General features: G+C 39.6%; 1 protein-coding gene across 2 annotated transcripts; it reads left to right on the forward strand.

Moving 5' to 3' along the window:
- Positions 1-8,481: 8,481 nt before the first annotated feature.
- On the forward strand, positions 8,482-46,361 carry Ndnf (neuron derived neurotrophic factor). 2 transcript variants are annotated; one of them, XM_034512336.2, is made up of 4 exons: positions 8,482-8,964; positions 36,253-36,441; positions 41,663-41,787; positions 43,263-46,361. In XM_034512336.2, the coding sequence occupies exons 2-4, from the start codon at positions 36,254-36,256 to the stop codon at positions 44,654-44,656; spliced, it is 1,707 nt and encodes a 568-aa protein (XP_034368227.1). In that variant the 5' UTR covers positions 8,482-8,964; position 36,253; the 3' UTR covers positions 44,657-46,361. The 2 variants fall into 2 exon arrangements, with proteins under 2 accessions (XP_034368227.1, XP_076795992.1); XM_076939877.1 differs by lacking the exon at positions 8,482-8,964 and adding an exon at positions 32,436-32,744.
- Positions 46,362-69,748: the final 23,387 nt, after the last annotated feature.

Genomic DNA, 69,748 nt, shown 5'->3' on the forward strand with positions numbered 1-69,748 from the left:
AGACACCCAATAAACATTTATTAAGTGTCCAAAGGAAAGAAATAAAATATATCTAATATCACTTTACATATTTCTGGGCAAAATGTTGTTTTAAGATTTCATTGCACCAAGTACTTCACATGAGGTAATGAGCTCTGTACCTTGAAAAATAAGAACTAAAAATTTTGTGACTGTTTCTTATGATGTGACCTTTTTTACTTTACAGTGGACGTTAGATCATTGAATATGGTAAAGGACCCTGAGGAGCTATAGTTTCATGAGTTATTTTATCAATATTTTATATTTTATGAATCAGAACAGAAAATTTAAAATATTTATTTCAAAATAACTCACAATAAATTTAAGCATGTTTAAGTAAAAGAATCTCCTGTAAAATAACCATACTTTCCAAAGAAAACAATTTAACCAAAAAAAGGCATTATTTTTTTGTTCTTTAAAAATCTCTTTAAGGTCGGCTTACTAGAAGACAGTTGGCATTGCATACCACTTCTGTATTCGATCTTTGCAGTGTTTACTTTTGTTTGAGGTAAACAAGGAAATTCTAATTTCCTACTATAGATATATATTTAGAAAATTCTAAAAATTAGTAACTTCTTCAATTATGCAGGATATTCTTTAGTGTGACACCAAAACTCAGTAAGGACTAGTCTCTTAAATCTGATTATTGTAGATTACAAAGCCACAAAGCTGCTTCACTTAGCTTCTAATGCTGTGTTATGTTCAAGGCCAGTGGGTTGTTTTTTTTTTTTTGCACTTTGAAAATACTCTTTTTTTTTTTTATTTTTTATTGGATATTTTATTTACATTTCAGATGCCATTCCCTTTCCCCATTTCCCTTCCCTAGAAAACCCCTATCCCATACCCCCTTCTCCTTTTTGCTTTTATATAATTTTTAAAGTCAACCAAAGCCTTTATAAGTTTGGTAATGCTCAATATCAATCAGAAGAGTAACCTAATACCCAATCTAGATATATCAACTATCTTAGACTGGCGCGGAGACATGTGAACATCTGCCTCCATGTCTGGCCCCCCTCTCTCTTTTTCTCTCATCACCTAGCTCCTCCACTCCTCCTTCTCCTCTCCTTACTCCTCCTCTCCTTACTCCTCCCACCTTAGCTCCTCCTATATATCACCCTTCCTGTTAAAATAAAACTTTTCTCTCAAAATACAGTTAGAGCATAACTATACTAATTTATGTCAGTGAGGTGCAAGATAGACCTAATACCCAGTCCATCATTTTGTTGACTAAGCAGAACCTCTGTCATCTATCCTAAATAAAAGACTTAGTTATGAACCTGGCTTTTTTTTTTTCGTGGCTTTAGAATGAATGTCAGCTGAAAACCATCTACTCAAATCTTTTCTCTCAAAGTAAATAGCAAGGATTGGCTATGAGACTATAAGTTTTCAACCCCATCAGAAATCCAGAATGACTGAGTTAACTGAGATTATGGGAAGCACAAAGCATAGCTTCTAAAACATAGCCAATTTATAGAGACTGCTGAACAGTCCCTATACTACAGAAAATACTCTTTAACTCAGGGTTTATTCTAGAATGCATCATTTAGAAAATACTGGCTCCCTATTTATCCAAATCTCACAAACAGTGACCTTGTCATACAAAACCAGCTCAATTGCAGTACAGAAAGCTATTAAGTTCATTGGACTCAAGTTCTCTAAATGTTCAGAGTTTGTTTTCACTGAAAATAGATTCTGCTGCTTATTACCTTGTAGAAACAGGCACTTCGTTAGAAAGAAGTTCACCAGTATATAAACCAAAATAGCACAGAATGTTTACCAGTTATTTTTTAAGTCTATATTTTATGCAAAAAAGCAGCTAGTGCAGTTCACAACTCAATTATCCAAACATGTCATTTTAGGATAGACACTGTGTGCAGTGGAAGAGCTTATATGCATTGCCTGTTTTGCCTTAGGGAATAACATTAAAAAGAAACAGAGCTGAAATTTCAATAAGTGAATAATTTTTGTTATTTCATCAAAAGCAACCTTAACTATAACTGACATTTCGACAATAAAACTGAAATAATCATGAAAAATGTTTCAGGGCATTGCTTCGTTTACTTGTGTGCTCTCGTAGGTTTTCCCACTAGAGTCTTGGTGTGGTTAGTACCAACATCACTACATGACAAAAAGCAAATCAATACCTTACAACTGACTTGAAATAGTCTCCCCTGAAAAGATTCAAAGACACATTTGGGGCACTGTACCTAAGACACAGGCTTAAACTAGTTGGTTCTCCTAAATGACCTTAATATCAACTCTGAATTTTCCAATTCACTGATTATGAATTTTGTAGTTTTACAGTAAATTGGGGCAAAAATAAGCAAATAGCTATGAAGTGATTTAATATGTAATACTATTCCAAGAGACATATGTTATAAATTGTTCTATTTTTATATTCTAAAAACATTAATGTTCAGAAAATTATTTGCTCTAGAATGAAAAGTTTTCAAGACTAGAATTAAATGTGACTCTCAGGCTAAATAATGCATATTGTATCTAATACAACTCTCTTTAAACATACAAAGACTACATAAATGTGAAAATGCAATACATTGGTTTCACTGATGATACATTTTTTGAGAAAATAAATATATTGGTAAGTGCAAATTCTGAATTTCATAATGGATATTTGTATGAATTTCTACTAAAAATATCTTTACAGAGTACTTTCAGAGTTTCTCACATGGACCCAAGCCTGTCTTTAAGAGACAGAATGAATAGGTGACTTTAATGCCATTTAGACTTTCTTCCTACTGGAAATTTAGAATAATTCCTGGGCTATGGACTCATTTGGGCACTGTATCCATCTTATGAAGCTGATCAGGCAGAATGTCTGCCTATCTGCTACTGAAGTGGGAATTGACTTCCAGAGAACTACCATGTAATCCAGACCAGGTAACTCACATAAGATGAACAAAATGACAAATGTTGCAGAAACATCATCATCATCATCTTCTTCTCCTCCTTCTCCTTCTCCTTCTCCTTCTCCTTCTCCTTCTCCTTCTCCTTCTCCTTCTCCTTCTCCTTCTCCTTCTCTTTCTCTTTCTCCTTCTCCTTCTCTTCTTCTTCCTCCTCCTCCTCCTCCTTCTTCTCTTTCTTTCTTTTTTCCTTTTCTTTTTTTTGCTTTTATACCATTTTAATTACATGCAAGTATTAAGGTCAGTTCTAGGTTGAAGAACTAGTGATACAATAGATGCAAATAGTCAAGGAACAAGCAAGGCAATACATACAAATAGCTAAAGAAAAAGCAAGGCAATAAAAAAAGTCCTGTGATCACTTCCATGATCACTGTTTCTAAGGACATATCAGGATGACTAAAATATTTGAGCCTACTTCCCTGTCCTAGCCCAAAGTCATTTTTATGCCTGAAGCCTACTTCTTTGTTCTAGCCTAAAATTTAGATTCCTGCCTGAAATTACTTCTTTGTTTTGGCCTAATGTCATATTTCTTTCTGAAGCTCATTTCCTTGTCCTAGGCCAATGTCAGATTCTTGTCCAGCAGCCCCTAAAGCTCTCCACTCCTGCTCATCGTGTTAAAGCTTGTCTTTAACAACATCAACATGTTGGCAGCCAAAGTAGATGACTTGAAACTGAAAATAGACCCCCAGACAGAGTTATTAATTTAACAGGCTGGCAAGCCAAGGATGGGTCAGATTCTGCGTAGAGCCTTATCAACCTAAGACAGAAGTGCATTGCTTCTCATAATACATATTCCATGACAGCTAAGGAAGGCACTCTCATCAGAATGACCTAAGACAGACTCAGTCTTGTTTATGAAATAAAAAAGGGGGAGATGTGGAGAAACATATTTTTCCTATCTCTGTTTCCTCTAATGGTCAGACAGGGAAACAATTGATACAAAAGGTTCTGTTCTGAGGACTCTTTAGTCTTTCTCTCTATCATCTGGATATTATTTGCATATTGACAACACAAAAAGAGATGTCAAGGTCATCTGAACACTTTATAAACAATAAATCAGGACTATAATAGAGCATTATTATAAGTTCACCTAGCCAAGGCCACTGATGTTAATGGCAGACACTGGAGGAAAGACAGCTTTAAGTTATTGTCCTGAAAAACTGCACATGGAAACGATTGAGACTAAATCCACATCTCTCACCCTGCACAAAATTCAATTCAAAATAGGTCAAAAGATTAATGTAATGCCTCAAACTTTAAAAGTCCTAGAAAGAATTTCCAAAAGGTATTCAAACAGCACAGAAAATAATCTTAAGAAAAACAAATGGGATTAAATAAAATCTTCAGTACAATAGAAATTTATGAGCAAAGTATACAGCCTGTAGAATAGTAAACAACTTACCAAGTTTCACATCAGACAGAGGACTAACCTAGAATATACATAAAAAACTGTAAAATCTAAACTATACACACACACACACACACACACACACACACACACAAACCCTCTAAATGCCAAGATTTAAAGTACATGACTTACTATATAAATGAGCTAATAAAATCAACACACTGTTTTCAAAAGAAGAACTATAAATGATAATATGTTTTGAAAGATGTTCAACATTCTCAAACATCAGGGAAATGCAAATTAAAACTGGTTTGAGTTTCCACCTCACCCAGTTGGAATGTCTATGATCAAGAAAAGAAAATGACAGCAAATGATGGTGAGTTTAGGAAAGAAGAACTCTATTCACCACTGATAGGAATGTAAACATTTAGAGCAGCCATGGAAGACTATGTGGAGCTTAAGGAAAAAAGTGAAAATAGTTGGGCCTGGATAAATGGCTCGGTGGTTAAGAGCACTGGCTGCTCTTCTATAGGACCTGGGTTCAATTCTCAGCACAGACATGGTGGCTAACAATCACATGTAACTCCAATTCCAGGAGATCTGATGACTACTTCTGGTATCTGCATTGATCAGTGGAGATTCCAAGCCAGATAAGGGACAGTAGAGTATTGCTAAGGCCTGGGGCATCTCTCAGAGAGCAAGGCAGTAATGGGGCCACTCCCTAACTAGCCTTGGGCCTACTCAACTCCACAGGGACATAGGCCACGTCATAATAAAGCCAGTTAGGCTTCTGTTTCCTTACCAGAAAACTGGCTTCTCAGAAATCATGTAAGTGGCAGCCTGCTAATCTAGCTGATATGCTTAGGCGTCCCCTGACTCCACTGCAGTACTTCCTTCCTTGACCCTTCTTCTCCCTTCCCCTCCGACTTGAGCTATACATGCTAGCCCTCCTATTTCAATAAAGAAACTGTCCTCTGAAACAGTCTCTTGGGTTGTTCCTACCTGCAGCACTCACTAGGTTCTGAGACCCTGCTCCCCAGCTCCCCCCAACTAGTTTGCAATGGCAGATAGGTACGGGGACCCACAATCAGGAATACATGTGATGCCTAGACTGTGCTTGTAGACAAAACACCCATACACATTAAAAATAAGTAAATTAAAAAATAAAATAAGCCCCAAATAGACTTACCCAGTTATACCACACTTGACTATGTACCCAGAGGACCCTGCGTCAGCATACCACAGATACTTGCATGTCTGTGTTTATTGATACACTAATCACAACAGATTGAGAATAAAATGTGATATATATACACAATGGAATTTTATGCAGCCATAAAGAACAAAGAAATCATGACACAGGAAAATAGATACAACTGGAAATCATTATGCTAAGCAAAATGGGGAGACTGGGAAAGATAAGGACTCTGTTTTTGCTCATATGCGGAACCTATACTTGACATAGTTTATATGTATGCAGATATGTATGTGTTTATATATGCATATGTATATGGGTGACAAGACTCGAAAAGAAACCATAAGATAGCAGGAAGAGCTCTTAGTGGGAAATAGAGAAGGTGGTGGACAAACTGTAATACAGTAAGAATGGAGGAGTGACCAGGAAATAAAGTGAAGATGGGCAGCGGTGGGAAGACACAGGAGAGCTCAGTGAAGCAGCCTTGGGTCTGTTGCCATGGAGCCTTCCCTTGGGGGCTGAACAGGTGTTTCCGTGTTTAAGAGGGCTTGCTACTCTTGCAGTGGACTTGGTGTTCAGTCCCAGCATCCACACTGGGCATGCCCTAACCACCAGTGACTCCGGCTCCAGAAGACTGAACATCCTTTTCTGGCCTTCTCAAGGACTATTCTTATGTGTATACAGACACACACACACACACACACACACCATTATTAAACATTTTACAAACTTTAAATAATTGCTCATCCCATTAGGCTAATTTTTGAAAATGAAATTACATTTCAGTTGGATTATACTGATTTGTCTGTCACATCCTAGAACAATCACCAGCCCCTAACTCCTTTGGCTTTACCAGTTCTGTTCCCTCCTTGTTTGGCTTTCTTTATAGTCTCTATCCTTACCAGGCTTTCTTTCCTCTCCCTATTTCTATAACACTGGTTGTCGTGGCCAATCCCCTGGCTTTTTACCCTTGATGCCTTCCTTCTTCCTCTCAGATTAATAAAACACCTGAATGCTGATGACCCCTAATTACAGCCTGACCTCTCTCAGAAGCCCTCCTCCGTCTCCAGCTGCCAACACAATGCTGAATTCAGACATTACAGCACCCTTACTCCAGGCACATAAAGCAGAATACATTACCATGTATGTACACAACACATATATGCATATGTCTATATCTATCTGTATCTCTCTCTGCCATCTCTATATCTATATATTTTCTTGTATTGTTTCTCTTTTCAAATGGCACCATGGCCTGTCTTGAGCCACCCAGAAAACTTAGAATTAACCCTCTTCTTCCACCTTCCTATAGGGTCTTACTAACCCCTGTCTGCAAATTCTAAATGTATCTGAATTGACCCCAGCCTCTCAGCTTCATTGGTTGAGACCTACTTCTGTTTCCACCTTGTAAAAGTCTTCTCACTATTAGGTCACTCCTATTTGTCTTCCTAAGAGATATCAGAATGACCTTTCTAAATGTGTACCCGATGACACTTACAGACCTTATGCTCCGATTCCTGTTAACAACTTTAATCATTTTCCAAACAGCAGTGACCTTCAGAAGTTCTGCCTCCCTGAGCCTGGAGCCTGGTGTGGGAGGCCTTGCTCACTGCACCTGCAAAGCAGCCACACCTAACTTCTCCCTGTTCCCAGGGCACCCGTGTACTCTACACGTTCCTGGCCTCTTTATTTACTTCTCTTCATCTTCCAGAGTTCTGCACTGAAATGCATACCCTGAGCACCTTCTAAGCCTTTTATGGCTTTTACAAAACTATGTCACAGCGTGGAAGCATTTAAGAAATATACCTAGGATAGTGATCTCCCTAGCACAGAACTTCGCAAAGCAGGCTGAACTGCCTTCTGCAAGAAGGCGTTTAAGCAGAAAGCCCACCGTCCTAAATAAGGGTTCAATAAGGTTGAATTTCATCTTATGTTTGCTTTGTGACAATGGAAATAGATAAGTGTTTTCATGTTTTCAGTACTGACACTATTAATAAATCCTGTATATTATATCCTTAGAACTTGATACCCTGAAAGCCAAAGTCTGAAGAAATAAAGAGCAGAAGGAAGGAAGATAGGAAAAGAAAGAAGAGAGACTTGCTAGTCTAGGTTCTCAGCCACAAAAAAAAAAAAAAAAAAAAAAAAAAAAAGAGATTTCTAAATATCATTCCATACCCCTACACACACCCGGGCTCAGGCAGGTTGCTAATTAAGTAAGTTCTTACCATAATTACCTAGTCAGACTTAATGGCTTTCCAAGTTCTGCTGGGCCTCACTGGTCCTGTAGGGTCATTTTTTTTTTTTTTTCAATTGTTAAAACAGCTGCTGAGTTTCAAGCCCCAGAGGCTGGATTTGCAGAGGCAAAAGCTCCCCGAGTGAAGGCTGGGGCAGAAGAGTTGAAGAGTCGCTTTCGGCTCTCGCTTCCTCCAACCTCCAGTCTTCAACTGAACCCTCTCGATCACTAAGCAAGCCCCAGAGTTCCCCTCCATTGTGCTCCCTCGGCTTCTGGACAGTGAGATGGTCCCGCGTGCGCGTCTGGTCGTGCACCATTGTTGGGGGTTTCAAAGGCGCCCTCCCACCCTCTTACCCCCACCCCCCCACCCCCTGTGGCAGGGACCTAAAGAAAGCAATGTGTCCTGTGACACTCCCCACCCCTAACCCATCGCAGATGGGCCTACGAGGGTCTTGTGTGAGGAGCACTTGGTCGCTGGACCGGAATGTGTGCGAGAGAGAAGCATCAAAGGAACGTGTGAGTGAGTGTGTGAGGAGAGAGAGAGAGAGAGAGAGAGAGAGAGAGAGAGAGAGAGAGAGAGAGAGAGAGAGAGAGAGAGAGAGAGAGAGAGAGAGAGAGTTAGTTGCTGGCGCGCAGCGGGAGAGGGGGCGCGAGGCACTAAGGGGGAGCGGCGGGTAGAGGAAGGCGGGGCAGCGGGCAGCGGCGGGCGGGCTGGGAGGGGCAGAGGCTGGAGCTCTGCGGTGACACTAGGAGCCAGCGCACACTCCTTGCCCGGAGCGGCGAGAGAGCAGAGCTTAGCGAGCCGCGTCCGAGCCGCCGCCTCTGTCGCCAGTGCACCGGGCTCTGCCTCTGCTGCCGGCGCCGGCGTTCAGCGAGCCAGCCGTCCGGTTGTGCAGCTCTACGGGCGCATTCAGTGTCCTCCCGCCACCCAGCGCTTGCATCTGCCAGCGCTGTCCCGCGACCCCCGGCCCCGAGCCGCTGTCTGCGCCACTTCGCCGCAACTTCTGCGGCCGCGTGTCGCCGGCCTTCTGCCCGCCTTGGAAGTTTGCAGCGCCCGCCACAAAGTTGGGACACTTGGGCATTAAATTTTGCCCTAGCGTGCAGGTCCCCTCGGTTCGTGGATCCTGGTACTTGACATCTTGGTGGGATCCCGGGACCTGGGCTTTTTCCTCACACCACACCCCCAGGGAGGAAAAAAATACCAACCAAACTTTCCTCTTCCCGCTAGAAAAAAAACAAATTCTTTAAGGTAAGGAACAAGATCGAATTAATCGTTGCCTCCCCGGCGCTTTGGTGAGCCGGTGCGGACCTGACCCGACTGCGTTTGCACCTACGGACTAGTTTATGGTCTGGGTTGAGGTGCATCCTCACACTGGGAAGGGAGCGATCAGAGGCTCTCTAGAACACGGACGGACATGGGCAGCGCTCACTGGGCTTGTCTGGTCGGTCTGTGGCTGGGTCATAGATGTATTAGGTGAGCAGACAGCGCCAGTGCTGGGGAGATGGACACGCTGCGTGGGGCTGGAGTGGATCCCGGGAACCACCAGCTTTATCCTAGCCCTGCTAGTGTCTACTGACTTTGACCTGCTGGCGGTGGGCTCTTGCTTCTCTCCCCGGGTTCGAAGTCCTCCTCCACATATATTAGTTCTGCGGGACTCAGTGTTGGGGCGAGAGGTTTTCGGGGGCACTAGCATGGGTCTGCGAAGCTTGCGGGACTCACGGAGTGGAGCACGGAGGTGGGTTCCCTGCAGACGCTGGCTGTGAGGCGGTGGCAGGAATCTTCTGGGACTAGCCCAGCGACCCCGCGCTCTCCTCATTTGTCCTCTGCCACGCAGACTAGCATCCTTAGAGAAACTTCCCTAAGCTGGGTGGTCTAGGTCTAGCTTATACTTTCCGCAGTTTAGCAGAGTAGCTACGGAGGTCGGGACTCCGTCCACAGCGGCCACCCTGTGTGGTGACCTCTCTAGTGTGTGTGCCAGGCGGAGCTTTCTAGTCCCAGCCACCTTTCTCCTTGTGCCGGCAGGGAGCCTTCGGAGTTAAAGCTTCCAGACCAGCTCCGCTCTTTCCGGGAGCTTCCTAACTGTGATTTGGGGTGCTCTTTCATTTTGTCTCTCGACCTTCATTCTCATTCTTTCTCTCTTCTCCGTTCCAAGCCGAGGTGTGAGAATTCTTGAAGTCGCCCGCTTCTGCTGCAGTAGGGTGGCTCGAAGCTGGCTCACCCCAATCCTCACAGGTCACCGCCCTCCTCCTTGTCCCTGCAGAGCGCAGTCCATTATCTGCTCTGGGGACCGTTAGCTCCCTGAAAGCAAGAACTGGAGTGGGAAAATGAACCTTTAGGAGTCTCTGGTTTTGATATATATATTTTAAACAGAGTTCTTTTAAGTAATTTAGGGTGGTGGTTTGTTTACTTCTTGTCTTTTAGTCCAGCTAAATCACAAGGAATGCTTTATTTGTTTATTTGCCTTGAACTGGGGTCTCCTACACTTTACCTTCTCATTCTCTACCCCTCCCCCACTTGCCTTGTATTCCTCTTTTTCAGTTTTTTTTTTTTTTTTTTTTTTGAAGAGGCTCTCCACTCTTCCCCATTTCTTCCCACCCGGTTTCTGAGTGCCTGTGAGAACTTGGGGAGGGGGTCATCAACGGTAAAAAAAACAGGAGCCCCACACCATTCCCTGCCCCTTTCAAGCAAGTAAAACCCTGCGTGAGCTCAGAGAAGTGGAGATAAAATATCCCTCCCTCCCGAGAGCAGTTGCTGAGGATTGGATGCTGCATTTGAATTGTTTTATTATCCTGAAAGAGTGATGGATGTATGGATGCAAGAGGCAATGCGCGTTCGGAGCAGAGTGTGCTGGGGGTGGTCGGTATTTATTATTATTCATTTTTAAGTATTAAGAGTGCTAATAAGGCCATCACACCAGCTGAAGTCTGTGTTTACACTCACTTGGTTTTATGTCACTCTCTTATTACAGTGGTTTCCGAAAGGGCCAACACCACAACTGTATTCTTTCCCCACACTCATTCCTCATATGGGATTGATCAAACTGTCAAAGATACTGTCATTTTACCAGTTTTAACTCTGGAAGTTGTAGAGGGCTGCAACCTTATGAAATGCCATTTTCATCGCTTTGACTTTTCAGAGTTTAAAAAACTTAGCAACATAATTAATTATGGTCCCAATTCCCATTTTCAATCTAAACCTATATTCAGGATTATATTAAAATATCCTACCACTCATTCTCTAAAAGCGACTCTTGTGAAATTACATTCCAATTTGGGGGATGGTGGGACAACTGGGAATGTTCCCTCCCCCAAGTTAGAGATTAGTACTGTTTCAAATTCCCATAAAAAACTCTTCTTCCTGGGGTTGGAGTGATGTCTTAGAGGTTAAGAGGTTTTAACTCTCTTGCAAAAGACGTCAGTTCTGTTCCAGCACCCACAGAGATCAACTCACAACCCCTGCAAATCCAGCTGTGGTTGGCACCTGCACACTCATGCACATGGGGCATACACACACACAGAGAGAGAGAGAGAGAGAGAGAGAGAGAGAGAGAGAGAGAGAGAGAGAGAGAGAGAGAGAGAGAGACAGAGAGAGACAGAGAGAGAGACAGAGAGAGAGTCAGAGAGAGAGAGAGATGTTAAACCTTAAAACTCCTTTCACTTAGAGCCATTGCCAGCTTCTTCTCTGCACAGCTTTTCCCGTGACTACCCTTAACCTTCACCATACTCTTAAAACTCATCAGCGTGCAACTTTGTATCCCTATTTCATTTTTATATCAGAACCTTTTATTCATTAAACTTTTATGTCAAAGAATCAGGCAGCAATACTCTTTTAATTAGTAACCATCATAAAAAAGAAACTAGAACTCTGTAATGGACCTAAATTGTTATGAATTATATGTGGCTTATTATGCCTTTATTTCAGTAGAAATAAAAGCATCCTTTAATCACTTGCACACACAGCTCTTATCTCTGAAGATGTAACAAAATGTGTAATTGCAAACCATCCTTGTATGAACAAGGAATACCTGGCTTTTAGTTTATTTGTCCTGAGTCTTAGCATCCGTGTGCTAAACTATGACTCTTAGAGAGAAGAAAAACCTCACATCATAATTTTGTCATATGGTGCAAGGGAATTTAACATCCCAAGCAGCTAAAACAGGTCATCTTCATGTAATTTAGGGACTTTCCATTGACATCATAAATTTGGCCTTTCTGACTTTAGGCTTTCTCATATGGACTTACGAAGCAGACTCTGCTTGTAGTGGGGAAAACTATGTATTTTAAAGCGCTAACAAAATATTTGCAATGGAAGAAAGGTCTCACTGTTGTTTTCTTAGCAGTTCTATTGTGCCTAACCAGAGGTTAGAATGCTGTATCTATTTTAAAGCTCCAACCCCCAGTGACTTTGGTGAGAACGAAAGCTTTTCAGGTTAACGTAAGAACAGATTTTGAATAGATATCAGAAAGCAGGAATGCCATGCGAATCTCACATAATTGCACAGATTCTATTATTTTAGTGTCTCTTCCTCAGTTTCCCTGTGATGAGAAGCTTTATGCTCTCTCATAAGTGTTCATTTTCTCTCTGTTTTCTTGTCATGTCTTAATGGAGGAACTGTAACCCACAGAAGCACACACTTACAGAATAGTCCTTGCTAATCACTAGGAAGAACGTATCTGCACAGTTCCTAATGGTGCTTCAGAGTCACAGTCATTCTCCTGATTCATTTCTATGTTCTCTAAGTTATTTTTGGAGTGATTATTCTGAAAAATATAATTTGTCCATCCTCTGTTGGCTCATTCCCTGGTTAGCAGACACACACAGATGAGTTGCTTAAAAATTAACAACACAAAACACTGGCTTTAAAACAGATTTTAAAGCACCATTCTGGTAGTGTTTAAATATTACCTTAAAAAACACTCAATATTAAGACAAGAGAGATGAGTCAGTGACTAAGAACACTTGTTGCTCTGGCAGAAGACCTGGTTTCAGTTTCCAGAACCCACCTAGTGGCTCACAACTGTTATGATTCCGTGTCCATAGAATCAAATACCTTCTTTTGACCTCTCAGGACACGAAGTACATATGCGGTGTGTATACATGTGTGTGGGCAAAACTCTCATAAAATAAATACTTGTAAAAATACTTTGTGTTTTTATGCCCTGGGTCCAGATAGTTTTTATTTCTTCCTTATATATTAAAAGTGGTGGGGGAAAAAAAAAGACAACTAAAATGGCAAGATGTATAGAATCAAACTTCTTTGTTGATTTCCATCTAGGAAGAAAACTAAGTTCAGGAAATACAGTAGTTTGCTGTATTACACAGTAGCACATACACCATAATCTCAGAGTGTGGGGCATAGTGTTGCAGTGTATTTGTGCATGTTCACATATTGATTGGCACATCGAAGATGTCACCTGGCACTTGCAAAGAGCTTCACTGTAAGCTGCTCACCTCTTCATACCGAATTCAGAGAGGCCAGGCCCATACCTCTCCTCTCTCTTTACAGTCTGATAATAATGATAATGATAATAATAATAATAATAATAATAATAATAATAATAAACCTGCAAAGTCCAACTCGACAAATCTCACTCTTCTGAAAGATTTGAGAAGCATAAATTGTATACAATAACATAGATACCACAAATATTTTTTTTGCTCCTTTTTCCCTTCAAAAATTAGGAGTAGAACATTTGATGAGTGCAGAGAAAGGGGAAGCATAGCATCCTGTTAGGATGAAGGAACAGGTCTGACCACAGCATAGCTGAACACTGGGCCTTGCAACAATGCCATTGTTGCCAAGGAACTCATAAAGCAAGGCTCCATCTAAGCTTCACTTTAAATCCTGTGGTCCTCTGTGCTATAACAAAAGCATGGAGAGTTCAGGATTAAATCTTATTATTCTTTCAACCTTTGGAAATAGATTTTAGGTCCTTGGTGAATAATTTGAGTTTTTTATTTGTCAAGTTTTATTCCTACTGCAAATCTGAATGACATGTATTTACCATTTTACATATTTTTCTGAAGTGTATTAGACTCACACATAAAAACTCTGAAACAAGTATCTACTTTATTTTTATTTTCTTTTATTAAGTTATTTATTTACTTTACATCCTGATGGCAAGAAACATGTTACAGTCCCCAAAGTAGTAAAATGTATATAGTTAACTTATTAAACATCTGCTTTAGTTTTCCTTGAAATAATATGCAGCCCTTTTGTTGGTTGAGAATGGTAAAAGACTTTTAAAAATAACAGGTTAGTAAAGTTTGGAAGACATTCAAAATTTGATTATGCATGATTAGAAATTGACCCACTAAAGTGAAATTCTTTGACACTGTACAGCATGGAAACTTTTAAACATGGCCAAATTACAAACCTGTAATTAAAAGCTGAACAGGCAGATAGCTGCTTCCTAACTGCAACAGTGTCAGCTGGTGTCACAGACAGTGACGATCTTGCCATTTACTCCAAGAGGACTCCAGGTGAATGCTGTCTTCCAGCTGCCGTGTCTGAAACACAGACTACAGTTTCAAGTCACAGTAAAAATAATATAGATGTATTTAAGAGTACATTTTATCCATAAGTAGAAGTCAGTATCTCTGGTAACTTCCCTAAATGGCCTTGTGGCCTTATCTACAAAGATGGAAATAAAATGAAACAATAAATTAACATTTTTCTTCGTTTTCTTTCCTTTTTTTTTTTGTTGTTGTTACTTTTGTTTGTTTTGTTTTATTTTTGAGACAAAGTTTCACTATGTTGCCCTTACTGGCCTAAATTTGATATATAAACCAGACTGTTCTATAAACTCACAAAGATCCATCTGATTGCCTCGGGAGTACTGAGATATAAGGGCCTGTACTGCCATGCCATGCCTGGCTGAAGTTTTCTTTTTATAAAATGAACAATAATCTCTGAGCTCATAATGATAACTGTAGAGTATTATTATACCTTGTTTTAGCAAGGACCATTCCCACTTTTAAATTATAACACAATAACTGAACAAAGTATTATACTTAAGAGTGATGTTCAGATCATTGGTAAGGATAGTAAGTGTTTTTCTATTTATTGGCAGTAGATATGTTTGAGAGAGAGTGCTAACTTTAAAAGGCCTATTTGTTTAGGATTGGTGGTCTCTCCAGCTTAGAAGCAGCAAGTGTCAAGAGACTGTTGAAAAATAAATAGTTACAGTGTTTAGAATATTGTGGTAAAATGCAATCCACAACCCACTTACACATCTTGGGATACTGATGACCCCTGAGTTGAGCTCACATTATTATACAAGTCAGTTTGCACAGTATAAACATACACGATCTATCTTTGCTTTAAAATTCATTTTAAAACCCATATAGTAAGTCCCGTTTCAATGGTAGGGATGCAGCAGCGTGTATGTCTTCCCATAGCTCCAAATGCCGTGTGCTGGTCAGTGTCATTCTGTGTAAACATTCACCAGACTTCATTATCAAAAGCTTTGGGTTGGGATAGATTCTGACCTCTGTGGACCAACTAATTAAAGAGACATTTATTGCCACAATGATGACAAAGATCAGGGGCAGGAGGTTGGCTCCCTGCTGGTCTACTGGTTGTTTTTGTTTTTCTTTTTTTGTAATTCCTTTGCTTCCTTCTATAAGCTTTATTGCTGACTGTTCAAAGTTTGCGGAAATCTGCTATGAAAATTTAATGTTTTTATTATGGAAAAATGAAACTGCTTCTTAAGTAGCTATCAACACCATTGGTAGCAGGATTCGCCCTTAACAAGTGAGCTAAATGGTACTGATACGAGGGAAGTGCTCCTGCACAGCTGTTACCAAGGTGGAGCTGACAGGAAAAGGGGCTTTTACTAATTGAAAAGGAAATTTATTTTTCAGGCCCATCTATAAAAGTAAAAATGCCCCAGCAGTAACAATAAAATTATATCATAATTATAATTATAAAAATTATAACCTAAGATCTTAAAAGATAAAACCAAATAGAAGAGACCAATATAACACTGAAATTTAGGGAAATTAACATATATGCATATGTGTATATATATTATATTCAATACATATACATGCATGCATGTCCTAGAGATGTTCCTCTTCTTCCTTTCTTTCTTTCTTTCTTTCTTTCTTTCTTTCTTTCTTTCTTTCTTTCTCTCTTTCTTTTTCTTTCTTTCTTGAGCAATGTATCTTTCCTGTCGTTTCCTTTTCTTTCTTTCTAATAATTCTTTCTCTTGTATATTAACAAAAGTTATAGCTAAGGCTATCTTCATAGGTCACACGTACAAATGCAATGGCCTCATGCTTGGTTGATGCTCTCATTAAATTAATGATGCCTTCCTTCTGATCACAGTTTCTCTTCTCTCATCTCTTCCCAGATCTTCCTCACCTCCCCACCTATCCAACTTTCTGTTTTTAGAAGACAAACAGGCAAAACAAAACAAAACAAAAAAAAAAAAAAAACAAATAAAAACCAGAGTAAAACAAATAGAAAAAAAAAGCATGAAACACACACATACACACACACCATTAAAATGCAAAATTGGGAATCATAGTATATAAGCAATATATATATATATATATATATATATTACAGTTTAAAATCACTTTCTATTTTTTCATGGAGATAGTGTTGAATTTCTAACTTTTTCTTGAAAATTTGGTTTTCACAGAGTTGTCAGTTATTCACTGATATTAAACTTTTTTCTGTATTTTGAATTTTAAAAATAGATGACAATGTTTTTACTTATTAACATTATTAGTGTTCTAGATAAAATTTGATTGTTTACAGAACATTTTTATATCCCTTGATTTCCATAATGTCTTCCTGCTAATACGAAGTCTGAAGCATCAGCTCAATAAAGACACATAAACTGATGGGAACTTTTAAACATGGCACTAATTCTTTGGTTCAAGAACAAAGTTGATTTTTAAAATTCAACAACATTTGAGTTGACATTAATGACCAGGTTAAGTTGCATGGATCAAATGTGCTTTATTTTTCTATATTTATTGACTCAGGAAGGTTATTTTCTTATAAAGCCTGAGGATCTGGGTGTTAATTCTTGGACTGTACACAGAGAAAGGAGAGGATGAAGTTTAACAATGTGTTCTCTAAACTTCATGTGTGTCAGTGACATATGTACATCCCCTACACAGAAATAAATAAGAGTAAAATATTTAAAAATATATTCCCAATTTAGTTTGCAAGGTCACAGTGGTCTGTTGTCTATTAAATGTTTTTATTTGGTTTAGGAGATGATTTATTAAGTATTTTTAAGGAAAAATTTTAACTGTTTATGTGTAAGTTATTTTTTAGTTTGAAAGTAAAAAGCCGCCATTCTAGTTCCAAATAACACAAAAGTTTTATATATATATATATATATATATATATATATATATATATATATATATATATATAAAATAGACAAATGTTGGTCCACACCTGTCTTTCTAGAAAGTTAGCCTTGATAGGGAAAACCAACTGAAAGTAAAATGGGGTACAGACCTCCAAGCATGTGCATCTTGACATAATCTGCAACATCCCGTACCCAACATTGAAATACTTGAGTCTTCACATATGCTGCTCCGTCATGGAAGGCACAGCATTTTTCAGTTGCTGCTAATCCACTCGTGTTTGAGGAACTGATTCTTGCAGGCGTGCTCCTTTGTTTCTTCTTCCTCCTCTTTGCTCTCACTGACCAGCCTTGGAAGTCTCTGGGTATTGAGTACTGCCAGGTGTGATTTTTTGAGTCTATCCTCTGTGTTGCTTTATGAAAACATGTGCATGAGTACTGCCAGGTGTGCTATCTTTGAGCCTGTCCTCTGTGCTTCTTTATATAAGTGTGTACATATATGTAAATTCATATGTATTTATGTATATATATATATATATATATATATATATATGACAAAGATATTCAAATACCTTAGAATTGATCAAGGAGGAAAGAAATAAAATGTTGTTTAAGTAAGTAGAAACTAATAAGAAAAATTGGGATTAGAAAAATGAGCTAGACATGTACTTGAGACATGTAGTCTACAACGCTGAAATAGTTAAGTTATGTGTAGTAATTGTATCACTGGAAAGCAAAAATGCAACCTCTTCCAAACTAATTGAATGTAATAGTTCAGCAGTTATTTTATTCTGTTAACATTAGTGTTCTTGAAGCATAAGGTTAGTTATATGATTGTTATATGACTGAAAAAAAGAAATTATATCCAAAAACATGGATGAAATTGTGCATAGACAAGTACATAGACTTTAAAGAAGAGTTTAAATAACGTGATGCTATCTGAGAGGACAACGCCTCTCCCAGATGTCATATGCTGGCAAACAAGAAGCCCAGTGTGATATATAATTTCCTTCCCTTCCAGTTATTAACCAGTGAGCAGACCTCCAAAACCAATATAGACAGCTTATTAAGTTGCTCTTGGTTACTGTCCTGTACTTAATAGTAAGACCCTATGTTGAAGACACCATAGAGTTGAGTCTTTCGACACAGAAAAATAAGGCTGTCATTGGCCCAGGGGCTTTAGGTTTACTAGATATGTTTTCATCATGCTGAAAGGTGCTGCTGCAGGAGAAAAGTTATCAGTTAACGGTGACCTATGCAAGCTCTGATAATGAGTAGACTTGGCAAGATATTCCTATTGATAAAATAGTGTCAGAAGTAAAGGAGTAACCTACTACTTTCCAACTAGATTTAAAGTTTGCTGCAGAAAAAGGAGCCCATGAATGTATTTTAAGTAGGCCACAAACCTGTGCCTGGACAGATGATAGACACAGAAAAGAACTTACTACCCATTATTTAGCTAAATGAACACAGTATGAATACCCTAAATATTTATCTTCCTACTCATCCATTAGTGCAGCTCTCAGCTTTCACCACAGACGCTTCCTTTTGCAGTAGATGGCACTTGACTGAGAGACTTACAATTGGTCGAAATGCAGAGAATACAAGATTGTGAAGCTCTTATCGCTAAATAGGGCATTTATAACACTTGTTCCACCCTCAAGGATTAGGGACATCACAGACAAAAAAAAAAAAGTAGAATATTGTAAGAGCCAGGGATAATAGACGACCTTTGTGAAACCAGTGTCTTCTGGTCAGGACAGGAATGTTGCAAGACACAAACTCACATCAGGTGTGATTGAATGCCCTAAAACTCCACAAGATCAAGGCAGCCAAAATTCCAGCATCAGTGGTGGTGGCAAGGCACTCACACAGCCTCTCCCCATATGAAAATCTATTGGTATTTAATAGTTGCTGCAGGAGGAAAAATTATTTCAGATGTGGCCTCCTGAGAGGCAACCCATATTCAAGCAGATGGCCCTACACCAATACACATACTGAGAACATGAATGGACTCAGTAGACTTAAAGTGCACATGGATGTGGGAGTGAAGAATTGGGGAAGAGAATGGGAAGACTTGGGTTTGACAAAATCTAATAGTTTCATATATGAAATGGATTTTTCAAATTAAATTTAAAAGTATTTTTAATCACATAAAAGCTTTTTAATCCAAGTTACTAAGACATAGGGGAATTTACATTTTCCTTTGGAAAAATAAGGAAGTGTATCCCTTTCATTCTGTAGGGTGTGTGAGAGCATAGGCTGCATGCATTGAAACGCAGGTGAAGAGACAGTGAAGATACAATGAAGATACAGTGAAGAGCTCTTGTGAAAACTGAGCCATTTTAGCCTCCTACTATGTACAATTTTGTCATATTTCATGGGGAGGAAGAAGTATGTCCATGGTTACACACAGACACCACACACACACGTTTAGTATCTTGGCCCTTCTGCTTCTATATCGGGTCTAACTGAATAGAGACCTAGCCATTTACCTGACAGGTAAGCCAGTAAAGATAGATCAGTTATCCTCTGAAAGTCCTTCCCCATCAGTGTTTTTAAAAGTATGTTATAAACTTGTCTTTTATTATTTAATCCAGTTTGACACTGACTGTAGCTCAGTGGTATCAATAAAGCCCTGGGTTTCTTCTCCAGTCCCCAGTGTGTGAAAAAAAGATTGCATTTGTGCAGCTACTTTACGTGGAGGATTAGCCAGCTCTTCTGAACCTTGGATCTTTTACCATATGTTCAGCCCCCTTGCTTTCTCTTTTTCACTTTGCTTCGACAGTCTTTGAGCTCTCCAAATGTGAATGAACAGTATAAATTGCATGGTTGAGAAGGATGGAAAACAACACAGAACAAGCCTAGACTTAAATCAGCTCTCTGTTGGAGATTTTGGTCTTGAATTGTTGGGAAAACAAGATGTGGAAGAAGTTCACATGCGATGTGGAGACATGAGCTAGATGGGAGAGCTAAGTAGAGAAAGTAAAAGAGAGCTGTGTTCCCATTAAATGACTAGAGGCCTGCAACTTCCTCGTCCTCGGGGGCCATTAGCTCATCTTTCCAAAATGTGTCTTTGTTTGGAAAGAGCCTGAACTTCTATAAAAGAAAAAAAAAATTAACAATTATTACTTTCAAATTCCTTTTTTTTTCCAGTAACAAGACATATTTACATATCCTCTCCTTTACTTCTAGAAACAAGAATAATTTAGAATTTAACCAATTTTAACTATCTAAGGCCTCCATTCCTTTACTCAGTCATCTATGGCATTCATTATCTTTATTTTACTTACTTCAGAAAGATGATAGATATTAATGTTTTGAAAGTTTCAAAATAAAAATTCATGAAAATCAAAAGATTCAGAAGGACAAATCCATCTACAACCTGAATAGTTAATGTAGTCCACGAGTTACCAGCATCCTTTTGTTACAGGGCCAGTCTGAGGACACACCCTAGACCAGCTGAACCAAGCTGATTTGTGTCTGTGAGTTTGAAAATATGACACTTCTTTCCTCAGATCAGAATTTATTCAAATACATTTTCAAAGGAAACTAATAGCTCCCTCCCAAGTAAATAGTGCTCTATTTACGGCCAGAATATTTCTATGTTCTTTAGGAGAAAAGACACATCTTTCTAGCACATATCTGGACCGTCTTCCTCATGCCCCTCTGGCCACAGCAGCCTTGCCAGTGGCTACCATTTTGATAGTACCTCAAAATACTAAGGATATGCTTCCAAGCTACTTAAGTTTCATAAAACAATCTGTTAAACCTTTGGCGATTTTAAAATTGTCAAAAGCACAAATTCATTTTTTTTCTCTTTCAGCTCATGTTATTACTTGGTGAAATAATTCTATTTACTAAGGAGCCCATTCCAATCTTGTCGTTTTCATTAATTTATGTATTCCTACACGATGCTATGACCATCCGCTTGATGCTGCGCTCTGTGTTAGCATTAACTGTTGGACACTTGGGGATCTCATGTGTACAAACAGAATTCAAGATGGGTGTCAGTAAAAATGCATGAGTGGACGATTTCCCTGTTGTTATCAATGCTTCAGTCTTACAGAAGGCACAGAAATTTGCCTCCAGAGAAATAACTAAGTGTTTCAGCACAGGACTGGCTTGTGCTGGGGCCTGTGCTGCGAGTACAAAGCAGAGGGGAAGAAAGTTGAAGAAATGAGTTTTTCAGAGGGAATAGGAGCTAGAGGATTAGACGCTCACACAACCAGAATTTTAGATTCACATTAATTGAAAGCTATCTGACACCCATTTTGTTTTCCAGAAAAAAAAAAACATGGAAACAGATTCTTTAAAATGGTTATCATGTGAATATTGGGAAAAGTATGAAAGAAGGCCAGAGTAGTGCAGTATGTCAATAATTTTTGGCATTGGCAGTTTGGATAGGAGAGATGACACATGCTGCAGGTAGATTGGCAGGATTCAATGGTTAACAGAGTATGGATATTATTAATGTTCTTCATCGATAGCTTCAAGGACTGATCCATTATTGTGAGTGAGACACACTCTTCCCTTAACACAACATCTCAGTCCTTCAGCTGTCTAATCAGGACCTCCATAATCAAACACTGGACTTGGAGGCTGAGAGTAGGGCCACACACTCCCTACAGTCATAATGGCACAAGAGTGCTCTGCCAGAAGAAGGAAATTCAAGCTTGACTCTGGAGCCTAGCTAGGCGAGGTCACCACTATGCCATTTTCCACTGCTGTGTGATCAGAATGAATGTGGATCTAAAGCTCACATTGAGCTAAAAGGCTGTAGCAAGCTGCCATCCCTAAGTTTGTCTTGCATGCTAGAAACTTTTGGGATTTTTCTGATAGAAGACAGTCTAGATTGTTTTGGTCCTTGATATTAGCATTTCAGAAACAGACACTATCATTCAGAAAATATTTATTCCATGACAATTTGGGGAAGCAAACTAAAAATAACCGCCTAAGGATGTCAAGATTAATAAAAATAAATTTATACTCATAAACTTGTGTCCTTAAGTCTCATAAAGAGCTCTTTTTTAGGGGCAAAATACATATAAAATGCATATAGTTCCAAGGAGATGGGATAGGACAATAAGAATCAAATTTTGGTTTCTGCAAAAGACTGTGATTCTGCCTTATCTATTTCTTTAGCACCCTCCCCCTGGGGTGGGGGCTTATAATAACGGGAAGCTAACAAACACAAACTGGTTTACTGACACTGTACAGAGAGGACTAGGGTAAGAGACCATACAAGTGAGCAGCACCTCACTGTCATCCTGAGAGACTCCTGGAGCCTATAGAGCTTTGTTCTTGTGTTTGGCTCCAGAAGGTTAGAAGGCATTCTTGTACTGTTGTAATAGCTCTGCCATTTTAAATGACTTCTTTAAGTAGAATGCCCTTGCCAGTATATCTTGATGTTACTACACTGTAGTCTCAGATGCATTTCCTTTTGGTCATTGGGATGAGTTGGGATGTACTTCTGCTTCTAATATGTATGATAACGGACCTTGAAGCCACTGTGTCTACTTTCGATTTGGCTCCAGCACATCACCTCACCTGACCTGAGCCAGGACCTGTTTTCCTGGCCCTGTTACCTACTGTAACAGTTATGAAACCATTTTCCCCAAGACTGAAACATTCCATCATGCAGGAAAGCTCCTTAAGCCAGAAGGTAAGTAACTCAAAATTGCTCCAGGAAGTCCCTAAAACTGAGCAGATTCAGTAGGCTCCTTCCTGCCACAGGAAGCAATAAAGGCTGAGAGTCCCATTCACATGGATGGAAGCTGAGCTGCAAAGAAGATTCTCAGAGAAGCTAAACTATGAAGGAGACTCTGAGACTGACCAGATGCCTGAAAGAAGTAGAAACCATCCAAGCTGCCTGCAATAGGTTGAGACAACCAAGGCACCTAGAAAGGATACTCTAACCTTGCAGGAGCTGCCTGCAAGCTGTGCAGTGTGCTCCAGGCTCCCAATGTTGCTGGGTGTCATTCAAGCTGGGATGGGCTTTGATGATGAAGCTTTCCTTGAGTAATTTCAGCTCCTGTAAGTAACCCCTCACCCATATTCCCATAAGAAACGCCAATAAAACTCATTGGATCACCAAGTTGGATTTTGGTTGTATCTGAACATAGGTCTGTCATGGTTCCCTCTCTGGAAAGTGTTCATGTGTGTGTAGTGTCTCCCTGGGAAAATTGCTGTCACATAATATTCTTCTTTCTTGGCTGGTAGTTTCAGTTAACACAAATATGGACAGATCCCTAAACATAAGGTCTGAGAGACCACCGTGCTGCCGGTATTCCTCAGGGTCTGCTCTGTCCCTCCCAATTCCAACATCCCCAGCTCCACATAGCTTCCTCTTTATTCTAGCCTTTATTAAGACCCCTGCTGAGATGTTCTTCCTCACAGCTGTCCTCTCTAACCTCAGAGCCTGGAAGACCCACCATCCTTATGTTCTCTAGCCCCTTTGGTGGGTCCATTTTCTATTCAGGCCCCATTGTTCTCTGGAATAGGCATATTAAGCCAATGTAATTCTTTACTTGTTCTTTGTCTCTCTCAGCACAGTGTGAGCTTGACAGGTGCAAACACTTCACAAGAATTGCTTATTGCTGTTTCAGGGTTCCTCAGCCAGATCTTAGCAGAGACTCTGTACCCAAGCAGTGCTTGGCCTGCTGCCCATTGAGCACTGTGGTTCCACCATGCTTGCTGTTCTAAAGCAGCTTCTTCTTGTCAGTGGGGCTTGCTTTTAATTACACCACTAGGGGCTGGATTATAAAAGCTTTCTTTGATCAAAGCATTATGGAAGATGTGGCCCATGTGTTTAGCAGACACAGCTGGAGAATCACCAAAGCAATTTTCAAAACCAGGTTTGTCATACAAACAGGAATATCTTTGAAGTTGAATAATTTAAATACCTTCTTTTTTTTGGAGAATAGAATGCTTATGGTCTTTTGAGAAAGTGACACAGATTACCTGAATTTGACAGAAAGTGGGAGAAGATTTAAGGTTGTTATTTATGGATGAGAAGAGTCCATGTGATTCTGTAGACTCTTCTTTCCTGCTATAGTTTTCTATTATTCTAACTGTTATTGTGTTCTCACTCACAAACAAGATAGTATTTTGTGTGTCTCAGTGCAGAGGATCCAGTATTCAGTCATGAAGCCCAGCAATACCAGTATATCTCAGTATAGGGGGATCAGTAGTTATCCCATTAGGCTACTCAGTCAGGTAGAGCTTAGTAAGCACCTGGCTCTACTGCAAAGAATACAAAGGGAGTCCTAATTTCCCACCTGGAACTGTCCACTCTCTCAGTGCGTTGCCATTCCATGACAAAGCCACTTGCTCCTTTCCTGTCTCTGGCCCTGATAGCATTTGATTCTTTCTACACTATATGAGGTAGCCATCTGCTTCCTCAGTGAAAATAGAGGCCTAGAAAGTCCCATGGATCCCTGTCTCATCACACAGCTTGTACTATGTGATTCCTCAAGCTGGAACTGCTTCGTCAAAAAAAAAAAAAAAAGTGCTGCTAAGTACAAGTTAAGTGACTTGGGCAAATGTTGACTTGAAGTTGGGGTCCTAATTTTTTCTAGCTATCTGTTAAGACACAGCTCAGGAAGAGAGCTGGTCTGTTATATGTTTCAAGACAATTTTCTTCAAAACATCTGTGTCCATTTTTCCCATTTTGTCTCCTGCTCCTTTGTAATACACTAAGCTAAGATACAGCTTCAGGATTCTTAGTTCTCTGTGTACTTTTGATAAATTTGATAAATTAGTGCACCCGAAATATTTTGCATCCTTCACTTGAAATATAATTTTATTAGGTACAACTCTGTGTGTGTGCGCTCTCAATCCGTCTCAACAGCCTTTTCTATTTCTAGATCCTATTTTGCATTATGACAATTGAAGTCAAGACTTTTACTTTTTAAGGTCACACATGTCACCACTGCATACTTGAGATTTTCCTCCACTGCATAAAATTCTTGTCACATAAAGAGAGTGTTTTCCTCAAATATTTTATTTGTCATAAGAATTATTTAGGCTGGGCAAGATGGCTTAGTGGGTAAAGGTAATAACGGCCAAAGCTGACCATCCCTGGAAGGACAGTAGAAGAACAGAATTGATCCCTGCAATTTTTCCTCTGACCCCTCCACATGCACACTGTGGCATGCACAAATAAAAGAATAGATGTAGAAAACAGAAAATAATTAGATCTAAAAGTTGCATCTTAGGTAGTAATTCATTATGACATTATATCAGTTCTACCTAATTCAAATTCTTATTTCTTATGTTTCACCCTAGTATATTATTCTTGATTCTTCACCATAATTCTGTCTTCATCTCCTCTGTATTCTCTGTAATCTAGTTTATAAAATATATCCCAAATCTGCTCCATTATTTTTTTATCTTTGCCTCCAATTAACTACACTCTGCCACTGGCAACTGCCAGAGCCTTCCTCTATGTTTTTAAGAGACTAGATTGATTCTTTTATCTCTATAATCACACTCTCTTTAAAATTGGTTACTTATACAATAGAGTTATTGCTTAGACGGAGAGATGGATGACTAAATAGGTAGGTAGGTAAATAGATAAATAGATAGATAGATAGATAGATAGATAGATAGATAGATAGATAGATAGACAGACAGACAGACAGCATGGATTAGCCTGGGTCTTGTTCTGTTTACAGAGCTTTCCATCACATTCAGAATAGAATACAAAGCCTTTGATATGGTTGCAAAGTTCGTGTGACCTGCACTTTGCACCACTTTCTCTTCTCTTCTCTTCTCTTCTCTTCTCTTCTCTTCTCTTCTCTTCTCTTCTCTTCTCTTCTCTTCTCTTCTTCTCTTCTCTTTCTCTCTTCCTCTATGCTCCACCAATGACCTTTTCCTTTTTGAATACCCCAAGCATTTCTTTGTACAGGATACTCTTTCCTTTGACCTTTGCTTCTCTAGCATTCTCTTTCTGTTTAAATTTCAACCTAAATGTCATTTTCCCCATGAAACACCAATTACTCAGCCTGAAGTTGCTGTCATCATGTATTCTTTAATACAGGCCTATTCCAGTTTTCTGCATGGCAATGAATAGCTGCCAACATTTTTTTTTTTTTTGACATTTAAGTTTGTGTATTTTCATTCTGGAATAATGATTTTTTTATTCGATATTTTATTTATTTACATTTCAGATACCATTCCCCTTCCCCATTCCCCCCACCCATTAATCCCCTCTCCCATCCCTCCTCCTATTTTTTTTTTGCCTTTATACTGTTTAAATTACATGCAAATATTAAGGTCAGTTCTAGGTTGAGTAACTAGCAATATGATAGATGCAAATAGTCCAGGAATGAGGAAGACAATAAACCCAGATAATCAAAGAACATACACAACAATAAACAGAGTCCCATGATCACGCCTGTGATCACTATTTCTAAGGGCTTACCAGGATGATCAAAATATCTGAGCCTACTTCCCTGTCCTAGCCCAAAGTCATTTTCATGCCTGAAGTTTACTTCTTTGTTCTAGCTTAAGATTTAGATTTCTGCCTATAATTACTTCTTTGTTCTAGCCTAAGATTTAGATTCCTGCCTAAAATTTCTTTTTTGTTCTAGCCTAGGATTCAGATTTCTGCCTAAAATTACTTCTTTGCTCCAGCCCAATGTCAGATTTCTGCCTGCAGTCCATTTCCTAGTCTTTGGCCTACATCAGATTCCTTCCAAGTAGCCCATTTTCTTGTCCTTGGCCAATGACAGATTCCTGCCAGGCAGCCCCAAAAGCTTTCCACATCTCCCCATTTTATTGCATAAACCAGACTGAGTCTGTCTTAGGTCGTTCTGACAAGAAAGCCTTCCTTCCTTGTCATGGAATATGCATTATCATAAGCAATGCATTTATGTCTTAGGTTGGTAAGGTTTTGTGCAGAATCTTACCCGTTCTTGGCTTGCCAGCCTGTTAAATTAATAACTTTGTCTGGGGTCCATTATCAGTTTCAAGTCATATACTTTGGCTGCCAGCCTGTTGATGTAGTTAGAGACAAGCTTTAACACGATGGGCAGGAATAAAAGTATTCTCAGGACAATAAGAGCTGGCCTGATCAAGTTATATATGCCATTCCTGAGGTTTGACTAAAATGGAAATACTGATCTCAGGCCATACCACCAACATTGTTATCTTGTTTATATTTGTGTGCTATTTATCACTCTGACTACAATATGCACTTTATGTTATGTCCCCCAAATGAGTTTTTGATGTATAGCAAGCATATATTACAAAGACTTTGAATTAAAAATAATGAGTGAATACAATGCTATTGTCTTTGCTAGTAGCTTTTGCATTTGTAGGATATTTTATTATCATTGTTGAGTCCCTACATTACCCAGCTCAGTTTGGAGTACTAAGTTAGCAATTGGCAAGTCACTTATTAGCAACTGGATTTTTAATATTAGCTGTTTGATCGTATGTCAGTTTTGATAACTTCACATCGCAGCTAAAGTAACTATAAAGTCTAATTGAGGATGTGTGTTACTGTCTCTGCTTCTCTGCTGACATGTGCTGGGGCTAATGGCCTCTGTTCCATCTCTGCTTCATCTCTGCAGAGAATGAGGTGTGAAGGAAATTGGCTGCTTGGAAACATTGCACAGGAAGCCACTTTCATTCTGCTGCCAACCAACAGGAAAAAAACAGTTTAACTGTCAAACTTAAGCAAGCAAAGCAATCAAGGATCTTCTCCCTCCCCACAGGCTCTCTTCAGTCTAGGAGTTATTAGCTGTTGCCAAGATGGCAGGATCTCTCCCAGTTATCTCGCATCCAGAGGACATTTTAATAGGAAGAAAGCATCTTCTCTTTTGTGTCAATGTTACTTTTCATTATCCCGTGCATCGCTCTTGGACTTGGCTGTATCTTGTGGTCACTCATCTACTGCAGTTTAAATCTTCTTTCATTTGGTAAATTAAGTCTGGTTTCCAACATCAAAGACTATGGCTATTTATGGTGCATTTATTTTGGCCATTTCTGTTGTTATTGTGCTCTTTTTGACCTTAAGAACAGTGAGAAGACAAGGTCAATTACTTTAAAATAAGTTCTTCTCTTAAGTTTTTCTGACTCTGTACACTTGGTCATTTAAAATTAGAATGCCCTTGACTTTGGCCCTGTCACGAACTGCACACCAGGAGGATATGAGTGGATGGGTGACAGCATGGAAACTTTATTTGAATCTCTGGCAGGTTTTAATTTTACAGTGCTTTTTTATATTAATTCAATTTCCCTTCAGAATGAAAGTTGGCAGTCATTGGGGGAAGTGCTTGAGGATGTTGGAATCACTGGTGTAATGAACTCTAAAGCCCTTCATAATTATAGGACTATGGAATGACAGCAGATTCTGCTAACAGCGGTGTCTCCACAAGGGACAGTCTTTGCAAGGGAGCACCATTCTCACCTGCTGAGACCACACCACAGGACACACCAGGAGCCTCCTACTGTACTTCTTTCTTTTTATATATGGAAATTCCAAAAGACAGTGCATTGATTTCCTTCTTTAATATTCAACCAAAGCTGGAAATATTTTTGGATTTTTTTTTTTAACAAACAATCAACTAACTTCAGTCAACATTTTTCTTCTTTGAAAAAACAGAAAAATCAAACCACTTCTAGGAATTTAAATAATTTTTTCTCATTCATGCCTTGACAGGACTTTTGCATTTAAAAGTTAAGCTCTGATACTAGGGTACCCAGCACAGCCTCCTTGCTCACTGCCAGAAGGCTGGCGCAGAGACAAGGACCAGTCCTTAGACCAACACTGCATTTTCCTCGCAGCTAGATGAATCACTTAAATATATTATCACATGTGCTTGGATGATGTAAATAAAAATAAATGCCCTCAAGTTTAATAATAGAAATTTAAAGGACTAAATATTTGCATGAAAAGAAAATAACAGAAATCTTTGTGGCATACCAGTCCTTAAATTATCCTCACTCAATTATAATCATGCACTTTCTACTCTCTGTAATTAAATATTAAATTTCATTTATTCCAGATGCATCTTCTTCAAGTTATTCAGAATATTCTTCCCTTTGTGGGGCTTGGGGGTTGCTTTAAATTTATTTCAAGTAATACAAAGTAAATCTTGATGTGGGTGTTTTCAAACTGTATTCTTTTTACAGCATGTTTACACCAGGAATTTGATCTTAAGTTTTATAGCTCAGAATGGCTATTACCATCTGATGCTGTTCTTTACAAATATATTCGCGCATGTGCAAAGATATTGCAGACTTTGCTTATGAATGAGGAAGATTGGATGTGTTGACTTTGATTCTAGTAACACCATTGTAGAGAGCTGTTGGTGGCAGTCCTGGTGGTTCTGCAAGGTTGAGGAAATTTTGTGTCTTCATTTACATCATGTCTGTCCTTTAGTCAGAAATTCTTGGTCAGATATATCACAAATCACACCATTTTTATTTACCAGACTTACAGATTACCCTCAACAACAAGCTAACTAATTGTAGGTCTTCTGATTAGTTTGTGGCCAATTTAACCTAGCTGAAATCATCTTGGAGGAAGGGGCTCAAGTGAGACAATACCTCTATCTGATCAACCTATAGGCAAGCATTTGGGAGCATTTTGTTGGTTAATGATTGACTGGTGGAGAGCCCACTATGGAGAGTGCTACCCCAGGGTGGGATGTCCTAGGTTATAGAAGAAAGCAAACTGAGTCATGAGAGACTAGCTAGTAAGGAGCATTCATCTCCTCTATGGCCTTTACTGCAGTTACTGCTTTCTGGTTTCTGTCTTGAGTTCCTCCCCAGACTTCCCTTCATGATGGAGTATGACTTAGAGTTATTAGTCAGAGGAACCCTTTCTTTCACAAGTTGCCTTCGGTGCTGGTGCTAACTACACCACTAGACAGCAAACTAGGACAGTAGTCTACAAATTCTAAAGGCAAGACTTCTAGTCACCTGAAATAGTTTCTACTTAAGATTGCTGTTAAAAATTGTGGTTAAAATCTATAACCTCATCCAGTTGATTTGCTTTCTATCACTGTTTAAACAGGTTAAATAGTAAATAGTGTTCACCCATGCAAGCCAGTGGTTTGCTCAGGGCTGGTATAATGAGTCCACCTTACATAATCGCCAGTGGATTGCATGAACAGGCTGTGTGGAGATGTTCTAGGTGTCTGGCTGCAGGTTTTATGTGGGTTTTGTCTTATCCAGTATACTTTAAGGTTTTGTTTTGCTTACTTATTTCTGGCCACTTAACATTTCTCCAAGTCTGTAGGAAAGAAGGATCCTAGTTTGACTTGATTTTAACTACAGTAAAAGACCCATAGGATAAAAATTCAAAAGTCAGAAAGATAGGTAAGTTGGTAAAAGCTCTTGCTGCCACGCTGGACAATTTGACTGGAATTACCGGGAACCACATGTTAGAAAGAGAAAACTAACTCCCAAACGCTGTCCTCTGGTCTCCACATCATGTAGCAGTACACATGCACTGAGCCATGCCTACTCCTACACATAGACAGCCCCCACATACAAAAATAAATGACTGAATAAATATTAATCAATGAAAACTATAAAAAGATTAAGAATTAAAAATTAATGCTGAATGTCTTAAGCTATGCATCTTCAGTTAACGATTAGTTGGCCTACTTATTAGTTTTTGTAATGAAAGTAGCTCCTATTTTTTCTTTGTCTGTAGCTGGAGAGATGCCTCAGCAGTTAAGAGTGTGCACTGTTCTTTAGGGAGCCTAGCTTAGGATCCCAGAGCTGACATTAGATGACTCACATCTGCCTATAACTGTAGTACTAGGGGATCTGATGGTGAGTCCTAACTGGCCTCTGAGGGTGCCTGTACTTACATACACATGCCCATTACACACACACACACACACACACACACACATACTCCCAACAACTGAAAATAAAGCATCTATTTATTCTTAGTCTTTAAAATTGGTCTTTACTTCATCCTGCGCAATCTGCACTTCTCAGAGTCCAGCAAAGGTGAAGAAAATGAGGTAGATGCGAGTTTGCACTGCAGTTCTAAAGCAAACTGTTGTCACATCGGCCTCCATGTCACATCTCACCACACAGAGATGCCACATTTTATATTGAGCAGACTCTTTCTTTAGAACTACTCTTCATCGATTTTCACTTATACATCAGCTGACTACACTCTAATACATTCCTACATACTTTGACCTGAAGAATATATGCATGTACATACAGTACCCAACTAAAGATAGTTCCTATTATACATTATTCTTGGACCCTCCTCATCTTTGTCAGTAAAGAATGCATGGTAATCATGAGATGATGTTCCAGAAACAACTCATCTCCTCTCCTCAGTTCCTAAGAAAGTGAGAGAGATGTGGATAGTGGACAAGATGGAGATGATGGAGATGGAGATGGAGATGGAGATGGAGATGGAGATGGAGATGGAGATGGAGATGGAGATGGAGATGGAGATGGAGATGGAGATGATGGAGATGAAGGAGATGGAGATGGAGAGAGATGAAGGAGATGGAACAGACATAGAGACAGTGATAGAAATAGAGGTAAAATCGGAGATAGAGAAGAACTAGAGATAGAGACATAGATGGAGTGAAGAAGGTGGAGAGGAGAGTGGGAAGGAGAGAAAAGGAGAAATAAACCTTTTTCTTTGTAACTTTTAACCTGACACATATTGTCCTTCCAAACAATAAAATTATCTCATGTGTCTGTGGCCTGTAATTCCAAAGACTTTGGTACATCCAGACACCAGATTCTTCCTTCTTCAGTCTCCACAGGATTTAAAGGTGGCTGCTATTTAAGAGAGGCTTTCGACAACGTAAGCACTGGCAGAGATTTGTTAGCATCTCTATGGTCCAAGCAACAGAAACTTCTAGTCCAAATCATGTCAGTGACCCTACTTGGTATTTAGAATAGCAGCATGCTGTTTTTCTGGCTTGTTAATAGTCATACAGCCATGTCAACGGACTTTCTTAGTGCAGTGTATGCTCATGCATAGTTGCATATGTATTTGTATTTGCATACATACATGATGTAGATGTGAAACCATCCTGGCAACTTTTTATATCTGATTGAGCTACACACACACTGTGGGAGAAGGATAACAAGATTCTTTGCTACACATGGGCACAGTCCCCACATTATCCACCAGATGGCCATGTAAGAAGTCATTCTGAAAGTGAAATTCTGATAAGTGGGTTTTTGATTATTGTTGCTTGCAGGCTTGTATTGTTTTATTTGGGGGAGGGGATGGATGCTATTTTTGTTTCTGTGAGACAAAAAGTCTCATTGTAGGTAAGGCTAGCCATAAACTGGTTCTGTAGTTGGGGGTGACCTTGCAGTCCTGACCCTCTTACTTCTGTCTCCCGAGAGCTGCGGTTATATGTATATGCCACCTTGCCTGGCCTGATCAGCGTTACTGAATTCAAACTGTAAAGCTGTGGCTGTGAAGAGATAACAGAGAAGCAAAAGAGGTTACGCCATTAGAGGGCACTTTTGTAATTCTAGAACCCTGTTCTTAAATTACAAGACTGACTTATCCAGGCTTCCTCTGAAGAGGAATGCACGTCCAGCTGTTTACCTAAAGTAGCCAGTTCCTCACATGTGACATGAGAGCAGGAAGACTCCTTGGAGGAAGAAAGAGGCCAGAAGGATGGGAGAAGAGAGTGAGGAGGCCTTGAATGATGGGAAAATGTAATAAGACATGTAAGTGAGACCCAGGCGATGAAACCCGTTACTTTGTACAGTTTTTTTTTTTTTAATAAATTGAAATGGCTAATTCTTAGAATGAAAGTTTTAGAGAAAACACATAGGTTAAAGAACTATAAAACTTTAAGACTTCCATTTAAACAATCTCTAAGTCCATTTTTGATTAATGAGTATAAATTACAAATTAAATTCTATTCTTTATGCTTGCATAGTAATGTTTGATTACCTCTGGTGCTTTCTTAAAATGCATTTTGTTAAAAATAAATCCTGTCTATAATCAGATAAAAATTGAACAAATTACTAACGTTCATCAGGGGAAATTTCTGCTACTCAATTATTTTGTGTTAAAATGTTGTATAATCAGTGAGTTGGATGACCTGAGTTAATTCTCTAGAACACAAATGATAGAAACTTCCACACAAAATAAATAAATAAATGTATGCTTAAAATACTGAATGTTGAACTATAGTGTGTGATATAATATAAATTTCTGTGTTTTGATGTTATGTTTATTTTAAACTCTTCTCTGGAAAACCAGTCTGCCACGATCATCATAATTGGCCTGACAATTATGATGGTTGTCAGAAAGCAAAAGCATACCTGATGTAACTATAATAAGAAAATATGACATTTTGATAAATAAAAGAAGAAGCTAGATCTAGATAAAGGTTAAACATCAAATCGCAGATAGAAGAAATAGTACTGCAGTGTTCATGGCAAAGTGGCTGTGTGTTGAAATATTTCAGTAAACACATCCTACGAACTAGAAGAAAAGGCTAAAAGTTCCCAACATAAAGACATAATAAATGTTTAAGAAAATTGAAATGCTAATTATTCTGATTTGATCACTGTACATTACATACATGCATTAAATTGTCATATTGTCTTAAATACATATAATTGTTATATGCCAATTTATTTTCTAATTTTAAAAAGTTAACTCCTTTCTCTTGGTTGGAGTCTATTCAAGCTAATACTCGGTTTGTCATAGTTATGTGGTTATCTAAAGAAGGTGCAAGATTCCTAGGTCAGAGAGACTGAATCCCTCAGAGATACAGCCTCAGCTATGGTACCATTCTCTTCAAGTGGCTTCCTGAACCATGACCTCCACAGACAATAAAAGAGGCAACTAAGTTTAGGGATTCCTCATCCTTGACAATTGGCAGTGATTATTCTCACCTTTGTATCCCAAGGCTTTATCCTCCAAGGATGTTAGGTTGTCAAGCCAAGCATCCTTAATCAAAACAAACAGACAAAAAGCTTTGAAATGCTTCTAAAATATAGAACTTTCTGAGGCCCAACATGACCTCACTCATCAAAAATTCAACATAAAAAAAACTTCATGTATAAAATCATTAATTAATCATACACATTTACCATTTATACATTTTCGTTGTTTCTAATAGTCATGGAATGCTGCTTCTCTCCATCTGGGGCTTTCCTGAATACCCAGTCAGGCTAGTGGGGCTGAGTCACTGAATGAAACTGTACAATTGACAGCTTCATGGGCAGACGGGGAGGCTACTGAGGTGTGCTGCCATGGAATAGCCAAATCCTCAGCATTCCGAAGAGACCTAAACAATTACCTAAAATTCTCCTCTCAGGAGACAAAATTGGGGGACTGTACTACTTCAAGAGGAATGACTAAGTATGTTTTATTTGGTTAAAATAGGCAATCTTCCTAAGCACAAAAGACAGTTTAGGTTCAGCAGCCAATTCTACCTGAAATTGGCTCCCTCTCTGGCAGTGTAAGTGAGCTTCCATTTGTATGACAGCAGTATCTCCTTCATACTGTACAACGATTCTGATTAGTGTTGCAACCCAGTGTAGGCAGAACTTTCATAACGTTTGCTAAATATAGGAAAGAAAACACCAAACAGGGTGTTGCATGTAGTAACTCTTGTCACTGCAGATATTTTGAGCGGGAAAATATATACAAAGCAAACAAAAACATGTAGAAGTTAAAAGAACTATTTGAGCAAAATGACTGTGAAAAATGACTACTCATACCCTCATTATAAAGGCTACTACTTTCAAAAACCATTTTTAGATATCTAAAAATTTTTAAATGTTTATGTGCATGTGTATGTGTATGTATGTGTGTGTGTTTGTGTGTCTGCAAGTGAATGCCACATATGTGTAGGTGTCACAGAAGACCAGAACTATTATATTCCCTTGAACTTTAGTTACAGGCTGTTATGAGTTGCCCTGTGTGAGTGCTGGGAACAGAACTTGGCGCCTCTATAAGAACAGTGAGCACTGCTAACCATTGAGACATCCTTTTTTTTTTTCCCCTCCAAAAACAAAGGACAAAGTTAAAGTCAAATTATGCCAAACTTATAGTAATAGATATTTTAATTTTGTACTAGAATCATCTTCATTTCAAATTACTTCAAACATGTACATTTGAAACATATATATTTTTCACTATGAGACGTACTTAAGTGAAAAAAAAAACATTTTTCTAATACTTGAATTCCTGAGAAATAATTTTTTACAAATTTTTGTAAGAAAAAATATAGAGCAGTTAACCAGAGGAACAAAACCTCACTTTCCATGTCAACATGTGTTCCTGTTGAGACCATCCTACAGAAAACTAAGTCATAAGAAAGACAGTGGCTTGCTGAACATGTGTGGGCAGTGGGGAGAGAGCCCCTCCTACCTACAGGGAGCCAGCAATAAACACCACAACATAACTCAGCTGGAAAGATCCCTCAAGAAATTAAGACCAATGACTTAAAGGTCTGAGTGACTTGTTCTTGAAATCTAAGGCCCGGTTTTTGACATGCAAATTTTTGTGCAAATGTGCTTCTGTTAGTCATAACAATAACACAGCAATAAAACCACTTTGTGACTTTGAACAAATTGTTTTACAGATAGAGCTGAGCATTTATTCAATCTTTTAAAAATTATCCCTAATTTATGAAGCTCTAATGCTTAGTAAAATATTATAAAAAATTCTGAGTCAAATTTTTAGCAAGAATTTTAAAAATGTGTAAAACATTTCTGCTTTTCGGTGGGATCGACCTACGCGTTAGGGTGCGAGAGCTTGTTTAATGTGTCAGTGATCAGGGACTGGGCTGCAGAGCACTGTCTCTGGCCAACCGTGGCAGACATTTTGTAAAACTTGAAAGGCCTGACCCTTGGTGATCCTCCAAACTTCTGGACACTGGACACTGACAGGGCGTCTTCAGTAAGAATCACATTGGCTTCTGTCAACAATGAAGTGCAGACTTTCTTAGGACTCCGAAAGTTAATGCATTAAAAGTCCTTCCATTTTAAAACATTTTGTTTAATGTCTGAGATTCTATTAAATCTATTCTCAACATTATGCACTAGTTTAAATGAAACACAAGAGAATTGCTTCAAATTTGTTTGTGTATATCCAAGACATGTGCTCCATCACTGATTTTGTGTAAACGAAGAATTCTGACTTGTCAGGGAATTTTCTACCAGCCTCAGTATCTGCTTGCAGGACAAATTGAAGCTTGTTTTTGTTGCCCAGGATGGAGCTGCTGTACTGGTGTTTGCTGTGCCTCCTGTTACCACTCACCTCAAGGACCCAGAAGCTGCCCACCCGAGATGAGGAACTTTTTCAGATGCAGATCCGGGATAAGGCAGTTTTTCATGATTCATCTGTGATTCCAGACGGAGCTGAAATCAGCAGTTACCTGTTTAGAGATACACCTAGAAGGTACTGTCCTTGTAGTGCTTGCTGATCAATATCATAAAAGAGGCTGCATAGAAGACAGTAAGCTTTCAAATGGAGTTCTGGAAGTCAACTTATGAACAGCATTGTGTATTTTCTCTCAGTAAGACAGACATAGGGGCCATGCAATTTCTGCTCACTGGGTGAGGCTGGCTGGGTCTTCTTTGTTGTGCTCTCCTTTTAGGTGCAAGAGGCAACACTGGTATTAGAATTTTGAAATAATTGCTTTGTAATTTCTAGGAGAGTAAAGGATTCTAAGACAAGCTCTGTAGGATTAAACTGAAATTACTTCAACAAGGAGATAGGATGAAATTCTGAGAAACTCAAATACTGAAAAACTGACAACGATCATGTTTTCAATTCTATCATAAGCAACTGGGCTTCTGTTCTGTTTTTAAATATGTCTATCTTTGAAAGTTAGACACCTATGTCATATACACCTATATGATATACTTGAAATAATTATATTTGAAGTTATCAAACTGTCATGCTTTAACATGTTTGCCTTTCATTGTTAATCTTTTGAATTAATAAAAAAGATGTCCATTTAACCTGAGATGGGTTGGCATTCCAAAACATAGAATTGTCCCACATCTTGAACCCACTTTCCAAAGACAGAGGTAAGGGATCTTTATATCACATTTTCAACTTCATGGAGGGAGAATGGTATTCTATACCTCTTCTATTTAATGGCCCCATTATTTCTTCCTCTGATCAAGAATGAGCACAGATGACCTGTTTTCAGAGGTGACTTAGGCATTGTTTGAACCCTGTAATAAGTAACTTGTGTGAAGGGACGCAGCAGAGTAAGAACTGGCTTGAAGTATAAATAATTATGTAGCTTTAAATGGTACTTGGAAGAATGAAGACATGAGATGAAATGTTCACATAGTACATGGAGGAGCTGGCTGCCCTGGTCCTTACAGAGGCTCAGTCTGTGAGAATAAGAAAAGATACACAAAGCCATGTATGACTTCAGAGGAATCCTCAGTAGTAACTGAATTGTCACTGTTAGATTTGAATTGCACTGTTAGATTTGTGTCCTTGAAATATTTTAGTGAAAAAGACCAAACCAAAAACATTCTTTATGTGTGTCTTTCATTTCTCAAATACACTTGGGTTCTGCTCTCTTTGTAGTATTATTTAAATACAGCTTACCAATTATATAATAACATCATTTAAATCAAATAAATGGGGTACCACCTGATCTTCTAAAAATTAAATAAATTGTAGCTTCAAGGGTGGTATTAAAAATGACATTTTTTTCAGAATATGTGCTGTAACATCACAAACTGTGAATACATCTTCCTTCCAACTTCTCTCTTCCATTTACTAATTTTTCATTTTTGTCTTTTTTCCAACAAAACATTTTTAAGGCCCTTTGTATCTACACCCGAGTGAACTGTTTGCTTGTCCTAGTTAGGTAGAGTTGCAGTTCTAAGAAGTGATGTAACTTCAGGTTGGGGTAGACAGTGGCATATGCACACAGCCATGTTGATGTTCTACCTCGGATGGTTGTCTAGAGGAGTAGAAAAAGACACCAAATGTACAGGTTGATCTCATGTTTACATATACACTGTAAGGATGGGTGGCTTGTGTCGCTTGTCCCTCCTCATCCGTGCCTCTCACCCATTTACTTCATGTCTGCCAACCTTACTAGGGATTACATGTCTGAACACACAGACCATATCCTATTACTTCTTATTGTACCTCTGTTCTACATGTGTTTTTTTGCATGCTTAATAATGAATGCATCACATATTACTGGTTCTTGCTTTTTCCTAACTTGCAAGCTTTTTGATGGAAGTGTTACCTTAGGGATGTCCTGATGTATGTGCATAAGGATCACCTTGAGCAATGCACACATCCTCCTGTGTGTTAATAGGTACAGTCTGTCATCACATTACTAACACACCATAAGGAAAGAAACTGCTCTTTGAAAGGGAGAGAACAGCAAACAGATCAGCTTGGTTTTTGCTTCTGGCATTGCTATCCTGTGCTGCTCAAAATCTAAGAAACAAACCATAAAATTCCACACACTATTTGATATTGTGTCTCCTTTTCTCTGTAATATGGAAAGGCTCAGCTTAATATCCTCTCTGCTAAAGTATTTTAAAAAGAGGTTCTCTTCGGAAAATAGTCAGAATTAAATGACAAATATTTTGACATGTGTATTGGTGACCGTGGTAAGTGGTATATCAGACTTCACACAGGAAACAGTTAAATTATTCAGCTGTCTTTGTAGACAATTGTCCAGTATTATTTTTAAGACATTGCATGGGTTTAATGTATTCTTCACTCTGTCCTCTCTTGCTCCACATCACCTGACATCTCTAAATTTATCTCTGAAGAGAGAAGAGAAAAACTTCTATTTTTGTTCAGATTCTATGTATTCAAATAGAAACAGATTCTGGATATAATATCCTTGGGCTAAACTAACCAGATTGTTGTTAAGATTTCCGCGTTAGCTCATTGACTTAGTATTCATTCATTTGAAAATGCCCAGCAAGTACTTGCTCTATGCAGAAATCTGTGCTAGCATGCTGAGCACAGGACATATTACTGTGACAGTGAAAATGCGCCCTAAGTGAGCCTGGGAGAATGTGGGATCAAATTATCACACAGACACATGTAGGCACAAATTGCAGTAAATGTGACAAGTGGAGACCACAGGCCCTGAGAGAGAAGTTGCAAACCTCTTCTGGAATGAGTAAGAAAAAACATTTCTGAAGAAGTAGCATCAAAATATGAGGAGAGCATAGAGGGAGTTCTCAAAAAACACATCTCAAAGACCCAGGAGTGGGAAGTGTTTCAGAGGACACAGAAGTCCAGTGTGGTTACAGTTAAAAAAAAAAAAAAAAAAAAAAAAAAAAAAAAACTGAAGAAATGGAGACAAGGGCAGAGCCTGGTGAGGAAGGCAGGACCTCCCTGACCATGAGCACAGTTAAAGAGTGACCCAAAGCTAAAATCTAAAGTTTTGAAGAGGCTCAAAGCTGAAAAAGAAAATCTGTGTGTTTTATGCAAGTACAATGCAAGGTCTGTAGAGGGGCATGACAATGGTTTTCCTCCCTCTAGGGAAACCTTAGCTTAAATATAAGGGCCTCACAACTGCTCCTGTGCAAAGGATGCTTATGAGTTGTGCTTGGGGAGTGGTGTGGAGTACCTGTGAGAGATAATGAGGCTTAGACATAGGAAAGGAACTCTTGACGTCATCAGTGATCTGTTGATTGGGTTTTTCTCTTCCATTGGGAATGAGAAATTCTACATACTTCATTTTCATCCTGTGGTAACAGTTGGAAAAGGGTGGTTCTTGTTCTGGTCACCCAGTGTTTCACCAGCTTTAGAAACTTGGAATAGGGCTTTGACTAGAGATTGCTCCTGTTTCAATGGAAAGATTAGTTGGAAGTAGTAAAATGACTTAACAGTGGAAATCACAATTGGTTAATTAATTCAACAAATTTTTAAAAATTATTTCAGAGTCTGAGTTTATATCAATGAAATAAATGGCTACCCTCTTGTAGCTGTCTGTCTAGTTGAAGGAGATAGAAAATTTTAAAAGGACTAAATGAAATGTAATACGTTAGGTGCCAATAAATACTTTAAAAATAAAATGAAAGGGACACTCATTAGCGAGAAGGAAATAGTTTACATATGGAGTCCAAGTGGATTCACAATGGTGCTGGAGTAGAGGACTGAAGGAACACTTGAGCACATGCAGGCCTCTGTCTTAAGGACCTCTGTTAGGTGAAGGAGGTGCAGAGTACACAGGCAGGAGCTGACATACATGCTCCACAGACAACAGAGCTCAGAGTGAGATAGTGGCAAGTCACATGCCGTTGACGTTGAGCAGGAAGGGACTTGAGAGATACCATCAGTTCTGTGGGTCTTACACTGTAGCACACAGGTCTCCAAAAGTTTTGAGCCAAGGAAAGCACTGTGTTTGAGGTTTACAAAGTCAGGAACCTGATCAGGAAGCTACAGCAAGTTTCAGGCAAGAGGGACTGAAGATTTAGTGCAGCCAGGAGAAAGCACTAGTGTCTGCATGTATTTCACAGGCAAAGTAAAACAAAACAAAAACAAAACACCAAGAGGGACTCTAAAATGTTCATATGGAGTGACCAGAAGTTGACCTACTGAAAGGAGATGGGATGCAGGAATTCAGATCAGATGCTTCAAGTTTGTTGAAGATGGAAAGAGTTCAGGCTGGAGATTTAAACCTGAGAGTTGTTACCATGTGAGAGGTAAATTCGAGTGTCAGAGGTGATATGAGAGCAAGTACGGGTAGAGAAGAGACATTCCTGTGAAGTCCCGGGCTCACTAGAGGGTCTGGATGGAGGAGAAGTGATCAGAGAGAGAAGAGTAGGAGTTGGGAGCTATGGTCAGCCTGGCATGTGTGTTGGTGGTGGGCATATGGAGAAGAATGACTCAAAGGATGCTGAGCTGAAACAGCATACAAGAAAGGAAGCCCACCCATCTCCTTCACCATAGAGCCTATAAGCTAGCCAGTACCTACAGCAGTTTCCCTCATTTACAAGGTTACAGCCTATGAAAGATAATTAAATAGAATTATAAAAGGAATTTAGAGTTAGAATATGACCATTTTTATGTTACTGATATTTTTATTATCCATGAAATATCTTCTGAGGTACCATGAAAAAATGTCTGAGGTAAAAAACAAAGAACGGAATGTTTTGATTTTCTTTTAAATTTTGTTTTAAAATTTTGAACATATTTAATTCAACAGGACATGTTGGTAATAAATAAATAATAAATATATGTGCTATGTTATCTTGGAAACTAAGGGTATTATGGTTTTAGGACTATGTTGGAAACTGAACTTTTGACACATTAGGTGACATGTTAGAGTACCATCAAGGTGACACAAACAATTGTCAAAGCACAGTGCTATAGGGCACATAGGGAATGCTTAGTGACTGTAACTTTTTTCGTGGTGGGGGCCCTTACAGATGGACAAGAGTTCATCTAGAACTTAGAACTGTTGGCCGAGTCTCCTTTTGTTACCTTCACTGTAGTTGTTGATATTAAGTTTGCTGCCTATTTGCATTTGGGCTTTAAACTCATGGACATTTACACTTTTGTTTTCTCTGAAAAGTGTTAAATGAGTAAAACTGAAAACCAAGTGGCTTTCCTGGTAAGTCTTGATTGTTGTTATTAGAATCATCACAGCGTCTGAACTTTCCCATAGGTATTTCTTCATGGTTGAGGAAGATAACACCCCACTGTCAGTCATAGTGACACCTTGTGATGCACCTTTGGAGTGGAAGCTTAGCCTCCAGGAGCTGCCTGAGGAGTCCAGTGCAGATGGATCAGGTAAGCAACAGGATCCACCTAGCCTCAGAGCTCTGAAAGATGGTCGAAAGCCCTCTGAAACACACAGCCTTCTGCAAGTAAGGGAAACAACCCAGTTACACATGTGTACCTGGAGCCTGAATTGGGAAAGGCATGAGAGGATGCTGATCTAAGTAAAGAAAAAGAGGCAAATGGGGATGTGGAGATGAGCAGTTTGGACCACCTCTGTGTCTTCAGGCCTGTCTGCTTACTTGCAGCATCTGAAACACTAGGTGCTTGAGATCAGCCTCAGATGTTCATTCTGGCTTAGTGGTTGTGGGGTTTAAAATCTCTCCATAGTTGGTGTTGAGGTTCAGCCAAGGTGAAGAATGTCTCATCTCTAGGGAATAAAGGATGCATGCAAAGAAGTAGAGAGGCATTTAGTAGTGTTTAATAGCCACAGTGAAAAGCAAGTTAGTAGAAAAAAAAAAAAAGATTAGTCACCTAAAGACGATGGAGAGGATAAAAAGTAAGTAGAAGACATTCAATGAAAAACAGCTATGGCTCCTTCTAAGGCCACCTTAACTTAAAGATAAAGGCCTGCTAGATGCACCTATCAGAAGGATGCTTGTGAATTATAGTACTTGGGCAATTTTGCAAGAGTCCATGGGCAAGCAATAAGACTTATAGCACAGGATCTCTGACATTAACAGACGTGGTAGTACTATTCTTCCCAGAATTGTAGAATAAGTTAATTTTTCACACTTTTAACTTGTGATAGTAAGCTGGGAAACAGTTGCTCACTCTGCTCACCCAGTGTTCCACCAGATTCTAGAAAATGTATGCTTATATCTGCATAGTGTTGATGTTAACAATAGCAGAATATTTTGTTAATGGAAAAAAATAGATGTCCTTTGTATTATCTTGGGAACCAATTCTGAACAGAGTTCCTTAAACACCCTAGTACTGGTGCTTTATAAACTATATTTTAATTAGGTCATCCAGTTCTACTAACAGTCATAAAATTAGAATAAAGGATGACCATTTGTAGGTAACATATTTGAATCATTTTGATTCACATCAGATTAACAGTCTCTAAAATATTTAGTCTTTGACCTAACTTTTCCTCTAACTGGATTCTGTACCAAAGAAGAAATTTCTTGCTCATATATGGGCATCCATTTACAATAATAAAAGGTAAACCAATAGTATTATCTTATGACATAAGAAAAAGTAGGGTTCTAAAACTAGAGAGTTGTCTAGATTCATATATGTATGGCAATATATTTTATTAAGTTATTATTTGCCCCCCCAAAAGACTGGATGGAAGTCCAGGAGCAAGAAGCGACTCGGTGGTGAGTAGTCACTGACTGCATGCTCATCTTGCTTCCATTGGTGCCATTGTTTCTGTTAGGAATATGTCATCCCTTTGACATGACTGTAAGATGTTTAAAAACACAGTCTAAGGCTGGCAATCTACAGTAACATGCCACTTATTCTTCTCCCTTGTTCTCCAGGTGACCCAGAACCATTTGACCAGCAGAAGCAGCAGATGACTGATGTGGAGGGCACAGAACTGTTCTCCTACAAGGGCAATGATGTAGAGTATTTTCTGTCTTCAAGTTCGCCATCTGGTTTGTATCAGTTGGAGCTTCTTTCAACAGAGAAAGACACACATTTCAAAGTATATGCCACCACCACTCCAGAATCTGATCAGCCATACCCTGACTTACCATATGACCCCAGAGTTGATGTGACCTCCATTGGACGTACCACAGTCACTTTGGTCTGGAAGCCAAGCCCCACAGCCTCTATGTTGAAACAACCCATAGAGTACTGTGTGGTCATCAACAAGGAGCACAATTTCAAAAGCCTCTGTGCAGTGGAAACAAAGATGAGTGCAGATGATGCTTTCATGGTGGCACCCAAACCTGGCCTAGACTTTAGCCCCTTTGACTTTGCTCATTTCGGATTTCCAACAGATAATTTGGGTAAAGATCGAAGCTTCCTGGCAAAGCCTTCTCCCAAAGTGGGGCGTCATGTCTACTGGAGGCCCAAGGTTGACATTCAAAAAATCTGCATAGGAAATAAAAATATTTACACAGTCTCTGACCTGAAGCCCGATACCCAGTACTACTTTGATGTCTTCATGGTCAATACCAACACCAATATGAGCACAGCTTATGTGGGTGCCTTTGCCAGGACCAAGGAGGAGGCAAAACAGAAGACAGTGGAGCTCAAAGATGGGAGAGTCACAGATGTGTTTGTTAAAAGGAAGGGGAAAAAATTCCTACGGTTTGCTCCAGTCTCCTCTCACCAGAAAGTCACCTTCTTTATTCACTCTTGTCTGGATGCCGTTCAAGTCCAAGTGAGAAGAGATGGGAAGCTGCTTCTGTCACAGAATGTGGAAGGCATTCGGCAGTTCCAGTTAAGAGGAAAACCCAAAGGAAAATACCTCATTCGACTGAAAGGCAACAAAAAAGGAGCATCAATGTTGAAGATACTGGCTACCACCAGGCCCAGTAAGCATGCATTCCCCTCTCTTCCTGAAGACACAAGAATCAAAGCCTTTGACAAGCTACGCACATGCTCTTCAGTCACAGTGGCTTGGCTTGGCACCCAAGAAAGAAGAAAGTTTTGTATCTACAGAAAGGAAGTGAGTGGAAATTACAGTGCAGACCAGAAGAGAAGAGAACAAAACCAGTGCCTAGGACCAGACACCAGAAAGAAGTCAGAGAAGGTCCTTTGCAAATACTTCCACAGCCAAAACCTGAAGAAAGCAGTGACTACAGAGACAATCAGAGATCTGCAGCCTGGCAAGTCTTACCTGCTGGATGTTTATGTCGTAGGACATGGGGGACACTCCGTGAAGTATCAGAGTAAACTTGTGAAAACAAGGAAGGTCTGTTAGTTACCTTGAGTGAAGATCAGTAGAGCTCCAGGAGAGAGAGGGAACCACACTGCCTGTAACTGACTACTCTCGTGATGAACAGAAGATGTTCTTGAAAGAAAGGGTAACAACATGTGTACATTGATGTCTGGCTAATGTAACATGGAGACTTGTATTCACGCACACCTGTGGTACTTAGGGTCCATCTGTCTAGTGCTGATTAGTGTCAAATGAAGAAGGTATCTCGATGGCTACTACCCCTTGTTTTGACCATTGCATGAACTGCTTCTAAATTATTTTATTACCTAAAATTTAAAAAAAAAATGCCATTCATTGCACACATTCACAAATGCAAATAATTTCTCTCTATAGATGTTAAGGGAAATTTATATATAAATATATAAATATAAATTATTTTATAAAGTCGGTGTTAAATGTTGGTGTTTCTATTTGTTCTTTCTCTGTTAAAGTATAGATCTAATCTAAGATCATATCATCCTCTAAGCAGTAATATTGTTGTAAATTCTTATTTGTTCAGTAAAATGTTTAAATGCTGTCTGTCTGTATCTCATGTAAAAATTTGATATACATTATATTCATGTACATAAAATTAAGAATATTAGATTATTACACTGTTCATTTTCCCAGGCAGTACTGTGGTATATTTAATTGCTTATCTGTCCTTAAAACTGTGCTTTTCTGTAAGTTGGCACCAAAATTTAGTCCTATTTAGTAGCTAGGAAGGAATGTTGCCTCTCTTGACCTTTACTTGCATCAAGAGCCAGTTATTCGAGTCTGGATTTAGGAACTCAGTGGGAGCTGAAGAGCGGTAACAGGCTTGTCTGAGCATGGCACAAGCCAAACACTATCAACCTGCTAAGCAATCATTTTAAACATCTATTTTCCATTTGCTTAAATTTTGGCAAATCTTTTCACCGCTAGCTGAAGCAAGTGAGAAACCTTGATTAGGACTTTCATCAGTCACAACACAACACTACATCCGCTGCTTACAAGATTTACAAAGCACTGCTACAGGTAATTTTGAGTTTTCAACTGTTTTTAAAGGTAATTTTAGTGTAAGAAACAAGTCTAACAGATAACACCTACAGGCTCTACCAAGGGAACATGAGGACCCGTTCATCCTCAACAGATTGTACTTGGAGATCCCAAGGTGTCATGTGCACAAGAGCAAGATTCAGAAATACTTGTAATTTTTGGTCACCTAAAACAATATGACTTTAGGAGGGTGTTACTATCCACTATCCCCTTTCCCATTGATAAAGCTGAGAAAGTAGTAGAAGTAGATGCAATGATACTGTAAAATACCTTCTGTCATAAGAAGTTGCCATTTGCAAAATCCTGACTCTAAACCCTTATGTTCTATAGCTCCAGTGGGGACAGGCACACTGGTTCCTCTCTTTGCTGTCCACTGCATGCTGACACAGCCTTTGATGGCGAGAGTTTACCAGCAGCATTGCTGTGGAGTGTAGGACTACTGTGGCTGAGACAGGGCCACTTACAGCTCCCTATGACATGTACTCTGCTCACCTTAAGAGAAAATACGACTGTTTTGACACATCTGTAACTCCTCGGCAGTAACTTTCAGCCTATTGATTCATCCATGCAATGCAGGAACAACATCTGAAATAATTTTTTGAAAGCTGATGACTCTGTACCCAGTGCTTTATTTAAGCAGCTTCAATAAAAGGAGAAACTGACAAATTAACACCCAGAGAGATTATATTCAGCTATAAACATGGGAGAAATAGCTTCCTAATGTTGCTGAGCAACTTGTAAGTGAGACTACAGGGAATCAGATTACTGTTGCTTTGAAGTTCTGAGATCTTGGATATTGCCTAACTCTCAGCATCCAGAAACCAGGGAGAGCTGATCTAATCAAGCTTTGAGTTTTCTGCTAGGTGTGATGGCGGTTTCTTCATATTGTGGACAAATACAAGAATCCTCTAATGACCCTAGAGGAATACTTGCCTTTTAAAACCAAGGCAAATTAAACACACATTATGAAATGTTTACTGCTCCTAACAAAAAGAAAACCCATGAAAATCATGCCTTGCTACTCACTGAAGCACTAAGATTTCAAGAACATCCAGGAAGATTAGGGACAAGAAAGACTCATTCGTTCACATTTTAGAAATAGCTACAAGCTTCAAAGCCTGGCCTATGCTAATCTCTGAGTGAACAATACATACTGAGGGAGATGATGTCCAATGTCGTGTGTAGATAGATATTGAGAAGAAAAGGTTTTAGCTCATTATTTTTCCTTTCCAAGCACAATGACAGAGAAAGAACAAAACATATTTAAAACAAAAGAAATAAAAATAGAAAAGTTTTGCCCAAATGTGTACCAGGGAACAGAGGCAGACAGAGTTTTGTGAGTTTGAGTTCATCCTGGTCTATTTAATGAGTTCCAGGCCCACTAAAGACTACAAGGTGAGACTTGGTCCAGAAAAATGAAACAAAGCAAAACAAACAAATAGTTTTATAGTTGAAAGAGTTAAGCAAGTTACGATGGAGACTCCAAAATGCTTTCCAAATAAAAACCATCAATTTTTGGTTGGAAAAATGTTCATTTGCAGATTAGTTTTTAAAAGTAGTCTTTTAATGCAATTATTCTTAAGTTTCTTAAGAACTGTGATATCTATAATTGATCACTTCAAAGTTGTAAGTAAAGAATTTTGAAGACGAAAAATTTCTAATGTATGTTTGCATACACAAAGTTAAGATTAGAAGTTTATTAGTCTATTTATTAATGTGTATGCAAACATACATTAAAAATACTTTGTCTCCAAAACATGTAACAGAATTTTAAAAATTAATTTGTAATCAGTATGCAGATATTTTATGTGTATGAATTCTGCATGCATATCTCTGTACCAAGTGTGTGCCTGGTGCCTATGGAGTCCAGAACTGGGTGTGAAACCCTGAGGACTGTGGATACAGATGGTTGTGAGCCACCATGTGGGTGCTACGAAACAAACCTCAGTTCTCTGGAAGAGCAGCCAGTGCTCTTAATCACTGAGCCATCTCTCCAGGCCCTAAATCAGTTTTTAAACATGCATTCAAAGATTAGATAGAGCTATTAGGACATATGCAATGCTTGATTTGTTGCCCAAAACACATCTGCAGTTACTATTTCTATGTCCTGAATAGTCAAGTGGAATGATGAGAGTTCAGTTTAAACTCATGAATTTTAGAATTCAAGGTACACTTAATTCTTCTTTAAAAAGTTTAAAACCTGTTTTTTTGTATATGTGTAGATGTTCCGTGTGCATACATGTTTCTTGTGTCTGCAGAAGTTTAAAGAGGGCATTGGATCCCTTGGAACTGGAGTTGGAGATGGATGTGAACTGACATAAGGATTTGGGGAATTGAACCTGGGTCTTCTTGGAAGAGCAGCAAGTGCTCATATCCATGAAGCCTTCTCACCAACCTGATAACTTAATTTTTATTGATTACTTTGTGAGGCTTGAGGGTAGGTACACCCAGTAAAATCATACAGGAATACATTTTGACATACAGTTTAGTGATTGGGCGGAGTTTAATCCAGGATCCCTTCCAGCACTTTGCTAGGTAAAGCAGCCCTGCCATGTGCCTTACAATGTGGCCTACTCAGGACACTCACCGGGTTTTTTTGTTTTTTTTTTTTTCACTCTTCCAACACCTTGTCAACAGTTCTACAGATATCTAGCAATGATATCACATTTTACAAGGAGGAAAGTGAAGTCTCCCCAGGACTGGAAGCCAGATTCCTTTATTCCCAACTTACTGCTTTCTTGGGACTTGGTTTTAAGCATGAGTTTGCTTTAGGAAGCATACAGTGGCTTATCAAGTTTATTTCTACAGACCAGCTGGCTGAACAGCAAAACAAAACAAAAAACTTGCTGGCTGACTTGAACTAACTCATTGGGAAATCACCATGGTCACTTCCTTTCCCATCTTAATAAGATATCATAGAAATAAAATCTGCTGAGAACCTGCCCTCAGTTTCTCTCCCCAGGACCAAGCTGATGTGACTCCTTGCAGATGTCAGCTGTCATCTATTTGTCATTTTCTGGGTGGCCTGGGAAGCACCAGGGCACTTTCACCACTGGTTTTCCCCAGGGAGTTTTGCTCAGAAGAATATACAGTGTTATCTCAGCCTTTATTCTTGGTTTGAAAACAGGAAATACCAGAAAGAAGAACAGCCCAAACAATGGAGAACAGAAAGAAGGAGAGGTTTATCCAATTTCCTTCTCTCAGAGGCCCAGGTGATGAAGAGAAGTGAAAGTTATAAGGCAATTCTGGTTTATTAAGATTTTACATCCTGTCCTACATGCAACTCACACTGGAAATTCTGATCCAAATCACCATCCTCTGTTAAAACTATATCCTACTGACAGAAACTTTTCATTTTCTAGGTGTGCCCAATGTGTGTGTAAACATGATTGGCTTACGTTCTCTTGACACCTTTCCTTTTCAATCATGAAAAATATTCTTATCTATTTAGGTCATTCAGAACAGCCTTTCACAGCCAGCCTATATTTATTTCACAGATAGTTTTGTAATAGTCTTCTCACTTACAAATGGGAAAGGTTGTTGATGCACTGCCTAGAAAAATAATTGGCCCAAAATTGAAGAACTGAGTCATAGGTATACCCACACTACTTCACTATCCCTATGTAGGTCTCAATACAGACAGGAAGGAACCCGCTTTGGTGTGGAAAGGGATCCTGGGTCCCTGTCAAATCAGAGGATCTTCATACTACTCTGCACTACCATGTTTTCACAGTTGTAGGGATTACATCCAGAGGCATTACAGACAAGGATGTTACTGGAACGTAGCCACTATTCACTATGCTGCCCCAGAGAACTTTACTGGAAAATAGGTGTTCCTGAAACTTATTAGAAATGTGTTTTGAGACAAAGCCAAGGGCAGACAGATAAGACAGTCTCTCAGAACAGAGTTTTGCCCCAAGAGATTAGATGAGAGAATTATATCTGAGTAAACACAAAGATGTAAATCAGAGAGGTTGGAGGAGATCAATGCTGATTGAGGGTGACCGGATGCAGATAGTGCGGTCTAAAAACCAAGACCAAACTGAAAAAGCAACTGGAATGAGCCTGCTGTTTTTCAGGTTGGCCCTAGCAGAAAACTGGGCTTTTTAAGCAGTAGTTTCAAATCAGAGTCTCAGGGTTGATTTGCATTTGCCTGATGAATAAGGATGCTGAACTTTTCTTTAAGTGCTTCTCTTTCATTCAAGATTCCTCTGTTGAGAATTCTCTGATTAGCTCTGTACCCCATTCTTTAATTAGGTTATTTGGTTTGTTGGTGTCTAACTTCTTGAGTTCTTCATATATTTTGAATGTTACCCCCTATCAGATGTAAGGATTTTTTCTTTTTCTTTTACCCAGTCTGTAGGTTGCCATTTTGTCCTATTGACAGTGTCCTTTGCCTTACAGAAGTTTTCCAGTTTCATGAGGTCCCATTTATCAATTGTTGATCTTAAAGCCTGAGCCATTGTGTTCTGTTCAGGAAAAAAAAATCCCTGTGACAATGCATTCGGGCCTATTTCTCATTTTTTTCTTCTATTAGATTCAATGTATCTGGTTTTATGTTGATGTCTTTGATCCATTTGGACTTGAGCTTTTCACTCTCTACCTCCCTCTTTCTTGCTTCTCTCCCTTTCTCTCTCTCCCTCCCTACCTTCCTTATCTCTCTTTTTCCCCTTTCCCCCTCTTCCTCTCTTTTTATTCTTTTCCTCCTCACTCCACCTTTTCACAAACTTCCTAAAATTAGTATCCACTCAAATTATCATGATTTGGAAATAAGAAAATATGTAGTTCTATTATTTAATTGCCTCTTGGTATAATCTCTCCAACTGTGAAAACATGGCAGCACAGGATAATATAAGCAGTTTTCAGGGTGAACTTTACAAACCCCCAGGTATACATAATTAATCATTATTCTAAGAAGTTTTTGCTTCTGAGAAAAATTATCTATACCAAGCATATAGTACTTGAAACACAGAAGGCTGATTGAGGTATTCTAAAAAATGCACCCTGAACAGTCAAGGAAGACTTAGCATAGGACTGCTTTCATCACACTGGCTGGAATAGTCACACAGTGCTAGTCAGACACCCCACGAAGAAGGGGAAGGTCTTTTCTGAATATTCTTTTTACCTGGATCTGGAGAAGCTATTCTTTTTATCTGGATCTGAGGGCTAAGAACATTGGCTATTCTTCTAAAGTACCTGAGTTCAATTTCCAGCACCTACATGGCAATTCACAACCATTTGTAACTCTGGTCTCACATCCACCACTCTTTTTCAGTCTTTGCAGTCACCAGGCACGAATGTGGTGCACCAACATTATGCAGACAAAACATCCATACACATAAAATATATTAATTTAAAATTTGTCTGAATGAAAAATAACTACATTATGACTTAGCCATTCCCATAGTAATGACAATAGGCACAGATAGCTACAAGCAATTAACAGCACCTCTGTAGTCCAATGCTTGGTTTCCATGTGGGTCAGCAATAGTTAAACTTTAGAGCAAGCTTTCTGCATTTTCTGGATAAGGTAAGAGCTTTAAGTAGGACAAACAAGCACACATACATTTGCTTAAATAGAGAAATAACATCCCAGCCATTTTATCATGACAAGTGTTTTATAAGCCAATTAATTAGTAGCATTAACTCTCTATCTCCTTACTAGTGTAAAGCTTGCTATTTCTGTCTCCCAGCTGACAGGTACAGGCTGATGAATTTCTCAGCCTTTCACCAACACAGAACTCAATGCTTGGGTACCGGGAAATGACAGACATGTGAAAGAAAGGTACTGAGTCACAACACAAACAGTTCATTGCTGCACATGTCTGAGTGACTGACGACAGACTGGCGCTTCAGTACAGCTGTAGGGTGCACATACGGAGCTGCTCTAAACGTCAAACACCAGCCCATTAGTCACTCCCATGGACAGGCATTCCAGGAGGCGCAACTTGAAGTGGGCAAACATGTACTGTGTTCTACAGATTTGGGTACCAAAACATACAGAACATTCATGCTCTGCTGTGAAAATCTGGGAGGAGCAGAACTACTGTTTTTAAGAGTTCTCAGATTGCTGATTGGCCTTTGTAATGCTCGCTCTGACTTTCACAGTCCTCATGGCTTACCCATATTAAAAGAGGAAAATATTCCTTTATTCTGCTGAGCTTTCTTTTTCTTGCTAAAGTTATGCTTCTTAATAAGAGAAAGGAGAGTGGTAGAAATGAAATTTTGGGTTTTTTTTTAAGCTTCTGGGAGTTAAATTTCATTATTTGTAAAATGAGGACAGTGATGGTCATCATGTTTCCTTCTGGGAAAAGCAGGGGAAACAAAGTTCATACTGAGTGCTGAACATTTGAATCACACTAGTTCAGTGCTCATGGCAATGATCAGATGATTAGATGCGGCCGGGGTTACATTCTTATTTACCAAAAGGAAAGAACAAAGAAATGGTAGGATGTGCCCAAGGCCACAGGTTAAGATACAGTAGTATCAGGATGTGTGAGATTCTTCTGGCTCTGAGCATGTGCATCTCTCTGTCCACCCCTATGGTTATAAGTGTTAGTACTTACTCATGAGTCAGAATTTCATTAGGATAGGATGCTGAGAAGTCATATGAAAGAAGAACAAACTAGCATGCTTGAAGTTTGCCCTGCACATTGACACATCTGTGAGAGGAATGAATGTGGGCAAGCCGAAACAGAAGAGAAACCATTGACAAATGGTTGCTGAGTTCTTCATACTGTATAGAATTTTACTATCTTATATTGTGTCATATGCTACCAAAATAAAATTGTTTGGTACTTGATTTTGTCTATTAATCTACAGAATTTGCTGTGATTCTCACATATAGTGTGAATGTCTGTGATATGTATAAATAAAGGTTTCATTAATACTGTGCTCAATACACAAACAGATGTCTGCGGTTGTCCTTGTTTCTGTCTCACTGTGTGCATATTGCTGTTCTCTGTTGCTGCTTTCTTTAATGGAAGGTATTTGGGGGCTTTTTACTACACAGCTACCAAGCCTTGTGTTGAGTACTTTATCTTGAGCTGAAGCATTGTATCTTTGATCCATGTGACAAACTTCTGAGGTAGATTCTATTGGTTTCTGTATTTTACTGCTAAAGAAACTGAGATCGGAGCAGAAAGGGTTTGTAGCCCCATGAGGAGAGCAACAATACCCACCAACCAGAGCTCCCCAGGGTCTAAACCACCAGCCTGGGAGCACATAGGGAGGGACCCATGACTCCACATGTACATGTAGGGGAGGATGGCCTTGTTGGACATAGGTGGGAGAGGATATCCTTGGTCCCATGAAGACTGAACACCACCGAGTGGGGGGAAATTTGAGGGTGGTGAGGTGGGAGTGGGGTGTAAGTGGGGCCACATCCTCATAGAAACATGAGGAGGGGGGATGGGATAGGAGGTTCCCCGGTGGTGGGGGGAATGGGGGTAAGGGGATAAAATCTGAAATGTAAATATAATATTCAATAAGATTTAAAAAAAAAGAAACTGAGATCAGAGTGGTTGTGTAACTTCCCAAGTGCCTGCTGCTAATAAGAGAGTTGGCCATAGTCAAACCCTATTATTGGTTGCAAAGCCAACACTGGATAAACTGGTTTTGATTCACTTCCTTGGGAAATGATCATCCAACTGCCTACCATTAAACTACTAGCTCTGTTTGTTAGGCCACTTACGTTTCTATAGGGCTTTCTTGGATGACCCATCCCAAGCTTGTTGGTGATGTTCTCATTTCCTTTATTGTACCTTTGTCCCCAAATACATTCTTCCATGCTTGATCATGCTCGATTAAAGAAGCTGTCACACACAAACACTGCTTTGATCTAGGCTGAACTTTTTGGCTTGCATGGAAAAGGAAAAGGCTGGAGACAGAATTTAAGCACAGCCTTTGTGGCTTCTGAGTCAGTCACTGTGGTTTAACGGGTTACTTTTTCTGGAAAATGATAAAGAGTGGATGCTGACACACTGCTGCCTCTCTTTCCCTCCCCTATTGTAAACCTTTTTGATTGCTGATGTGTGGATTCCAGTCTACACTGGAGCACTGAGCAGAACCTGGGCAGCAGTTCTGCACCCAATCTCACAAAACCCAGAGGAAGTGGGGCACCCAGAAGCTCTAACCTGGGCGGTATCTTAGGTAAGAAGACAGCAACACCCACCCCAAATGGAGTAACTGGGACCCACTAGGAGCCAGGAAGTCATTCCTGGCCTGGAGCACTGGTTCCTTCCTGTCTGTGCTTGAGCACTGAGCAGATTTTGGGAGAGCCCAGTAGTAACACCCATCCCACACAGTTCTGATACAACCAAGATAATAGGAAGGACAGGCTCCAGTTAGAGACAGAGCAGGTAGCACTAAGGAGATCCAGATGGCGAAAGGCAAGCACAAGAACATAAGCATCAGAAACCCAGGGTACTTGGCATCATTAGAACCTAGTTCTCCCAAACTAGAAAGTCCCATATCACTAGGAAAGCAAGATTCAGATTTAAAATCACTTCTAATGATGATGATAGAGGACTTTAAGAAGGACATAAATAATACTCTCAAAGAATTTGAGGAGAACACAGGTAAACAGGTGGAAGCCCTTAAAGAGGAAACACAAAAATCCCTTAAAGAACTACGAGAAAACACAAGCAAACAGGTGAAGGAATTGAATGCTGATGTGTATGTAGTAGATATGTACAAACGTCATCACTGCCACTAGTGTCATAAAACTTGACTCTTTACTTTCATTCTTCTCCACAAAGAAATTTATTTTAACAATTCAACAAGAATTCTGATACTTTTCCCTTCTTCACACACACACACACACACACACACATTGCAATTTTAACATATATAAAATTATACTAAATAGATAGTTCTTCCTCTGAATTTTCCATTTTTACATGATATTTTAACCCATAGTCTATTCCAGTTTGATTTCATTTTTAAACAGTTTTTTTCTGCCTTCTATTCTCATTCATGAAGGTGTGTGTTATGTGATCACATGGTTGAGACGTGAATCAGTCACACTTCTAACCAATCTCTCCTATGCTCAGTTTGGTTCAGAAGCTTCTTCTGCAGAGAATTAAACTACTTCTAGAACCTGCTTTTGTTTTCAGTCTTTTAGCATCTTGGTGATTCTTAAAATCAGACTTCTGTGCTCAGATGCCAAATCTAAGAAAATCACTTGAAAGCCCTAGTTCAACCATTTTTACTTTAACATTTTCATTACTTTTTTGACTGGGGTGATCCTGTGTCTCTGGATCATACTAATAAAGTAGGCATTTGGGATGTAAAGCTGACACTCTAGGTTCTCATATCTCCTGTATGCATGTGACTTAGAAGTTGAGGGAAAAGCAGGCCACGCCCTGGCCTCTCATTTACCATTCACAAGGCCTCTATGTTACACCCAAATACATTCTAGTAAGGGCAAAACCATTGTGTTTTTTCCATTTTATTTCATTGTGGCAAAACACTCAATGTGAGATCTAGACTCTTAATGTTTTTTTTTTCACTTTTTCATTTATTTAATTTATTTTTTTATTGGATATTTTGTTTACATTTCAGATGCCATCTCCTTTCCCCATTTCCCCTCCCTAGAAAACCCCTATCCCATACCCCCTTCTCCTTTTTGCTTTTATACAATTTTTTAAATGTCAACCAAAGGCTTTATAAGTTTGGTAATGCTCAATATCAATCAGAAGTGTAACCTAATACCCAATCTAGATATATCAACTATCTTTGACTGGTGGAGACATGTGAACATCTGCCTCCATGTCTGGCCCCCATCTCTCTTTCTCTCTCATCACCTAGCTCCTCCTCCTCTTCTCCTCCTCTCTGTACTCCTCCCACCTTAGCTCCTCCTATATATTACCCTTCCTGTTAAAATAAAACTTTTCTCTCAAAATACAGTTAGAGCATAACTATACTAATTTATGTCAATAAGGTGCAAGATAGACCTAATATTCAGTCCATCATTTTGTTGACTAAGCAGACCCTCTGTCATCTCTCCTAAGTAAAAGACTTAGTTCCAAACCTGGCTTTTATTTTTCTTGGCTTTAGAATGAATGTCAGCTGAAACCCATCCTCTCAAATCTTTTCTCTGAAAGTAAATAGCAAGGATTGGCTATGAGACTATAAATTTTCAACCCCATCAGAAATCCAGAATGACTGAGTTAACTGAAATTATGGGAAGCACAAAGCATAGCTTCTAAAATTTAGCCAATTTATAGAGACTGCTGAACACCTGGACAGTCCCTATACTACAGAATGTTGGAGCATCTGATCTTCAGCCTTCTGGCCCAGGATCATCTGACAGACCTAATGATGCAGAATTATTGAGGGCTGATTACTCTGTCTTGGCAGATATAATCAGTTGACTATTCTTCAAGTGTGTCCTTTTCTGGACAGTAATTTGTCTGTAGATGGAAAGAGGCAATTTTTGCCTAGTGGCTGTCTCACCACAATTGGAATAACTCCAAAGATGCTCAATTTCTTCTTAGAATCCAAGACAGAAAGCTGTCAGGAGCAGACAGGTCTCTAATCAAAATAAACATTAATACAGACATGTTTGTAACGTCAATTCTGTGGATTTATGATGTTTTGAAAACCAACTATCCACGTAAGACAATCTGCACTGTTGTCTGTTAACTCCTCTCAGCTATTTCTAAATAAAATATAGAAAACTCCCTAACAATAAACTCAAAGCCATAAATTTGCTATAGGCCCTTAACTCACAGTCTAATCATCTCAAATAAGTTAAAAAAGTTAAAAAAGGACTGGGTCTAAGCCTTGTATTCCTAAATGTGTTATACAGGCACAATGCCTATGAGAGTAACAATATTCATCTCACTTTTCTGTCCATAAGAAACTTGTACAAATGAATACCTTAAATTTGAAATCAAAGTAAATTTTATACCATTTAAGAAATTATAACTTCATCTTAATAACAATTATACATATTTCTACCAATAGATTATGGCTATGCAATAAATCCTAGCGAATCCTCCCTGTTCCACAAAAACCACTACTTTTCCCTAGAAAGACAGCTCAATATTAACCACCTCAGTCCCCAAGCCCAGGGAATAGGGGCGCCGACTCCTCATTAACTTCTTCAAGCTGATTATGGGTGTTGAGATATTAGAAGAGGGGTTGGGGGAAGAATAAATTGATAAGCCTCTGACACTGTCTTCACTGCATCCAGCTGGAATTCCAGGACATCAGAGGTTTGAGCAGGTCTGCTCAGCTTGCCTGATGAGTATACACCAAGGCTATGTATTCTGCAACATACAATTCTAAAAACAAATTTTACTGTCAAGATAATTGTTTGTTTGAATTCTGGAATCTAGTCTTCTGGCTGCCTGCCTCTATCATGTCTAATCCATATAATTCTTGGCATTTCTATGAAGGTGTACTCCCACCATCCTCCCATTTTTGCCTTCCTGCTCTCAAATTTCTCAACACTAGGAATCCAAACTTTCAGGCATCAAGACCCTCCACTTCCACTGATGCCTAACCCCTTACCCCACTCCAATTACTATGAGGGTGTGTTCCCACCATCCTCTCATTCCCACCTGCCTGCTCTTGAAATTCCCCAACACTAGGGAATCCAAACTTTCAGGTACCAAGGCTGTCCACTTCCACTGATGCCTGGCAAGGTCACCCTCAACTACCTATACAGGTGGAGCCATGAGTCCCTCCTTTTCTGTTCTTGGGCTAGAGATTTTAGAATGGCTACTCCAGCTTGTTTCTTAGGACCATTTGCTTTAAAAAAATTTTCCAGCCTTTTATTCTAAGGTAAAGTCTGTCTTTGTACTGATGTGGGTTTCCTGTATGCAGTAAAATGCTGGGTCCCATTTATGTATCCAGTCCATTAGTCTATGTCTTTTAATTTGGGAATTGAGTCCATTTATGTTTAGAGAGATTAAGTAACAGTGATTGTTGTCTCCTGTTATTTTTGTTATTAGAGGTGAAGTTATCTTTGTGAGGCTATCTTCTTTTGGATTTGTTGGAAGAGGGTTACTTTCTTGCTCTTTCTAGGGTATAATTTCCCCCCTTGTATTGGAGCTTTCCTGCTATTATCCTTTGTAATGCTGGGTTTGTGGAAAGATATTGTGTAAATTTGGTTTTGTTGTGGAATGTCTTGGTTTCTCCATCTATGGTAATTGAGAGTTTTGCTGGGTATAGTAGCCTGGGCTGGCATTTGTGTTCTCTTAGGGTCTGTATGACATCTCTCCAGCATCTTCCAGCTTTTATAGTATCTGGTGAGAAGTCTGGTATAATTATGATCGGTCTGCCTTTATATGTTACTTGGCCTTTCTCCCTTATTGCATTTAATATTCTTTCTTTGTTTTGTGCACTTGGTGTTTTGATTATTATGTGATGGGAGGTATGTCTTTTCCGGTCTAGTCTATTTGGCGTTCTATAGGCTTCTTGTATGTTTATGGGCATCTTGTCTTTAGATTAGGGAAGTTTTCTTCTATAATTTTGTTGAAGATATTTACTGGTCCTTTAAGTTGGGAATCTTCACTCTCATCTATATCTATTATCCTTAGGTTTGGTCTTCTCATTGTGTCCTGAATTTCCTGGATGTTTTGTGTTAAGAACTTTTTGCATTTTCTTTGACAGTTGTGTCAATATTTTCTATGATATCTTCTGCACCTGAGATTCTCTTCTCTATCTCTTGTATTCTGTTGGTGATGCTTGTGTCTATGACACCTGATTTCTTTCCTAGGTTTTCTATCTCCAGGGTAGTCTCCCTTTGTGATTTCTTGATTGTTTCTACTTCCATTTTTATGTCCTGGATGGTTTTGTTCAATTCCTTCACCTGTTTGCTTGTGTTCTCTTGTAATTCTTTAAGGAATTTTTGTGTTTCCACATTAAGGGCTCCTACCTGTTTACCTGTGTTTTCCTCAAATTCTTTGAGAGTGTTATTTATGTCCTTCTTGAAGTCCTTTATCATCATCATTAGAAGTGCTTTTAAATTTGAATCTTGCTTTCCTGGTGATATGGGAAATTCAGGACTTTCTTGTGTGGGAGAACTAGGTTCTAATGATGCCAAGTACCCTGGGTTACTGATGTTTATGTTCTTGCGCTTGCCTTTTGCCATCTGTATCTCCTTAGTGCTACCTGCCCTGTCCCTGACTGGAGCCTGTCTTTCCTATTATCTTGGTTGTATCAGAACTTTGTGGGGTGGGTGTAACTACTGGGGTAAGCACTGGGGCCCAAAATCTGCTCAGTGCTCAAGCTCAGACAGCATACTGCCTGAGTTAGAGCACCTGGGATCCCCACTTTTTCTGGTTTCTTAGTGACTGGGGGCAGAGTTGCCACCCAAGATCTGCTCAGTGCTCTAGCCCCGTTTTTTTGTTTGTTTGTTTGGTTTTTTTTTTTTTTTTTTGAGGCTACCAGTGTATTATTGTTAACTATTTGTACAGTTTTGAGCAGCAAACCTCTAGAGTTGAATCTATCTTGCCCACTGATGAGTGTCCCTTAATGTTCTATCTCCACAGTCCCTCCATTATACTTTGCACTTTGTGAATACTCCTACTTTAGCTACCTTATAAGTAGAATCAATCATATAACTACCTTTTGGGGGAGAGGTTGGGTTTTTTTAGCTTAACACAATTTTCATAAAGTTCATTCATGTTACTATATATTGAAGAACTCATTTGTTTTTCTGAATTTGAATCATCCTCCGTGACACACACTTGTTATATCATGTTTATCACGGCATCTCTTCATCAACACTCAGGTTGTCTCAGTGACTCATGCATTTTAGCATCTTAAATGACCATGAGTCTATGGTCTCATTAACATCTTTTTTTTTCCTTTTGTAAATTTAAAATTATATTTATTCATTGGGGGATAGTGCCATGTCAGAAGCCAGAAGACACCCTGCAGTTCTTTCCTTCTACTATGTGGGCCGTGGGGATCAAACTCAGGTCATCAAGCTTGATAGGAATCTCCCTTCCATGAACAAACATCCTTTCAAAGCCCTAATTTTAATTGGATAAAAAATATCACAGTAGGATGGCTGAGCTACCTAGCACTTTAAAGTATTTTAATAGAACTTGCATAGTTCTCCACACTAGCTAAATTGTTTTACATTTTCACCACATATGCTGGGGTTTCAGTTTCTTCAATTCCTCAGAAATTTTTACTCTCACTTTTAATCTTCCCATTAGCCATGTGGGCTGGGACTGACTTGCATCTCAATGATGATTAGCAGTGCAAACATATTTTCAGAGCCTTCTAGGAAGAAAGGTGTATTCAAGTCCTGAGCTCATTTTTAACCTTAGCTTTTGCCTGCTGTGTTAGAGTTCTGGGAGCATTTTAGAGGATGTAACCTCATCCGTGCATGGTCTGCATTAGGAACCCTGTAGGTCACCTTTGGCTTCTGATAGCATCCTCTGCTGTAGTGATGTTCTGCTTTCTTTCCTGTGATCTTAGTGTTCACATCCAACTGTGCTTCCTGAGCTTACGATGTGGTACTATAACTCTTCTAAGGCAACTCTGCAAGCATTGGAACCATATTCAGACAACCCGAAGTGCTTGAACACATTCTGTTTGGATTGCAGATTGTAGAAAAGAAAAAGAGATTTAGCTTTGCGCTGTTCGCTGGCAAGTAATACCGTCATCAGTGAAAATGTCTGTATCTTCATGTCACCTTGAAGCTCTATCCTGTACATGCTAGTCTCTGGAATGTTCAGGTGGGAGGCTGACATGTATAGACAAGCAGCCTCACTCACACTTTTGAAGAGGTTAAATGACATTAATGTCATGAGTTCTGTCTTTGTCAAGAGCTTAGATGAAATGCTAGCCTACTTTGCTTTCTATCGCTGTACATCATGACCAAAACAACGTGGGAAGAAGGAAAGAGTGTAGTTCACCTCAGCTATCAGTCCACCATGAAGGGAAATGAAGGCAAAAACTCAAGGCCCGGACTAAAGCGGATCCTGCAGAGAACCAGTACTTGGTTCTTATTCCTCCTAGCTTGTTCAGCTTGCTTTTCCTATGCTATCCAAGACTGCTTGCCCAGAGGTAGCACTGCCCCAGTGGGCTGGACTGTCCACATCAATCATTAAGCAAGAGAGCACAAGGCAGAACTGCCTACTGGCCAGTCTGATGGAGGAGTTAGTCTGATGGAGGGGCCAGTCTGATGGAGGCACTTTTAAAGTGTCAAGTTGATAAACAACCAATAGACCAAATTCCCTTAAACTTCTAAAGTCTGGTTATGTAAAGGAACAATGACAAAGTAAGCAAAACTGTTCTTGAGGAAAACCCAGAGAAGTAAAGTGAAAGCTGAACAGTTGCGTAAGGAGCATTTAACTGTAAACATTTCATTCATTTTGAGTAACATAAAATATAGGGTTAATACTAACATCTAGTTTGTTAACAAGTTTATAAAAAATACTTTTTATGTAAGCAGAGGATTAAAGAGTCAGTCATAAAAATCTGACATGGAATACGATAGTCACAATATCTTTGACTTGGACTTGTTTATTCCTGGCCCAGGACTATGATGTCTGTTGGGTTTTGTTTCTGATAGTTCTGTTATTGATCATTTTTAAAGCACCCTTGTCTCAGAAAATGAGTGGAAGCCAGCCTCCTAAGAATCCCTTAGTTTTACTAAAATATGCTGTGAAATGGCTTATATTCTCATACTTTGAGATATTATAACTATTCATTATTAATATTATTTTTATTTTGAGATGCTATGGCTTCTTTATTATATTATTTTGATTCTTTTGATATGTTTTCCATTTTTAACTGAAAATTTCAATTCATATTTTCTTTAAATTTTGTCACTTGTAAATTTATTATGCAGAAGTTATTCTTATTATCATCCTCTAGTCTTTACATGTGTTGTCTATTCATGGTTTTCTTTCTTTTATTGCTTCTTGTCTTTTTTTAAAGCTTTTTATTGGTTCGTTGTGAATTTCACATCATGCACCCCAATCCCATTCATCTTTCCTTCCCCTTGTATCTAACCTCTACCCTTACAATCTTCCCCCTGAAAAAAGAGAAAAAAAAATTCTTGCTGTGGAAGCTGTCATGTGTCCCGCTGTGTTCCACAGTATACCCTTGTGTCCCCCTATTTTGCTTGTTTATCTTCATTTCAATGACTCATTGGTCTGGTAGGAGGTCTCTTGCTTCTGCGACTCAATCAATATTGGAACCTCACCAGGACTCCTCTTGGATATCCTGTTGTTGTGCTGTGTCATGGAGTTGAATCTGCAGGACCAGCTTCTTCATGCACTCCAGCAGTTCATCAACTGGATAGATGTTGAGGTAGGCCAATTCAAAACCCTGGATCTGGGCCTGAAAGGTATCTGAGCTGGTCAGCACACTGGCTCTCCAGCTCTCTAGGCTGGTTCACCAGCAACTCAGCAACCAGATTCAGCTCTAGCCTGCTGTTCATACCATTGCAGGGCTTACTCTCTCAAATGCTGCAACTGGTGAGGTACAGGGCCAGTTCTCCCACTTTCTTCTTTCCCTCATCCAAGCTACCACACAGCAGAAAAGAGGCAGGGCTGGCTTTTCTATGTTCATGCCCTCTGGGGTGCCTCACCCTCAACATTCAGGGCCATTTCTACTGTTTTGCCCAGGCTAGGTTCAGGGCCTCCAGAGTTCTGCAGAAGATGACAGGCAGAGCATCTCTCCTTCTTTGATGACTTCAGGGCCTGCTCTCCTCCCTCTTGCAGGTGGCAAGGAGTGGGGTTTGGGAGGTGGTGCAGGTAGATATCTTTCTCTCAACCATATCACCACATGGCAGATAAATAGTGAGGCCAGCTTTCCCACCATGTCCCTGCCACCAGGGCCCACTCAGGAGTGCTGTAGCTGGTGAAGAGCAGGACCAGCTTTCCTGTTCTCATTACCCCAGCACCAGGTCTCCTACCTGCTGCAGTCTCTCCCTCATTCACTCACCACACAGGAGACCAATGACAAGACCTTCTCTCCTCTCCCATGCTCATACCATCTGGGCCAGCTCACACCCCCATGACCAGCTCTCCCACAATGCACAGGCAAGGAGTGGAACAAGGTTTGCACAGCCCTCAGACATCAACATGTTCCTGGGTGGCAGGCAGCCCAGACTAGGGACATCTACCTGGCCTTTGGTGGTAACAGGCCCCTGTGGCATCAAAAGCCAGGACCCCATGGTCTTAGGTGGCATCACCAGCTACTCACACCAGGCTGTTACTCACTGCCTTCGAGTCTCCAGCTCTGTCCCTCTTCATTCTTCATGAGCCCACATCCTTCTGTTTCTCATTCTCTTCCATTTCTCCACCAAGTACTTGCTCCTCTTAATGGCACCTGGGGTCAGAGTGTCTGGTGTCATCCTCCAAATAACTCTCCCTCTGCTTTCATCACCACCCCCCACACACACACACATATTCTCACATACACACATGTATATATGTATTCTTTTATCTTTTTGTGTTCCTGATTCCTTGTTAAATTTAAAGAAAAAAAGATAGGACAGAGGATGTAGAGTGTCTTAGGAGACTAGTCTCCTCTGGGCATGTGTGTGGAAGCATTTACAGGGAGGTTTAGCTGATGTGGAAACGCCTACCCTGAGTGTGGCAGGCATCATTCGTCGTAAGCTGAGTCAAGTAAAAGGGGACGAGAGCTGAGCAGCGATATTTATGTCTCTCCCTGCGTCTTGACTTGGATGCAGTGTGACCCTCCTTTTGTCACACACACACACACACACACACACACACACACACACTTCTAGATTCTACAAAGAGATAAAACATTATGCTTGTCTTTTTGAGTCTAGCTTATTTTGCTCAATAAATGGTTACTACTTCCACCTATTTTTCCTGCTACTATCATTATTTCATTTTATTTTACATTTTTACAACAAAAACCGATGGTATGTATGTACTATACTTTCTTTATCCATTTGTCAGTTGATGGACATATTGATAGGTTTCATACTGTGACTATTGTGAATAAGAAGGAAATAAACCAAAGACAGTGATATCCGTAATCATTCTGAAAAGGGGATTTATATTTCTTGGAGACAATAATTCTTTTTTATTAGATATTTTATTTACAGTTCAGATGTGAACCCCTTTCCCCATTCCCCCGAACCCAGAAATCCCCTATTCCATCCCCCCTCCTGCTTCTATGAGGATATGCCTCCACCCAACCAACCACGCCCACATCCTCACCCTCAAATTCCCCCACACTGGGGCATCCAGCCTTCATGGAACCAAGTACCTTCTCTCCCAATTATGCCCGACAAGGTCATCCAACCCTACACATACAGCTTGAGCCATGGGTCCCTCCCTATGTGCTCCCAGGCTGGTGGTTTAGACTCTGCAAGCTCTGGTTGGTTGTATTGTTGCTCTCCCCATGAGACCACAAACCCTTTCAGCTCCTTCAGGCTTCTCTCTGACTCCTCCATTGGGAACCCCATGATCAGTTCAATGGTTAGCTGTGAGCATCCGCCTCTGTATATGTCAGGCTCTGGCAGACCTCTAAGGAGACAGTTATATCAGGCTCCTGTCAGCATACACTTCCTGACATCCACATCAGTGTCTACCTTTGATGACAGCACATGGGATGGATACCCAGGTGGAACGGTCTCCAGACTACCCCTCCTTCAGTTTCTGTTCCACACTTGGAGACAATAATTCTAATGACTGACACAAGAGAAAAAAATAAAAAAGACAAGAAAGAAGCATCTTATACTACCACAAAATAAGTGTGTCTTAAACTGTGAGGAAGTTCACCTTGGTGAGGGCATACCAAAGAAGTGTAGCAACCAGACAAAAGGTGTTCAATGACAGAATTTCTTAGTGATTACTAAGAAGCTTTGGATTATACACCAGAGTACAAGCAAAAAGCACAAAATCCATACTGATATGAGTAAAGGGCCAAATTAATTACCAGGCTGGGGATAAGAGACAATTCTTCCAGGAAGAATCTTGAATAATTTATGTGGATAGTTTTCTTTTAGAAGATGAAGACACTTTCCTACTCAAGTGTGTACTGTGTATGGTGGCTTCTTTTCAAAAATATTGGATGAAAAATGAGGGAAGGCAGTCATTTCCCAGTAGAAAGACTGACAGGCCTACCATGGTTAGGTGAGGAAGATCGACATCCAAGGTGCAAGAAAGCTTTGAGAAAATTTTCTGATGCATGAAAAGAGAGAAAACATTTCTTCTGTGCTCTTCCTAGGGCCAAACAGCTAATATTATTTTGCTATTCATTTGTTTGTTTATTTATTTGTGTGTATACACGTATAGAGGTCAGAGAACTATTTGTGGAAATTGTTTCTCCCATCTCAGAAGGTGCGTGTCAGGGGAACCCGACTCAGTCATCAACCTTGGCAGCAAGCGCCTTTATCTGCTGAACCCCCATCTGCCAATGTAATCATGAAAAATTTTCAAATTACAACTGAAAGACTGTAAAATCTCTGGCTATAATTTTCAAGGTAGTTCAGTATAGGACAAACTATCTGATGAAAGCAATCGAGGAAAGGGAGGGATAAAGGGAAGGAGGCAGGGATAGAGCATGCAGTTTGATATACAGCTAGAGGATACATCATGGTGTGGAAGTCTTGACAGCAGGAGGATGAAGCAGCATATGAATGATGCTTCCCACATGCAGACTGGATATTCCCCACAAGTTAAACTTCTCTCTAAATGTCCTCACATACATGAAGGTTATTCCTAGGACACAAGTCCAGAGAATCATCACAAGAAAGTTGGAGAGAGTGTCATAAGCAATAGAAGCACAGGAGACAGAACTGCCGACTGTCACGTGGGATTCCTCAAAGAGATCACACAACAGAATGGACACTGGGCATTAATTAAGCAAACCTTGGTAAAGTGAAGGCTTTGACCAATGATAAGGTATGAATAAGGACTCACTATTGCAACAAATGCATGACACTAATATACTTGCTAGTAGAAGAAATTGAGCGTGAAGTGCATGGAAACCCATTGTTCTACCTTCAAAGGGCTAAGAACCCTCAACTCTAGACAGGAAAGTGGACAGTCTGATAACATGTTCTGTGGGAAATTTGGATCCAGGATGATCTTGAGAAGACCAAACGCATCAACTTCCTGTTGGTGTTTACATCCTTCAGAGGGTAGAGATATAGGTCTGAAAGTGAGATCTTCACTTTCAAAATTCACTTTTCTGCCCAGTAAAACCTCCACTGCTCCTGTGCTTGAGTGCTCTGACTCCAGGCCCATGGAGAGCCCTCTGCGTTCACTGCTGTGATTGGAGAACAATCTGCTTCCATGAGGTCAGTCTTCTCTTTCTTTTATTTCCACGTCCTTCCATCAATCTCAATCTAATACTCTTTATAAAGTTATTGCTAGGAATAAATAAAGTTAAAAGTAAACTTTAAAAATGCACATATTTTCTACATGTACATGTATCCTTAGAAAGACCTCACAAATATCAGTTAACATGTCTAAGATTAAAAATACACATTTTCTGGTTAATTCACCAGAAAGTTTTACCTATAAATAAATATATTAAGCATCTGAATATACGAGGGTACTGAGTTGTAAAAGGATAGTGAAGTTGAGTCAGTTGGACACACTTGGGAAGAGGCAACCTCAGCTGACAAATTGCTTCTCTCAGATTTGCCTATGGGCAAGTCAGTAGGGCATCTTCTTACTTGCTAATTGATGGGAGGGCCTAGTCCATTCTGGGCAGAGTCATCCTTAGGCAAGTGGGCCTGGGGTGCATAAGGAGGTTAGCGGAGCAAGTCAGAGGAGAAAACCAGTAAGCAGACTCTTCCTCTTCCTCTGTGATCTCTGCCTCAGTTCTTGTACCCAGGTTCCAATCTTGAGTGTCTGTCTTGGCTTTTCCTCTGTGATGAACTGTAACCTGTAATCAGAAATAAACTCCTCCCTATTTGCATTTGGTCAGGATGTTTATAACAGCAACTGCAGGGAAACTATCAAATATTAGCTGAGTGCCTCCAAGAACTGAGCCCCATGCCAGCTACTGAGTACCTACCAGGCAATGGGCATAGCCACTCCCTTCAATGTGTGTCTCCACTCAAGTGGGGATAAATGCCTAATGAGGTGACCTAGCAATGGCAATCCATAGCAGAGAATCTCCTCATGGTGAGGAAAGGAGGAGGCACCCAAGTCTTTAGAAACAGTTTCAATCATTGATTAAAAAATGTAAGCTAAAGTTAGAAGAGAACAGAATATTCAGCACAGTTCTGTTTTTCATAGACACACTGTAAGGAGCCGCAATATAATCTGCCACCCCAAGTTGGTGCTAGCCTCGTGTCTTCTCCAGATGTAAACAATTATCTGCGCAGTTGCTAGGCAGAAAGGCGTGCCAAAGTCACTGAATATTGGGTGGTGAGCGAACAGCCAATCAGAAGTGAATACGTCACTCTAGACTGTACTTAATCCAGGCCCCTTCCACAGCTCTTCCCTTCCGCGCCTCTCCGCATTTTTTCCACGTGTGTGAGACAGATTAAAAAGCCTCGTTTTGCAGTAACTACCCGATCTCTGCGTCTCATGCTTTCTCTCCCACAGATGCTAGGCTCGGGGGTGTGCGTTAGATCTGGTGCCGAGAACCCGGAAATTTCCAGGCGCGCGCGGTATTTCCAGGCGGTGGAATTTCTACGCGTTGGGGGGGGGGAACCCCCGAGCCTCGAGGAAGGTTGAAAGACTGCAGCTGTACGAGGTACACCTCTAGGAGTTATGTCTGAAGTAGGGGTCGTGACAAGCGGATTTAAATCCACCGCGGCCACTCCATTAATTAAACTCTTGCTCATATTGCAATTGTTTTATGGCTACTCAGACATATCAGAACTAAAGTGTGTTGGCAGGCTACAAAAAAGGCCTGGTGATAAAAGGGGTGTTCAAAGGGAACACGGACTGCTGCAGAGTCCATGGAACCACCGGCAGGTGGGGGAAGGTGGGAAAAAAAAGGAATCTGCCTTTATAAAAGAGTCTTTGGGAGAGCATCTGAGTTCCGCTAGAGAAAAGGGAAAAATATTTGCTAGAAATATTCTGTATAAAGTAAGATATAAGAAAAGAAATAATAAATGATAGTTTATTTCTTTAATGGGTCATAGTTTCAAAGGTTTGTTTCAAAAAAAGTATGAATTTCTAGGGTAGACATCACCTTGATATCTCAAATCATGACTGGCAGGTCATGGCAAATTTACTTCTTATTTAATTAAAGATCTGAAGTAGCTACACACACAAATTACAGACACACAGACATATGCATACGTGGACACAGAAACACATATAATCACACACACACAGAGACATATTCTCACACACATGTACATGCATGTATACTCATGTACCCACACATACTTTGTCATATACACATGCATACATACATGCACTCCACTCACACACATGACACATGCCCAGTGGGTTCAGATGTTATAGAATAGTTTGGGAACAGCACTATTACCAAAGTGAAGGGCCCTATATTCTCTCTCACGTGTTGTTGATTGCTTGGAAAGCCAATATTTCCAGTCCATTTACTCCAAATTCGTCCCACTCCAAGGTGTTATTTTGTACGGCCAGCACACTTGTGTTACCCCTGGCACATCTGTTGATTTCTCTGTAATTAAAAGCTTTCTGGAAAGGCAGAAATCTGGCCTTTACATCATTTTCTCATTAGTTAGATTTTTTTCATTCCCATTGGTTCATTGTTCAGGCTTGTCACAGCAAAACCTTCATTAGAGTCTTTTGGCTGCAACAATGTTGTTTTAACCGAACAAAGAGAATTTGGAAACCCAAACAAATAAATACCTTTTTATCATTTTCCATGGATAAAGAAAAGATGGGACTACCAAGACAGTTTTAATTGCTAGGATATGTGTCTTCACAATTAGGAGAACTATCATTTAAGGAATTTCCATTAGTGTTAAATCAGACTTTAATGAGTCAGTTGAGTTTAATTACTAAGCATAGATTTTAAGGTGTCAGAAGCTGAAGAAGGCACAGACTCTAGCAGTGCAGATGACTTCCATCCATCAGTTAACGAGTGTCAGCTTGGAGAGTAGGGCTAAAGCTACAGCCACAGTTGCCGCGTGGAAGAACCCTGCAATCCTACGTCTTTACTTTTCTGATTTCAGACCTTTCCTTAGGGCTCTTCAGATGCTACCTTCGGTTTCTATGGGAATGACTAGGAAAGACAACGTTGCATGTCTACACCCAACAGCTTCTCTTTTCTGGAGCCTGGTGATTGCTAAGCCATTCTGGAGTAAAGAAACTAGCTACATCTCTTCACAGTTCTCGTCTGAGTTGCCCCTTCGCAGGGAAGTATCTAGGGAAGCCTTGTTCCAGGCCTCAGCATATAGCTCATCAAAGGCACAGGGCATAAATAAACTCAAGGTTGCTAACATTGTTGCAAACAGCAGGATCAAACGAAAAAATATTCCATTAAAAAGAAACCCGATTTCAGATAACCAGCCATCTTCCACCTCTAAGGTCGTTCCTTTGTGTTGATGTTATTCCTCAGGCTTCCTCTTACGTTGGCTTTGCTTAATTATAAACCATAATGGATTCTAGGAAACACGGCTGTAGCTGTGAATCTGAGGAAGTACAAGCATCCTAAAATTGTACAAGTTCAATGACTTTCATTGACTACATAGCAACGTAGTTATGGAGAATGTTATCACTTTGATTTATAGAGAGAGAGAGAGAGAGAGAGAGAGAGAGAGAGAGAGAGAGAGAGAGAGAGAGAGAGAAAGTGAGTACTAACAAAGCTGCCCACACACCAGGAGCCAGCAGGTTCTGCCCTTTTCATTGTTATCCAAGCATTACATCTACCACGGAGAATGCCTCTTTTCAACAACATGTATATACCACTCTCTCGATTCTGCTTAATCTAACTTGCACTTCTGTGGTTAGTGTCTTTAACACGCGCTGCTCTGGAATGCTTATGTAATGCTCCATTACTTCAGTCTTAATGCATTAAAAATGTTCTGTGACCGTGCACATTTGCAATACAGATAACACCAATGCTTTTGGAACTGGCTATAAATCTGTATCATTATGAAACAGATGGGTTCAAATGATGAAATGAATAAGATGACTC

This window comes from Arvicanthis niloticus, chromosome 9 (genome assembly GCF_011762505.2).
Source record: "Arvicanthis niloticus isolate mArvNil1 chromosome 9, mArvNil1.pat.X, whole genome shotgun sequence".
In the NCBI taxonomy this organism is placed as follows: Eukaryota; Metazoa; Chordata; class Mammalia; order Rodentia; family Muridae; genus Arvicanthis; species Arvicanthis niloticus.

Excerpts from the sequence above, each read along its gene's own strand:
- Ndnf (XM_076939877.1), top strand. Across the intron at positions 36,442-41,662 it reads TTTAGAGATACACCTAGAAG|GTATTTCTTCATGGTTGAGG; the intron begins GTACTGTCCTTG and ends ACTTTCCCATAG. Across the intron at positions 41,788-43,262 it reads GTCCAGTGCAGATGGATCAG|GTGACCCAGAACCATTTGAC; the intron begins GTAAGCAACAGG and ends CTTGTTCTCCAG.